The sequence below is a fragment of the Aquarana catesbeiana genome, linkage group LG04 (genome assembly GCF_042186555.1).
Source record: "Aquarana catesbeiana isolate 2022-GZ linkage group LG04, ASM4218655v1, whole genome shotgun sequence".
NCBI lineage: Eukaryota > Metazoa > Chordata > Amphibia > Anura > Ranidae > Aquarana > Aquarana catesbeiana.
In genome coordinates this window covers 211,349,243-211,421,331 of record NC_133327.1, presented here as the reverse complement: position 1 = coordinate 211,421,331, position 72,089 = coordinate 211,349,243, and positions in this window count along the sequence as shown.

Here is a 72,089-nt window from a genome sequence, read left to right as displayed (position 1 = left end):
TATCCCGGCAGGTCAGTAAAGGGGAGGAGCGAGCCCCCCCCGAACCATACTGGGCCACATGCCCTTAACATGAGGGGTGGGTCCCCAAAGCACCTTCCCATGTTGATGTTCCCAACAACCCTGGGCTGTGGTTGTCAGGGGCTGTGGGCGGGGGGCTTATCAGAATCTGGAAGCCCCCTTTAACAAGGGAGCCCCCAGATCCTGGACCCCCTATGTGAATGGGTATTGGGCACATCAGATCCCTACCCATTACTCAAAAAAAGTGTTAAAAAGTAACAACCACAAGAAATGTCAAATCGCAGAGCAGGCAGTTGGCGGGAGACCTTCCAGGAAGCCGGAGCATTTTTATTTTTCTGGGTTCGGTGGGTATCATGATTGAGGATGGATTTACATCGAGGGACACTTTTTTTTTTTTTGGTAATAAAGGACTTGTCAAAAACAGTTTTTTGTGGGTATTACTTTTTGACACTTTTTTGAATGTGTTTTGAATGTGTGTAACTGTACAGTTTGCCCTAACGTTGTAAAGCACTGCGCAAACTGTTGATGCTATATAAATCCTGTATAATAATAAATAATAATGTCTCTATTCCGGGTGTGGATACATGTTAAGGCAAAGAAGTAACCTAGCACTAGTAAACACATCAAACATTTATTGGAGTGGCAATAATTCCTTTAATGTAAGCACATTCCATTATGGTGACCATCTGCTAATACACTTTAAAAATGGAGTCCTCCTAAGCACACATTCTACTGTATTTAGGTTCTATAAGTACATATATATCTACCTTTTTAACTCAAAATGCAATATCTGGAGAACATGGCAGTGCAGTCTCCTTTCATTTGTACTTCTTTCTCAGAAAGGCTCCCTTGCTCAGACAAGCGTCTAAACTCCAGGGCTGTTAGCATATGTTTTACACAGGTGCTGCTGACCTTCTACAATTGGCACCTGTAGACACACGCTTCTTCCACGGAGCAATACATTCTTAAGTGTGCCATTTTTTTTTTTCGTGTTGCAATACTATTCCAGTAATGTATGTTGATATTTCAAAGTATGTTGTAGCTTTGGAAGTGGTAAGCAAACCTTCAAATACATAATGGAAGAAGTGTTCTTGTGCTAATGTTTATTTCACTAGAACGATTTAGTAATCCATTTCCAACTATTGCAGATGTACCGTAGTCTGATTGTTCTCCTTCTGAACAATAATCACCCACTCTGTAATGTTTCTTAATTATCTTGGATGTTATTATCTTCCAAAGCTGTTTCATAAATCTGCTCTGTGGTCAGCGTGTTAGGCAATAAAAAACATTTAGTCTATTGAGGATTTGAGAACTCTGTAGTCTGTTGAGGATTTGAGACCTCTGTTAAAAGCATGTGGTGGGATGTGTGTAATTAAAGCTGGAAACTGTACCAGCAATACATTTCACAATATATCTAACTCATGTATTGTCAAACTAAATAACATTAGAAATATATAAATATCTGATAATTGAAGGTGAACGCGGCAATACCTGCCTGGAGTTTGCATGTTCTCCCTGTGCTTGCGTGCGTTTCCTCCAGGTACTCTGGTTTCCTCCAACACTCCAACGACATGCTGGTAGGTTAATTGGCTCTGTCTCAGTTGGCCTTAGTATGTGTATTTATGAATGTGAATTAGGGACCTTGGATTGTAAGCTTTACGAGGACAGGGACTGATGTGAATGTACAATATAAATATGTAAAGAGCTGAGTACTGTAAATTGTTGACGTTATACAAGTACCCGTAATAAATAATAACAAAAATAAATCAACTAAATTACAATAGTATTTATCTTGGGGATCTTGGGAGGAATAACAATGAACCGTGCTTGATAATTTTGGCTGACCACTATTGTTTCTAAATGTTCTCCAGTGCCCACCTCCTCCTTAGATGTAAATGCATGCAATCGGATGAATTTTTGCATAAGTCTAGAAAAAAAAGAAAAATCTCTGAGAAGTGTTTTTGTGTCTGCACATCTAATTGACCATTATTGTCTACACTTGGCTTTAGGTTACGGAACTAAATAAGTCTTTAAAAAGGCTTTAAAATGTCATTACACACACTTTTTTTTACTGTAATGTAGAAAATACAGTCATCAAGATCAACCAATTAGCTGCTGTATTACATTTTTTCTGACAACAAGAATACAAAGAAATCTGAAAATTGCAGTGTTTCTATGGCTAGAGCACAGAGCTCTGTTTAAAGCATACTGAAAAAAAGTTCTTAGCAAAGAGAGCCATACAAAATGTAATTATAAATACCATAAAAAGCCATCTTTTATTGTACTAGCTACTTGATGTTTGTACAAATTTGAATGTATAGAATAAACTGTTCATCTATTATTATGCATACCTGCTATGAACATAACTGCAACAAAGACATTTTCTTATAGGAGATCAGACACATAAGCACATTTCTTTGTGAACCCTTGTATATGTCCCTTTAATAATCACTTAAAAATCACAGCATGGAAATGTTAAAATAATGCTTTATATTATTATTTTTCAATTTTCATAAACTTTTTTAAATAAGCATTTATTATGACAACAGAGCTTCTCTCTTTCCCATTTTCTCTATCTCTCTCTTTTTCTCTCTCTTTCTTTCCTCTCTTCCAGGCTAGCACAAGTTTAGCTCCTCTGCTCTGCCATAGACCTTTTACATCCCCCAGAAAGTGAGGAGAAATGTGCAATGCAGTAGGACACTGCACGTCAATGCATGTGCGATACCTGCACTGCATTTAACACACACACTGTGGCATAAATGGACCCTTTAAGTGGTTTCAAACCTGAAACCAAAAGAGTAATGTATTGAAGCTTACCAGTTTTTAGATGTGGTGGCTGCATTAGTTTACATTTTTTGTATTTTTTTCCCTCTGTTTTCCCCACTTAGTGATCTGTTCAGTAACACACCTCTTGTATTAGAGTGCCTACACTCTGGATGCACAGGGGCACCTTTGGATAGAAGCAGTGTTAATCTAAGGGGGGGGGGTGAGATGTACTAGCAGATTTAAATACTCTAACAAATTAAAGCCAAATTCCACCTAAATGTTTACAGAAACAGTTTTGTTCCTTTTGGGATAAAGGTTTTACATAAATAAAAGCTGACCATTGTAAGCACAACTGTTAGTGCTAAATGGATTGTTGCATCCCTTTAATTGCTATATCTACAGGTCAGCTTGTTCTGATGAGAAACAACAGACTTAATGGGAGACTCACCAGGTGAAAATAAAGGAGAGAACCCAAAAAAGAAAACACATGCAGCCATCAAATCTAAGAATTGGTAAGCTACAGCATAATAAATGTTTGCTTTTGATATTCATACTGCTTTAACCACTTAAAGCAGAGGTCCGCCCAAAAAAAAATTAAAAGCCCATACTGCAGCTGCTGGCTTTTAATATTAGGACACTTACCTGTCCTGGAGTCCAGCTATGTCGGCACCGCAGCTGATGTTTCCATCAGCTGTCGGGTGCTGCCGCCTCCATTGCGAGTAAGGGAATCCAGCAGTGTAAACCTACTGCGCATGTGCGAGGCTCCTCTCCTCTCTCCTACTGGCCCGGTGGCCAGGGAAGGAGGAGGGAGGAGGAAGGAGCCCCATGGTGATGTCAATACCCAAGGTTGAGGCTCCCGGAAGTGGGGACAGCATATCTGATCATCATGAACGCGGTGACGTAAAACACATACATCGGGACTTGGCAGTAGCCAATAGCTTTCGTCTCTCAATTTATTCTGAGCATGCATGGCACTTTGTGCGTCGGATTTGTGTACACAGGATCGGAATTTCCGACAATGGATTTTGTTGTTGGAAAATTTTATAGCAAGCTCTCAAACTTTGTGTGTCGGAAATTCCTATGGAAAATGTGTGATGGAGCCTACACACGGTCAGAATTTCCGACAACGAGGTCCTATCACACATTTTCCAATTAGAAAATCCTATCTTGAGTACAGGGTATTATTGTACTAATGACACTAGCAGGGAAGGGGTTAACACTATGGGGCAATAAAGGGGTTAAATGTGTTCCCTTAGTGTGTTTATTAACTGTATGGGGGACTGTGTGCCTGGGAAAATACACAGATCTGTCTTCCTGCTTAGCAGAAAGACAGGATCTGTGTGATCTCCCCTGTCAGAACGAAGATTTGTCTTGTTTACACAGGCAAATCCCTGTTCTGTCACTGCAGGGAACGATCGCGGGAACAGGAATAATCGAGTCCGCTCCACCCTCATATTGGCACCTCCGCTGGCCAGTGAGCATTCGCGCCCACAAATCACTGTGCATGAGCCAACGTACAATGACGGCGATTTGAGGGAACCAGCCACATTGCTGCAGTACAACTGGTCCTTAAGCAGTTAAGCATAGTGCTTGTGCTGTGTCATTTGTCTCACTAAGCTATATAAAACCTGGTTGATCCTGCCTGTTCCTGTGTCCCCCTGTCTGTGCTGACCATGATAATCATGGCTTCTGAGCCCTGATTACCGTGGTCATTTACGTGCCTCTATCATCGGCTGCTCTCCTCTCTCCCCCCTTTCCCCTCCCTCCCTGCCTGTCAGCTCAGAGTCTGTTTGTGAGCCATCTCCTCTCTGCCCCCCCGACCACTACATCTGTTGAAATTATTTCTCTTACATTATGATCAAATGTGCAGCATGTGTGTTTTTTAAAATTGATTCTTCGAAATACCTTAATTACAGCGCCGCAGGGTGCTCACGTAACTTCCCGCTGCTCTCCTCCTCTTCTCCCACCTGACATCAGTGGGGAAACAGAACCCCTCCCACTGTAGTTCTCGGATCAAGGAGGGAGAGCACCGGCAGGTCACGTAAGAGCCCTGCAGCACTGTAAATAGGGTATTTTGATTAATCATTTTTAAAAAACACACATGCTGCACAATTGATCATAATGTAAGAGAAGGGATTACACAATTTCATTTAGATGCTTAACAACCCCTTTAACTGTTGAGCAATTGAAGTTTGTTACCCACATTAGTTCAACAAAGTCAAAGTCAAAAGGAACCCAGAGCTCCACCTGTTGGCTGCATATGGCATAAAAATATCCATTCACAATATGTTATATTTACTTACCTTTTTATCTCAAGAATAAATAAAAGTAAATTCTTATTAATGTATTAATCAATAAAATAAAATATCTACAGTCCCTTTAAAACACTCTCCATATTAAAAATAGGTGTATGATGAGTCTCCAGAAGAAGGAAGGTGAGAATGGTACTTATTATTTTAGGCTATTAGTTTCCTTAACAATAATGAGCAAACAATGAAGGAAAGAAGAGCATAAGCTTTATACTGAGGAAACATGATGATGTGTCATCTACAATGTGGAAGTTGGTGTTGTTAGCATCAGGCATAAAGAAATGGATCAAATAGATTGAAACTACAGGAGGAAAACTGGAACAAGTCATACAAAGAGCAATAGCAGTCTATGAGAACTGCATAAATGGTCTAATGCAGACATCATCAGACATCCTGTCTGTGCATTAGATGATAAGTGCTGATAAATGTCTCTAAGGTAAAAAAAAAAAAAAAAAAAAGCCTTACAGTAAAAGTCTTCACAGCAGTTATAGGTTTCATATTAAGTAATATTTCGTTATAGATGCAACTTACACATAGGCACAGTCAGCCTTGGTTTAGATAATAAAGGGGTTAATTGTCTCCAAAGACTGGGGGTCTAGTGGCATCCAGCCAGCATGCAAGCAGTCAGGGGCAGATTGTTCTTCTTTCTAACAGTTCCAGTATATTTCCCAATGCAGATGTCACTCAACAGAGCAAGAGACTCTCCTATCTCAGATAACCATTCATACTAGTGATTTATTTATCTAGGACGCTACTGACCTCCATGTAAGGAATCACTACATTATTGACCAATAATGTTTTCCACTGACCATCAATGTAAGAGGGCTGCTGGGCATCTCTCCATTATTCACCAATGTAAGGAAATACATCATCACTGATTACCAATGTAGGCGAGTTCTTCTCCAATAATCACTGGTAGAGATGAGCCGAACACCCCCCGGATCGGTTCGCACCAGAACCTGCGAACGGACCGAAAATTTGCACGAACGTTAGAACCCCATTGACGTTCTATGGGACTCGAACGTTCAAAATCAAAAGTGCTCATTTAAAAGGCTAATTTGCATTGTATTAACCTAAAAAGGGTTTGGGGACCCGGGTCCTACCCCAGGAGACTTGTATCGATGCAAAAAAAACGTTTAAAAACGGCCGTTTTTTTGGGAGCAGTGATTTTAATGATGCTTAAAGTAAAAAAAAAAAAAAAAGTGAAATATTCCTTTAAATATCGTACCTGGGGTGTGTCTATAGTATACCTGTAAAGTGGCGCGTGTTTCCCGTGTTTAGAACAGTCCCTGCACAAAATGTCATTTTTAAAGGAAAAAATCTAATTTAAAACTGCTTGCGGGTTTAATGTAATGTCGGGTCCTGGCAATATGGATTAAAATCAGTGAGACAAACGGCATGGGTACCCCCCAGACCATTACCAGGCCCTTTGGGTCTTGTATGGATATTAAGGGGAACCCCGCACCCAAATTAAAATAAGGAAAGGTGTGGGGCCACCAGGCCCTATATACTCTGAACAGCAGTATACAGGCGGTGCAAACAAGACAGGGACTGTAGGTTTGTTGTTAAGTAGAATCTGTTTGTAATTTTTAACGGGTACATTTTTAACGTGTTTAGCTCCAGCCAAAAAATCTTTTTTAAGCTTTTTGGAAAACATAGGGAAGGGTTATCACCCCTGTGACATTTGTTTTGCTGTCTTTTCTCCTCTTCAGAAGATTTCACCTCACTTTTTGTCCCAATGACAAATGTTTTTTGAAAATTTGGGTTTTTTTGTGGAACAAGGATTGGAAAGCATCAGTGGAAAGGAGAAATGTTTTTCCCATATTAACTCTTACAGGAGAGAATTTCCCTTCCTAGGGGTAGATTTCATCTCACTTCCTGTTGTCTCCTTCCGTTTGCAAGTAGGAGTCGTTTTTAAGTTAGATGTTTGAAAGTAGGGGCCTGCCCTATATACTTAGCAGAAATTTGGGCCTTAGGTGTTGTTGTTGCCACAACACTGTAAGCCCTCACAGGCCCTGCTGTGAAATATTAGATCAAGAATTGTAATTACATGCCCCTGTTGAACAACGGCAGAAAAATTGGGCCTTTGGTGGTGGTGGTGGTGGTGGTGCTGGTGCCACAACACTGTAAGTCCTCACTCGCTCTTGGTGGGTGCAGAAATGGGCCCTGCTGTGAAATATTAGATCAAGAATTGTAATTACATGCCCCTGTTGAACAAGGGCAGAAAAATTGGGCCTTTGGTGGTGGTGGTGACACAACACTGTAAGTCCTCACTCGCTCTTGGTGGGTGCAGAAATGGGCCCTGATGTGAAATATTAGATCAAGAATTGTAATTACATGCCCCTGTTGAACAGGGGCTGAAAAATTAGGCCTTAGGCACTGGTGCTGGTGCCACAACACTGCAACCCCTCACAGTTACTCTAGTTGGAACGCAGAAATGAGCCCTGCTGCAAAGTATTGCATCAAAAATTGTAATTACATGCCCCTGTTAAACAGGGGCTGAAAAATTGGGCCTTAGGCACTGGTGCTGGTGCCATAACACTGCAACCTCTCACAGATACTCTAGTTGGAACGCAGAAATGAGCCCTGCTGCAAAGTATTGCATCAAAAATTGTAATTACATGCCCCTGTTAAACAGGGGCTGAAAAATTGGGCCTTAGGCACTGGTGGTGGCGCCCAGAACCAAAAATGTTCTTACAAGCTATCAGCGTGATGATTGAGGAGGAAGAGGATAATTACTCAGGGATAGTCACTCAGCATCAGCATAGGCAATCTTTGAAGGGATCTGAGATTTCAGAAAAAATTATTCGGTTACATCAGCATCAGGTGCTTGGTAGCTGGTGGTGATCCAAGACTGATTCATTTTTATGAAGGTCAGTCGATCGACCGAGTCGGTGGACAGACGCACCCTGTGATCGGTTACAAAGCCTCCAGCAGCACTGAATGTGCATTCCGAAAGAACGCTGGATGCAGGACAGGCCAGTAGCTTAATTGCATACTGTGCAAGCTCTGGCCAGTGATCCATCCTCAAGACCCAGTAACCCAGAGGATTTTCGGTGGGAAAGGTGTCCAAGTCAGATCTTGCCCCTAGGTATTCCTGCACCATGTAAAACAGACGCTGGCGATGGTTGCTGGAACCGATCATACCTTGGGGCTGCGGACCAAAAAATTGTCTGAACGCATTGGTCAGGCGGCCACCTTCTCCACCGCTCCTTCTTTGACTGACCGAAACCTCAGCAACACGTTGTCCAGAAACAGGAGTTTGTAACCTCCCAGTCTCTGGGAACGCGTTGCACAGACCTTTCTGCAAGGCCTCCCGAAAGATGTTTCATCCTCTGCTCCCTCTGCGATGGCAAGATAAGGTCCGCAACCTTACCCTTGTAACGTGGATCAAGGAGGGTTGCCAGCCAGTATTGGTCCTTCTCCTTGATACCACGAATACGAGGATCCTTACGCAGGCTTTGCAGGATCAGGGAGGCCATGCAGCGTAGGTTTGCTGAGGCATTCGGTCCGGAGTCCTCTGGGTCACTAAGGACGACATGGTCCGCAGCCACCTCCTCCCAGCCACGTACAAGTCCATGTGTTTCTTGGGACTGATCCCTTAAAGACTGCTGCTGATGCTGAGTGCCAGGCTCCACCTCCATACTGACACAATCTTCCTCCTCCTCCTCCTCCTCCTCCTTTTCCTGTGTGATCGGTGGGCACGCAGGAACACTGTCTGGATAAAGGGGGCCTTGAGAGCTAAGGAAGTCCTCCTCTTCCTGCCTCTGTTCTGCCTCAAGTGCCCTGTCCATTATTCCACGCAGCGTGTGCTCCAACAGGTGGACAAGGGGGACAGTGTCACTGATGCATGCACTGTCACTGCTCACCATCCTCGTGGCCTCCTCAAATGGTGACAGGACAGTGCATGCATCCCTGATCATGGCCCACTGGCATGGGGAAAAAAAACCAAGCTCCCCTGACCCTGTCCTGGTGCCATAGTCGCACAGGTACTCATTGATGGCCCTCTGCTGCGTGTGCAGCTGCTGCAGCATGGCCAATGTTGAGTTCCACCTGGTGGGCATGTCACAGATTAGGTGGTTCTTGGGCAGGTTAAACTCCTTTTGGAGGTCCGTCAGCCGAGCACTGGCATTATATGACTGGCGGAAATGCACACAGATTTTCCTGGCCTGCCTCAGGACATCCTGTAAGCCCGGGTACCTGCCCAAGAACCGCTGCACCACCAAGTTAAGGACGTGAGCCAAACAGGGCACATGAGTCATTTGTCCTTGTCGGAGGGCAGAGAGGAGGTTGGTGCCATTGTCACAAACCACCATTCCTGCCTTAAGTTGGTGTGGCGTCAACCACTTCTGAACCTGCCCCTGCAGAGCTGACAGAACCTCTGCCCCAGTGTGGCTCCTGTCCCCCAAGCACACCAGCTCAAGCACCGCATGGCATCTTTTGGCCTGCGTACTTGCGTAGCCCCTTGAACGGCTACGGAGCACCGCTGGTTCCGAGGACAAAGCACAGGAAGAGACCATGGAGGAAGAAGAAGAGGAGGGGGTGGAGGAGAGAGGTGTGTCACAATCATTAGCATTTTGGAGGCGTGGTGGTGGAACAACCTCCAACACTACTGCACCTTGTCCTGCATCCTTCCCAGCTGCCAGCAGAGTCACCCAATGCGCCGTGAAACTTAGGTAACGTCCCTGTCCATGCCTGCTGGACCATGAGTCAGCGGTAATATGCACCTTACCACTGACTGCCCTGTCCAGCGAGGCATGGACATTGCCTTCCACATGCCGGTAGAGAGCCGGAATCGCCTTCCGTGAGAAAAAGTGGCGTTTGGGTACCTGCCACTGAGGAACCGCACATTCCACAAACTCACGGAAGGGGGCAGAGTCTACCAACTGAAAAGGCAGCAGTTTAGGTGCTAGCAATTTTGCCAAGCTAGCATTCAACCGCTGGGCATGTGGATGGCTGGGAGCAAACTTCTTTCGGCAGTGCAGCAGCTGGGGCAGGGAAATTTGCCTGGTACAATCTGACATCGGTGTACCAAAAGCAGATTGCCCACAAGTACTTGGCTGTGACACACCTAATTCTACACCTTCATTCCTCTCAGTGCGGGTCTCAGAGAGGACTGAAGGTATAGTGGGGTTGGAGATCTCAGCTGATGAGGAGCAAGGAGAGGTCCTCTTTGTTCTTTGGTGTGGGTCTTTTAGATACTCTTGCCAACGAACTGCATGGCAGGTCAACATATGTCTGGTCAAGCATGTGGTACCCAAGCGGGAGATGTTTTGGCCACGCGAGATACGCTTGAGACATATTTTGCAAATAGCAGCTGTGCGATCTGATGCACTCGTCTCAAAAAAGGCCCACACCAAAGAACTTTTTGAATAACGCGCAGAGACTGCAGCGCCCTGCACATGTGGAGCTTTGGGGTGTGATGCAGTCAAGGTGCTGCCCTTAGGCTGGCCCCTGGAGGGCATCCTGCCTCGTTGGTGATGTGCCGCCTCCTCCTCCTCCTCTCTCCTATCAGGCACCCACGTTGAGTCAGTGACCTCATAATCCCCTCCCTCCTCATCACTGGAGCAAACCTGGCAGTATGCTACAGCAGGGGGAGCATGACTGCCAGATTGCTGTCCTTCTTGGGCACCCCTCTGTCCGTGCTCACGTTACTGCCTTCATTGAGCTCAGTATCATCATCAGAGCCTTCCAAACGCTGGGCATCCTCCTGGAGCATGTACCCAACACTGTGGTCAAACAGTTTGAGGGACTCCTCAGGAGGACATGGTGGGGCTAGGGAAGGAGTCACTGATGACATTGAGCCAAGGGAAGAGGCCGCTGCTTTGCCAGACAAAGTACCCTGGGCATGGGTGAGAGAGGATGAGGAGGATGAGGACGGCTTGGTCATCCACTCGACCAAGTCTTCCGCATGTTGCGGCTCAACACGGCCAGCTGCCGAAAAAAAGGCCAAGCGTGTCCCACGGCCACGTGCTGATGAGGATGCACCGTCTCCACGACCAGCACTAGACACAGAGCCTGCTTGCCCTCTCTTATTGGCTTGTGACTGTCTGCCTCTCCTTCTTGGCCTTCCAGACATACTAATGGCCTGTAGCTGCACTAAGCTGGGATATATATATATATATATATATATATATATATATATATATATATATATGTACTGATACTGCAGCTAGCAAAATCAACTGCCTGCCTGTAGTATGAGAACACCACCAACCTTCTACAGGTAGCTTTAGCTGAACACTGTGCAGAGCTCGCAAAAAACTAACTTGTAGCTTTTTTAGCTGCCTGCGGTAGTGATAGGATCAGGAAAACACCACCAACCTTCTACAGGTAGCTTTAGCTGAACACTGTGCAGAGCTCGCAAAAAAATAACTTGTAGGTTTAGTTGTACACTGTGAGCAGGAAGCACTGCACTAACTTGTAGGTTTAGCTGAACACTGTGAGGTAGACGCACCACACTAACTTGTAGGTTTAGCTGAACACTGTGAGGTGAACGCACCACACTAACTTGTAGTTTTAGCTGAACACTGTGAGCAGGACACACAGCACTAACTTGTAGTTTTAGCTGTACACTGTGAGCAGGACGCACCGCACTAACTTGTAGGTTTAGCTGAACACTGTGAGGTGGACGCACCCCACTAACTTGTAGGTTTAGCTGAACACTGTGAGCAGGACGCACCCCACTAACTTGTAGTTTTAGCTGAACACTGTGAGCAGGACGCACTGCACTAACTGTAAATAGTCTAGCTGCCTGACTGTGGTACTAATAGGATCAAAAGAACACCAGCAATTTTCTTCAGGTAGCTGTAAATACTGTAACAAGACAAACCTGCCTGTCAGTAAGAAGATAACAGGAATGGATCTAGCTGAACACTGTGAGCAGGACGCACTGCACTAACTTGTAGCTTTAGATGAACACTGTGCAGAGGTCTCACTACACTAACTTGCAGGTTTAGCTGAACACTGTGAGCAGGACGCGCAGCACTAACTTGTAGTTTTAGCTGAACACTGTGAGCAGGACGCACCGCACTAACTTCTAGGTTTAGCTGAACACTGTGAGGTGGACGCACCGCACTAACTTGTAGTTTTAGCTGAACACTGTGAGCAGGATGCACCGCACTACCTTCTAGGTTTAGCTGAACACTGTGAGGTGGATGTACCCCACTAACTTGTAGTTTTAGCTGAACACTGTGAGCAGGATGCACTGCACTAACTGTAAATAGTCTAGCTGCCTGACTGGGGTACTAATAGGGTCAAAAGAACACCAGCAATTTTCTTCAGGTAGCTGTAAATACTGTAACAAGACAAGCCTTCCTGTCAGTAAGAAGATAACAGGAACGGATCTAGCTGAACACTGTGAGCAGGACACACTGCACTAACTTGTAGCTTTAGATGAACACTGTGCAGAGGTCTCACTACGCTAACTTGTAGGTTTAGCTGAACACTGTGAGGAGGACGCACAGCACTAACTTGTAGTTTTAGCTGAACACTGTGAGCAGGACGCACCGCACTAACTTCTAGGTTTAGCTGAACACTGTGAGGTGGACGCACCACACTAACTTGTAGGTTTAGCTGAACACTGTGAGCAGGACGCACCCCACTAACTTGTAGGTTTAGCTGAACACTGTGAGCAGGACGCACCCCACTAACTTGTAGTTTTAGCTGAACACTGTGAGCAGGACGCACTGCACTAACTGTAAATAGTCTAGCTGCCTGACTGTGGTACTAATAGGATCAAAAGAACACCAGCAATTTTCTTCAGGTAGCTGTAAATACTGTAACAAGACAAGCCTGCCTGTCAGTAAGAAAATAACAGGAACGGATCTAGCTAAACTGAATACAGTGTATATATATATATATATATGCAACACCTGGGATGCATATATATACACAATACACTGTAAGTGCAGCTAACTGACTGACTGTTCTGCCTAATCTATCTAACTCAAATCAAATGACACTGTCTGTCTCTCTCTCTCTATCTATGAACACCGGAACACACACTACACAGGGCCGCCGTGCAGGCGGTCTTATATAGTGTGGGGTGTGTGCTAAATCCTCTGAGCCATAATTGGCCAAAGCCTCCTTGGCTTTGGACAATTACGGCTCTCTGTTCAGACGGCGCTGTGATTGGCCAAGTATGCAGGTCATAGTGCATGCTTGGCCAATCATCAGCCAGCAATGCACTGCGATGCCGCAGTGAATTATGGGCCGTGACGTGCCACACGAATTTGGCGCGAATGGCCCATATCATTCGCAATTCGGCGAACGGGCGAACAGACGATGTTCGAGTCGAACATGGGTTCGACTCGAACAGGAAGCTTATCCCTAATCACTGGTTTAAAGAAGTATGTCATCACTGATTACCAAAGTAAAAAGGCACTTCTCCACTGACCATGGATATAAGAGGGCTCTCCTCCACTGACCACTAATGTAAGTAAACACTTCTCCACTGACCACAGATGTAGGAAGGTTCTACTTCACTGATTACTTTCAGTCGTAGGAGTTCCGATACAGGATACAGCAAGTTTCAGTATTTTACTCTATATAAGGCATAGGGATGGTGTAGCGTGCTAGCTTCTGATCCCAGATGACACCTGTTTAGGGAAACGCGTTTTGGCGGAGCTAGTGGTGATGTTAGTGCTCATGAGCCGATTGAGTTAAATCATGGCCGTGCATGGTGAATGTTTTTATGTCAGAGTTTTTACTTCATTTTGTAAGTGCAATACTTTTTTATTCCTAATAAACGGTCACACAGTTTGCACTATGATGTCTCCTCCTTGCTTTACATATTACTTTAAACAGAGCTGATTGGTTACCTGCTGGAGTGGTGTGGAGTCGGTTGGGAGCAAGCTGCAGCTGCCTGTGGGAATATACCTTAGAGCGTGTTCTGATCCCTTCTGGATCAGGGGATCTGGTAAGCAGCTCGCTTATACACATGAGCACCTAGGTGGAGGAGTGTTGAGTCTCTCTTAGTGGATATAACCATATTCAGCAAGGAGCATCTTTTTTTTTTTCCTTATTGCATGAAATAGGTCTGAGTCTGGACTTTGCTCATGCTTTCAATGTATTTTTTCACAGCTTGAATTTTATCTAACTCTCTATTAGAGAGTGTCACGTGTTGGACTTGCACTGGGCACTTTATATTATTGAAGGTAGAGAGGAAAGATCCCTGGTGCCGCACATCCACAGGGTCCTATGGTGGTATGAGGCCCGCCAGGCCATGTCTCCGATGTGCTTCACTCTGCCCCCCGAGCTTAGTAATGGGGAATAGAAAAAAGATCCCCATGACTAAGCTCTGGGGGGGTGGAGTGAAATGCGTTGAGGGTGTGGCCTGGCGGGAGCCCAGGCTGAGGTCGTCTCTCTCAAACCACCATAGGACTGGATGTGCATCACCAGGGATCTTTCCTCTCTTCTTCTAGTGGCTACAGGAGATGGGACAAGCTCCATCCCCTGCTGGCACTCCTGTAGTGGTTGCAGCATCACCCACACTACTCCTCATAGTGGTTGAGCCTGAATGGCACACTAAACAAACCGTGGGTCACACTTTTTTGTATTGCTTTGCTTGATTATATGGCATTTTGCACTTTATTCATGTTTCACTGATTTTAATTATCTCAGATTTTATAATTTATTGACACTGTAATTGATCCATGAATATTGTTTTATACATTTTGCACATTTTTCATACATGGTTTTGATGTCATAAGGTGAATTGTTGTGTTACAGCGCACTTGTTTTTATTTGGTATCGGTATAGTAGTGTATTCACTACTTGAGGTGCAGCAGTCCACGCATATCAGCAGAGCGCGAACCCCTGCTTTAATGTGCAAGCTGATGCTGTGAAATCTTAAACAAAAAATCCAAATGTGCAGATTAACCACTTGTTGACCATGCTATAGTCGAATAACAGCTACAGCATGGTGTCTAGTTCTGGGGCAGTCTATCATATGACGGTGTTCCGTGATCGCACCTGCTGCGCACCCACTGCTGGGCCTCCGGACATTAATTATCACAGATTGAGGTGAAGAGCCAATCAGCGGTCCTGATCAATCAGTGTCCTGATTATCAGTGCAGTCCCACCAGTGACCACCAGTGCTGCCAATCTGTACCCACCAGTGTTGCCAATCAGTGCCTACCAGTGCTGCCAATCAGTGCCCACCAATGCCTCCTCATCAGTGTCACCTATCAGATCTGCCTACCAGTGCCCATCAGTGCCTCCTATCAGTTCCGCCTATCAGTGCTGCCTATTAGAGCCCATCAGTGCAGCCTCATCAGTGCCTCCTCATCAGTGCCCACCAGTGCTGCCTCATCAGTGCCCATTAGTGCTGTCTATCAGTGACAATCAATGCCCATCAGTGCTGCCTCATCAGTGCCCATCAGTGCAGCCTTGTTAGTGCACATCAGCGAAAGAGAAAATTTACATGTTTGCTAAGTTTTATAACAAATGATAAAAAAATAATTTATTTTTGGCCTTTTTTTGTTTTTTTAGCAAAAAATAAAAAACACAGTGGTGAATACCACTAAAAGAAAGCTCTATTTGTGTGGAAAAAAAATGATACAAATGTTGTTTGTGTACAGTGTTGCATTACCACGCAATTGTCATTCAAAGTGCGACAGTGCTGAATGCTGAAAATTTGCCTGGGCAGGAAGGGGGTGAAATTGCCCAGTAGGCAAGTGGTTAAAGCTTTCACAACAAACCCTTCGTGCTTCACCACAAGCGCCCTTAGTGAAAATCATTTACCAGATGTTTTTGCCTTGCATTAAAGCTCAGAAAGCTCAGCTTCATTAATAATATACCTCGTGGTTTACAGCTTGGCTTGCAGGTGATCCGCTTGTTCAGGTCATGAAATCTCGCAAATGTAAAAAAGAATTACCATAAAAAATATTTAAAATGTATTTATAATAAAACAGTGCTACTCACAAACATCTTAAAAACATGGGCTTCACTTATCCACACAGGTTGCAACAATTCTGCCGCTAGCATGCGTCCCAATGCTTCCCAGTGTGACACAGTCCTGGTCGTCTCACCCTCCTATGCAGCATTCCAGACTCTGAGTCTCCACTGAGACAGTGTTTGACCTCATCAAATGTCCCCATGTGGCTTTGCCATGATGCAGCGTTTCATCAAACCGACTTTCTCAAAGAGCCAAGCCAAAGGGGCTGTGTCACACTGTGAAGCATGGGGACATGTGCTAACAGCAGGATTGTTGTAAGTGAAGCCCATGTTTTTAAGATGTTTGTGAGTAGCACTCTTTTATTATAAATAAATGTTAAATAGTTTTATGGTAATGTACAATGAGAGCTTTTTGACATTTGAGTGACTTTATAAACTGAACAAGCGGATCACCTTCGAGCCAAGTTGTATACCAGGAGGTATATTATTATTGTAAGCTGAGTTTGCCAAGCTTTAATATAAGGCAAAAACATCTGGTGAGTCCCACTAAGGGGGCTTGGGGTGAAGCATGAAGAGTATGTTGCGGAGAGTTTAATCTGCACATATTTTTTTTTTGAGATTTCACAGCACCAGCACATACCTTCTCTGTTGGGACTATATATATGTATGTATATATATATATATATATATATATATATATATATATCTCCCAAAAGTGAGTGCACCCCTCACATTTTTGTAATTACATGTACTGTGCCATACTGAAGCAGAGCATGATCTTTGGAGATTGGGCCACAGTGGAGCATTCCAACATGATGACAACCCCAAACATACCTCCAAGACGACCACTGCCTTGCTAAAGAAGCTGAGGATAAAGGTGATGGATGTGCCAAGCATGTCTCCAGACCTAAAGCGTATTGAGCATCTGTGGGGCAACGGAAGGTGGAGGAGCGCAAAGTCTCTAACATCCAGCAGCTCTGTGATGTGGTCATAGAGGAGTGGAAGAGGACTTCAGTGGCAACCTGTGAAGCTCTGGTGAATCCATGCCCAAGAGGGTTAAGGCAGTGCTGGAAAATAATGGTGGCCATACAAAATATTAACACTTTGAGCCCAATTTGGACATTTTCACTTAGGGGTGTGCTCACTTTTGTTGCCAGCGGTTTAGACATTAACGGCTGTGTGTTGAGTTATTTTGAGGGGACAACAAATGTACACTGTTATACAAGCTGCACACTCGCCACTTTACATTGTAGTAAAGTGTAATTTCTTCAGTGTTGTCACATGAAAAGATAAATAAAATATTAATAAAAATGTGAGGGGTGTACCCACTTTTGTGAGCTACTGTGTGTATATGTGTAGCGCTGGTAGATTTACAATCTACCGCAGATTAGGTAAATTTAGTAAATTGTGTGTTAGGAAGGTTAAAAGTTCGCCTCTGTTCCAGCTTGGCTGACATTGTGTGTGCTTCCATGCTGACCGGTGGGTGTCGCTGTTACCTTTAGTCAGTGTTGGAAGGGCAACGTGTTGAAGTGTATAGATGCTCCTCTGTCTCGGAGACAAGCTCGGTGGAGATGGTCCTCCGAGTTGCATTCTGGGAAGGGGGTATTTATGGGACAGACGCCATGTTCTAAGGTCGTTTTGCAGCCACCTGCTGGCCCTCCTGGCCGACAGGTATGCGTTAAGGAGCTACCTGGTGCTCCTCCGATCGGGAGGCCCGCGATGCTACGGCACAGGGGTGGGTCCAGAGGCTTGTCTGAGGCCTACCACCGCGGCCGAGGAATGGTCCTGAGCTGTCGGTCCTGTGTGACGAAGCTGGACAGCCGAGGAGATCCCAGGGGAGGACCCGTCTTGGAGAGATCACGCAGCGTGCTGGTCTATAGAGGGGCCTGGTGACTCGGCTGGAGGACATATCCAAAAGAAGTAACCATACAGCATAGTGTCTCCGGTTTGGCTTAAAGGTTCAGGCACTGTGACTGACTTTTCACTGCAGAAGATCTGATACATCCTGTGGCAGAGGATCGTGCAGATTTACCCCCCCAAATGAGTCTGTGGCAGAGACTTTAGATTCGTGCTGCGTACTGGCTGCTAGATCGGTGACAGAGGCCTATCCAGACGAGCAAAGAGTGCATCCCATGAGGGGAACGCATTCCACATAATTATCTGAATTCTACCGGGACATTTGTCACTAAGATCTTGTAAGAAGATATTTGAGTTTCTCCTGAAAGTTTCCTTTTCCGTCTCTTTCCTGCTACTTCCTAAAGTTTGACTGTTCAATAAAGCATTGAAAACGTACTCCAGTGTTGGTGCGTGTGTCGTCCAGCAGTAAACTCAACGGAACCCCTAGACCCGGTGCCGGTGAAACAGAGGGAAGCAAAGTGAAGGTAACAGACCTGCTTAAACCAGCAGCTCCACTGTGAATTAATGCTACATATGTATGTATACACTGCTCAACAAAATGAAAGGAACACTTAGAGGCTGGGTTCACACTGTTGCAAATTAGTTTCCCCAGGGCCGTCTTTAATGTGGGACAAAAGGGGCAGCTGCCCAGGGCCCCGTCATTGTTGGGGGGCCCTGCGCTGCCCAGCCCTTCAGCACTGCACTGCCTGCACGGACATAGGACAACATGCTGTGAGTAGCATTTGGGACAGAGGAAAACTGTGTACTGGAATCCGGGGGGGGCTTTGTGGGAGGAGAGTCTTCCCTTGTACTTGGGGGGAGTGAAGAACTATACTGGAATCTGAGGGGGAGGAGAGCCGTGCACCTCTGCACTCTTCACCAACCTCACCCCTGCTTTCTGCATCTACCTCACCCCTGCACTCTGCACCTAGAGCACCCCTGCACCTAGCGTGCCCCTGCGCTCTGCACCTAGCGCACCCCTTCACCTAACACACCCCTGCCACCTAGCGTACCCCTGCACCTAGCGCACCCCTGCACTCTACACCTACAGCACCCCTGCACCTAGTGCACCCCTGCACTCTGCACCTAGTGCACCCCTGCACCTAACACACCCCTGCACCTAGTGCACCCCTGTACTCTGCACCTACCTCACCCCTTCTAACCTTCTAACTCTTACCTCAACACCTGAGAATTCAGATGGGCACAGTCATGTTCTGAAACATTAGTTAATTTGGGTAACTGGAGTATTACATAGAGAGGCAACATTTTACATAGAGAGGCAGCATTTTATCCCTCTACTAGAAGCTGAATTTTCTAGTTTAATCAAGACAGCAGAATGGCATAGGTGTTGTATACAGTATCTCACAAAAGTGAGTACACCCCTCACATTTTTGTAAATATTCTGTAATATCTTATCATGTGACAACACTTAAGAACTGACACTTTGCTACAATGTAAAGTAGTGAGTGTACAGCTTGTACAACAGTGTAAATTTGCTGTCCCCTCAAAATAACTCAACACACAACCATTAATGTCTAAACCGCTGGCAACAAAAGTGAGTACACCCCTAAGTGAAAATGTCCAAATTGGTCCCAAAGTGTAAATATTTTGTGTGGCTACCATTATTTTCCAGCACTGCCTTAACCCTCTTGGGCATGGAGTTCACCAGAGCTTCACAGGTTGCCACTGGAGTCCTTTTCCACTCCTCCATGACAACATCACGGAGCTGGTGAATGTTAGAGACCTTGCGCTCCTCAACCTTCCATTTGAGGATGCCCCACAGATGCTCAATAGGGTTTAGGTCTGGAGACATGCTTGGCCAGTCCATCACCTTTGCTTTTTTAGCAAGGCAGTGGTTATCTTGGAGGTGTGTTTGGGGTCGTTATCATGTTGGAATACTGCCCAGTCTCCAAAGGGAGGGGTACATGCTCTGCTTCAGTGTGTCATGGTACATGTTGGCATTCATGGTTTCCTCAATGAACTGTAGTTCCCTAGTGTCGGCAGCATTAATTCAGCCCCAGACCATGACACTCCCACCACCATGCTTGACTGTAGGCAAGACACACTTGTCTTTGTACTCCTCAACTGGTTGCCTCACACACGCTTGACACCATCTGAACCAAATAAGTTTATCTTGGTCTCATCAGACCACAGGACATGGTTCCAGTAATCCAAGTCCTTAGTCTGCTTGTTATCAGCAAACTGTTTTTCAGGCTTTCTTGTGCATCATCTTTAGAAGAGGTTTCCTTCTGGGATGACAGCCATGCAGACCAATATTGATGCAGTGTACGGTGTATGGTCTGAGCACTGACAGGCTGACCCCCCACCCCTTCAACCTCTGCAGCAATGCTGGCAGCACTCATACATCTATTTCCCAAAGATAACCTCTGGATATAACGCTGAGCATGTGCACTCAACTTCTTTGGTTGACCATGGTGAGGCCTGTTCTGAGTGGAGTCTGTCCTGTTAAACCACTGTGTGGTCATGGCCACTGTGCTGCAGCTCAGTTTTAGGGTCTTGGCAATCCTCTTATAGCCTAGGTCATGTTTATGTAGAGCAACAATTCTTTTTTTCAGATCCTCAGAGAGTTCTTTGCCATGAGGTGCCATGTTGAACTTCCAGTGACCAGTATGAGAGAGTGAAAGTGAGAGTGAAAGTGATAACACCAAATTTACCACACCTGCTCCCCATTCACACCTGAGACCTTGTAACACTAATGAGTCACATGACACCAGGGAGGGAAAATGGCTAATTGGGCCCAATTTGCACATTTTCACTTAGGGGTGTACTCACTTTTGTTGCCAGCGGTTTAGACATTATTGGCTGTGTGTTGAGTTATTTTGAGGGGACAGCAAATTTACACTGTTATACAAGCTGTACACTCACTATTTACATTGTAGCAAAGTGTTATTTCTTCAATGTTGTCACATGAAAAGATATAATAAAATATTTACAAAAATGTGGGTGTTCTCACTTTTGTGAGATACTGTATATATGTAGAGTTATATTGTTGTAAAACATTGCATTCTCATAACTGTATGTTGTTAATAGTGGTAATCAGTATATTAATTTCTTTCTTTAATTTTCTGTAATTAAAAGTGGGGACAAACTGTAAGGCCCCAATCACACCTATGCATCTGCATTTTACTTGTGTTTTTTCAATGCATGTTGTAAGCCTTCATGCAATTTCACACATTCATTTTAATGCATTTTTATATGAAGAATTTACTAGTCATTAGTTACTTGTAGTGTGTTGTGATGCTTTCATTGCAACCAGGGGGAATGAGCCCTAACACTCCCATGGTGCTTGAGCATTTCCAGTAACAATCTTTTTCTTTTTTTAACTGTTTAAACTGTGCCAATAGCAATGGACTGTTATAAATGCTCTAAGTGTAAATATGAAGGAAAATTACAACTAATTGTGTCATGTATAACAGAATAAGTTATGTAGGGTGCTTTTTTTATCCAGTTCTTACAGATCCTACAACCACCCTGAAGGCTGATCTGGGTAAAAATCTAGGTATCTAAGTATTTCCAGAAATAATGATATATAACACTCATTTCTGCATTCATGTTTTCAAAGTACTGTGAGCATAGGCAGTGTGATAACATTTAGGGGAAGCTCATATGGTAGTTGTACTGGCTGTGACACACTGAGATCCTTGAAACATGAAGTAAACTACTTTATCTTCCTCTGCCTCAGGCTTTCAGGGCAAGGAACCATATCACAATTCCAAATAAGAATAATTGCACAAATATCAAGAGTGTCCCATCCTTCTTCTTTCACCATAGTAATCTAAAAAAAATAGGCTTTTTGATGTATTATACTGAGCAATGGTCTCATATCAAAACCTTACTGCAAGAAACCTTGCCAAACAAACTTTTTATGCATGTATTTTGCTTGTAACATATTAAATACAAGTAAAAACAACAATATTATTTATATTTTATTATTTTATTTTTTATAATTAAACAATATAAAAAAAATGTAACAGCCAAGCTCTTTAAAAGATAAATAAACAGAAAACATAAATGTAAATCCAACTTAGCAGTTCTTGGATGTGGTGGCTGCATTAGCTTTCATTTTAAGGATAAGAACATTTTCAGCAAGTACAGAAAAAAAAACTGTTTCTCTTGCCAGAAATGCAGTAAAGTAGCTTCTGTTAATTACTACCCCCACCCACCCCCTTCCCCCAAAGAATGAAGATGTCCAGCCTGGGTGGTAACCTCCATAGATACAGTGAAACGGTGAGCTACCTAGGGACAGAAAGTATATTATTCACATGATAACCAAGTATAAATGAATATAAAGTAAAAAAGAAATGAATGCAACACCTAATCTAAGGCCTGGTAATTTGCAATATGTTACATTTTTAATCCGGAGTTAAGATACATTTAACTGTTGCTAGATACAGAATAGCTGATCATTTTTAAAACCAGGCGATTCTGCAAATGTACAAAATATAAGTGCCAAACTGCAGATTCATATAGGCTGTTGTCAGGAGCATAAGTCAAGCTCATGCTCCTATTCCATTTCCCGCCACCCAGGTCCATTCTGCATCTATGGTGCCAAGTAACAGAGATTATGCCCCTTTTCTTCCTATTGGCTGAAGTATGCCACTGAATTCTCTCCATTGGTAGACAATGGGTCTGGGTCTGTGAACGCTGTCTCCCCCCTCTTCATTGGCCAGTGTCGCTGCACCTTCTCCACCTCATCCTAGTTGCTAGGCAGTGTTGTTGCGTTGCCCTGACCTGCCTCACTACCCTTGGCTGTGGCATTACAGAGCTCTAGTTGAGATTCACAAGCCCCTTTGCTTCCTGGTTCCCTACCAATGCTCAGTGCATCACTGCCTGTCAAACTGTCTTGGAATCCCTTGTTAACGCCCCCAGCCTTGAGCTTGGATTACACTTTCAGACTGATACCAGCCTTGACCTCTGATTGTTTACTGGGTTAGGCTTTTCCACTACCTGCTTTGACCTCAAACTGTTTAATGGATTATACATAGCAGCCGCTTGCCCTGATCTCAGAAACCTGAGGCACTGAGTGGGACCCCACTGCTGAATTCTGTGGATCACAATGGACAAGAATACAGAGGGCAGATCCTGATACAAATAGTTTCTCTGGTAATGATAAAACATAATTGTAGTTTTACCTGATAAGACCTATGAGTGTCTCATTCAGTGGCGAACTCAGATGTTTTCTTACTGATGCCTGTTTTTTGCCAAATATCCTATAAGTTGTGCATTGAATGTGCCTGATAATTGATGACAAATGTTATTTCACTATGAGTTCTTTCTCTGTTTCCCCATCTATGGAGTGTGGTATATCCTTCCTGTCATAAGACATCTTCCTGCAAGATTTGGCTGAGGAACCATCCAGCATCCTCAAATCATTTGATCAATGCTTTTTTGATCCCAGACTGGGAAGCTGAGGGTCCAATAACTCTGGTGAATGGGGACCCCAAAGGGGGAGCCACTTCACTGATTCAAAGTTTTGGAGCTCCATTGCACTTTTTACTGGAGCACGTGAGCACTTTTGGATTTTGTATATATTTGTTTTTGTTTTTTTTCTTAATATTGATGCAATAGGCACTGTTTATCAATATGTACATTGGTTGGTATAGGCTGCTAGCACTGTTTATATATTTTTTATTGCTTTAAGGTTTAAGCACCTTTGTGCAGCAGCTGCGGTCTTCTTATTGTTTATTCATATTTCACCACTTGAGTCAACCCTTTTGACCTCTGATTTTTTACTGGATTAGGCTTTTCCACTACCTGCTTTGACCTCAAACTGTTTAATGGATTATGCATAGCAGCCGCTTGCCCTGATCTCAGAACCCTGAGACACTGAGTGGGACCCACCTGCTGAATTCTGTGGATCACAATGGACAAGAATACCGAGGGCAGCTCCTGATACACATAGTTTCTCTGGTAATGATAAAACATCATTGTAGTTTTACCTGATAAGACCTATGAGTGTCTCATTCCCTTTATTTATTTTATACTACTTGAAAAGCACCAGGATTTCATTGTCAGTGACTTCTGTGTGGCAATACCTCATTGAAAACAGATATATATATATATATATATATATATATATATATATATATATATATACATATTTATACACACACAGTATATTGACTTTCTATGCTGCTTTGTTGAGTGACGCTTTGTTACTGCCCTCAGCTGTATTTCTATTATGTCTTAACAGAATGCCATATCACAATTATTTTACATTATCTTGGATAAATATGTATGAGAGCATTCAGTAATGCAGTCAAACAGAATGATTTCTGTCACTTTAGCTATAATTGTTCTGCCAGCTAACTGCATAACAGCTCAATACATTTATACATTTGAAGATGTTGTCTATATATATATATATATATATATATATATATATATATATATATATATATATATATATATACATATAAATTCTTTCTATCAGCATTGGACCTTTAGCTTCCGTCTGTCTCAAGCCCCAGGATATCTGATCTATTCCTGATGAGAATGAGTTACAAGAGAAGATGAGAGAGCAGCGTGCGGCACTTAGCATTCCCATACTGAATACCATATATGCGTAGTCTTCAATATTGGATTCAAACAGAAGGAAATGCACCTGGAAATAGAACTCGAAATGGAATTTGCATCACCTACAAATCATTTCTCTTTTATGCCCTGTCAGTAAAATCCCAGTGAGTGCTATCAAATTTGCTAAGTCTTTATGCAATTCTCCTGTGATGTTGTTGGTAAGTCATAATGTAATCTTCATCGATCTAACTTCTTTGCAAATTACACTACTTTTTTCCTGTTGTGGATGTTCATAAGGATGAAGGGTATAATGATTCCACTTCTGACTTTGCAAATCCAGCTCTAGATTGTAATTCTAAGCAAGTCAACCCTTTGCCTGTCTTTCTTTCTTTCAATTTTTTTTTTTATTAGTTTCATGACTCTGTTTATTAGGGGCATCTCTTCCTTTAAATTATAATGCTCCGTACACACGGTCGGATTTTCCGATGGACAATGTCCGATCGGAGCGTGTTGTCGGAAATTCCGACCGTGTGTGGGCGCCATCGGACATTTTCCATCGGATTTTCCGACACACAAAGTTGGACAGCAGGAGATAAAATTTTCCGACAACAGAATCCGATCGCTTCAATTCCGACCGTGTGTGGCCTGTTCTGACGCACAAAGTGCCACGCATGCTCAGAAGAAATTCCGACACGGGACAGCTCGTTCTGGTAAACTTAGCGTTCGTAATGGATAAAGCACTTTCGTCACGCTGCAATGTTCAAAATGGTTTAATACAGCGCACTCTCTTCTTCTTTATAATGTGACAAGAATTAAGTCGTTTTGATGCTCATATTCACACACACTTCTCACAAAGTTTTTTTGTTACTATTTATCGGGATTCCCTCAATATATTTTGATTTCTCACATCTGACAACATATTTTTTTTTTTTTGTTTTTTTAGTTTAATGTAGAATCTTTTTTTGTTTCTCTTTTTATTTTTTTTTTTTGGTGATTTTGATTTGTACTCCCGAAAATGTTTGTGTGTTTTTTGTGACAAGTTCCCACAACACCATTGATATGTTGTTCTATTTAATCTGTAGGAGATTGTTTGGTGTTGTTGTCCCTTGTTAATTTCACATTGTACTTTAGAAATGTACCTGAATCGTCACCAACAAACTGTCCTTTTTGGATGAAAACACACACAGGAGAGTAGAATTTACCGAAAAATATTTTATTAAGGGGTCACAACTATAAACAAAGAGGGAGGCAACGCTGGAGAAACTGCAGAAGTGGGCGAAGCCTTGGACTCCAAGGGCAGACATCAATTATTTAAAAGCAAAATTGGTGGCCTGAGGAGTCCATATCTAAGGGAGGGCAGTCTGGTCCAGAAGTCCCAGAGATCTGGAAAGCAGCAGATGACATCTGTGTCCCCAGGCTGTGGTCATACAAGAGACTGCATCTTCTGTCAGACCAGACTGAACCCAGGGTCATCACTCTTTGGTCTTCCTTCCACGCTTCCTTCCAGCCTTTGGCTGTGGTGGTGGAGTTGTGGCAGCAGGAGGAGGAGGAGGAGGATCGTCCCTCTCCATGACATCCGTCTTGTGTGTCATTTCCCCACTCTCCCCCTTACGTAGGACTTTATAAATCAGGTCCTCAGAAATCTTGCGTTGGCCCTCCTGCATGTCCTGCAATTTGGTGGCAGCCATGCAGGCAAAGGCCTCTTCAGGACTGGGGAAGGCTCTGAGGGACGCCGAAGCCTCCTGGATCAGCCTGCATGCTGAATCCTGCACAGGACTGGGAGTGGCCTTCCTGGCCCTTTTATATGGCAGGCAGAGGGGAGGGACCTGAGACTCAGTCAGGCTGCGACTGGTCCCTGGCTTCTCTTGGCTGACACTTAGCCCCGCCTCCTACTGGCTGCCACTAATCCCCGCCTCCTCCTGGCTGACACTAATAATCCCCGCCTCCTCCTGACTGCCACATTCCACAGCCTCCTCCTGGCTGAGGTCTTCCTGTGTATGAAAAAGGGACATAGTTTTAGTATTGTTTTCATCAATCACACACAATTTTCACCTCCTGACTGCTGCAAATTCAATGTTAACAAATATAACAGACTATCCTTCTGAGCCCAGCATTTTGCATTCTTGTCCCAATTTTGGGTGCCCACTACTGTCTATTGATATGTAAAACACTTTTTTCAATCAGCAATTAGTGATCAATAATAACATCTAGTAAACATCATTTATTTATTGACCAGAAATCTGTAGAAGAATGCTATACCTGACTCAAGCTGGGCTCCTCCACTTCTTCCTGGCTGGAAGGCCCAGGTTGGACATCGGAAGCCTCAGCTGGTATGGAAGGAAGCGTGGAAGGAAGAGTAGAGAGGGATTCCCTGACTTCAGTGTGGTCTGACAGAAATCGCAGTCTCTCGTAGTACCACAGCCTGGGGACATAAACGTCATCTGCTGCAGCTCCGGACCTCTGGGAATCCGTGACCTTCTTGCGCTCCCTCAGATATGTGCTCCTCAGGCCACCAATTTTAGCTTTTAAATAGGGGATGGTTGCTGTGGGGACCACCGGCTTCACCAACTCCAGCAGTTTCTCCAGCGCTGTCTGCCTCTTCTGTTTGTGGTTATAGTGGGGGTGTCTGACCTGCCACAGACAGGGCAGCTCTCTGTACTTGTCAATAAACAGGGGCAGGAAATTGTGGTCGTTGAACCCATCCATTTTCTCTGCAAGACACAACGCAAGACAAACCCTAATGTCAGGCCAAACTCCCCTAATCTTGTTACAATATAGGCTTCAATTTCGAAGCAGTATAGGCCCAAGTTTAGATCCTACCTTCGTTAGCACGATCGGCGTCTCCGATGCTCCTTCCTCCGCTCACAGATCGTACGTAAGACACGCGCGTTACGATTTATACACACTGCGCATGCGTATAACTCCGCCCGCCCCTGACGTTCTTTCTATTCTATTCCCCGCCCCTTTTCGTTCGGCGCAGTGGAGGAAGAGCACATGGCGGATAGACAGCAGGATCGTGCTAAGTACAGCAACGAGGAGGAGGGGGAGGAAAGGCCGGAGCCTGAAATGTCCCGATCTAGAAAGAGATTAAAGGACTCAAATATGTCCTTTGGGGAGATGTTGGAGATGGTGGACATCCTGAAGAAGGCCGACTATGATGGAAAGTATGGGCCTTACCCCAACCCCAATGTCCGAAAGGCCAAGATCATGGAGAAAGTGGTCAGGAGTCTGCACCGGAAATTCGGGGTACGACGATCGAAAGATCAGCTCAGGAAGCGGTGGTCGGACCTGAAATTACGAGAACATGAGCAGTACAGAAAGATCCGGAGAGTGCTGCAAAAAAGTAAGTAGTTGTGCTGTGTTCCTATTGTTCTTGTGTTTATTACGTTCGTGCTGCTCCATGTGCTTTTAGGAACTGTTGTACAGTTTAAAATGGCAACTTTCATGTTCATGGGCACATTATTCGTTCGGATCACACATTTTGTTTTCGGACTATAAAATACCATTGTTTAGCCCATATGCATTTGGCCACCATTTTGAGGCCCTATACTTGTCTTCAAAGAATTGGGTTGTGTAGATGGCTTTGTTACTAGAATGAAATGCAAACTAGATTCTGTGTAAGGAGAGGACACTGAGCAGCTGTTTTCACATCTGAACACTGGAGCACTAGTGTGGGACACAAGAACACCATTTTTATTAGGGGGCCACACAGGTGCTCCAGTGTATACTATAGGGGGGTCTCCATCTGTGAAGCTTGTACTAAACAGGTAAAGTATTGCAGCTTGACAAAGGGCACTAAAAAAGCTACATGTTGGAACTCTGCTAAAATAGACAATTGTACCCCACTTCCAAGCAATGTTTCATCTTTAGAGTTCTGCCATCAAATATCTGTGTGCTAATTATACCATTTTTGTTTTACATAGGGGAGAAAAGACTCGGAGGACACCCCTCATCTGAGGAGACCAGAGACCCCCCCCTCTGGAAGAAGGGGAAATCCCCCCAACACAAGATGAGCAGGAGGAAGAAGACGTGGTGAAACTAGTCACCACAACAGGTGAGTGTCTGCAACCACAGGCTCAGATAAGAGATGGATGGCGGCATTTTTTTTAGACCTAATTTATTTTGGGTTTCCTCTCTTTTTAGGTGATCGTGAGGTTGTGGATGAAGATCCTTTCACATCAGAAAGTGCCCAGATCCTGATCGGGGAGATCATGGGGTGTAATTTACAATTGGAAATCATCAAGAAAAACATCAATGATGTTATTCCAAAATATAAAAACATCATTGATGTTTTGGGGCGAGTTTAAAGCCCCTCCAAATCACTTTCTTCTTTTGTCTGCTACAATGTGCGAAATGTTTTTGTGATTTTTCACAAAGCCAAATTTGGGGGATGCACACAGTGTGCCAACATGTGCTATCTGCCATCACGGGACATCAATGGACGCGTTTTGGGGGTGCAACCCCTTCCTCAATTATAAAGTAGCGGTGAGGAAGGGCTTTCTCCCCCAAAACACGTCCCTTGATCCCCCCTGATGGCAGATAGCACATGTTGACATTGTGAAATTTGTGTGCATCTTCCAAATTTGGCTTTTCCAGGGGTGATTTCCCCCCATCTGAACGCAATATCAAACACAGTTCCTAAATACTCATGTCTGATATTGCCTTCCAGTTCTACCAAATGTGAACTTTGTAAGATCAAGATTTGTGTCTTTCTTGTGGGTTTTACACAGGCCTGTTATCTATAAAATGCACATTTTGATTTTGGATAATGACACCACAAAAATTGTTATACAACAAACATGTTGGTTTGTCAGAAAAACCTTTGGTAAATGCACATGTGATTGTGCAGGTATTAAAAAGATTGTTCATCAAGAATGTGTGGATTATTGTCTCAACGCTACAACACTTTTGGGGTGATGTAATTGTTGTTTTATGAGAAAATGGGGGTAATTTCCTAAGGGGAAATCCACTTTGCACTACAAGTGCAGTTTCAGTGCAGTTGCAAGTGCACTTGTAGTGAAAAGTGTCTTTGCATTTAGTAAATAACAGCCAACAGTGCTTTGTATAAGGTTACACAATCACGACATTTTCTGCACTCCACACATTTCTGTCAGGGTCAGCTCAAACAAACACAAGCAGTAAATGTCCACAAAGAAGAGCCTGGGGGGAGATGCCTGTCGAGAACTTGAGGTCCTGCAAGCTTCTCCCTGTGGCCAAATACCGCAGGGTAGCGACCAACCTCTGCTCCGGAGTGATGGCTTGCCTCATGCAGGTATCCTGCCTGCTGATATAGGGGGTCAGCGAAGCCAACAAACGGTGAAATAGGGGGTCCGTCATCCTGAGAAAGTTCCTGAAATCATCAGGATTATTCTCACGGATCTCACGGAGCAAAGGCATATGACAGAACTGGTCACGCTGAAGCAACCAATTCTTGGTCCATGAACTCCTCCCCACCCTGTTCATGGACTGGACTTGTGTCAAGGTCAGGACCCCAACACCAAGCCCCCGCACAGCACGAACTGTACGAGGAGTACATATACGCAACATGGCTAGAAAGCGGTCGGCTGCTCAGAACGAAGTAACAGTACGCACTGAAGAACAGCAAGGCCTGTGAAGAGCGACCTGAAAAACAGCAACGAGCGGACAAGATCGCACAGAAAACTCCGATACGAACTGACTGCACGCACTGAAGAGCAAATACAAACCCACAAGCACAAACTGAACGGCAGAAAACGATCTGAAAGCCACGAGTCTGAAAAAGCGCGAATCGTCTCTCACCAAACTTTTACTAACACGAGATTAGCAAAAGGAGCCCAAAGGGTGCCGCGCTTGGTTCTGAACCGGCCTTTTCTAGTCTCGTCGTACGTGGTGTACGTGACCGCGTGGTTGTCGATCGGAAATTCCGACCACTTTGTGCGACCGTGTGTAGGCAAAACAAGTTTGAGCCAACATCCGTCGGAAAAAATCAGAGGATTTTGTTGTCGGAATGTCCGAACAAAGTCCGACCGTGTGTACGGGGCATATGTGTGCAATCAGCACAGTTAGCTATTTTATTGTTTTATCACTGTTATACAGTTTTTCCAGGTTAAATAAAATCTGGCCCACCACCGTGAAGAGCAATTTTTCATTGCAAAAATTGATTGGCTGTAACCTAATTGGGTGAGGCTTTTTATACCATAAATAGATTCAAGTTCAATTGTATTTTCAAAAAATGTGTAAAGAATAAAGTCAGTGTGCTTTATTTTATTTTGTTTTTAACACCTTATTTGTGTTGTCAGAGTTCCCACTATCCCCAGTAGAAAACTTTGTGGCCACTTAGGGTTGCAACAGGGCTGCCCTGTATGAGAGCAGGTGTCTTTGTACAGTGGTTTGACACAGTTTTATTTATTTTTTTTGTACTGAGGTTGGGATAACTTTGACAACAAAAATGCCACTAAGAAATGGAAAATTCTATGTTTGCAAACACCCTGACTTTATTCTTATTTTTACAGCACGATAATTGTACTGAAGGGATAGAAACCCTAGAGAATAAAATGGTGGGTGTTGCATATTTTTATGCCACGCAGTATTTGCACGGTAGCTTTTTAAATGCAATTTAAAAAAAATCACACTTTAATAAATTTTATTGCACAAAAACACAATAAAATACCCAATTTTTAGTAAAATATAAAAGATGATGTTACACTGAGTGAATAGATATACAACATGTCACGCTTCAAAATTACACCCACCTGTGGAATGGCGCCAAACTATTGTACCTAAAAAATCCCCATAGGCGACACTTTAAAAGCCTTTACAAGCTACCAGTTTAGGATTGCATAGGAGGTCTGAAACTGCAGTTATCACTCTCACTCTCTTACAAATGCGAACACTGTTTACATATGCATAAAGGACCTCACGCGCCTTTGCATTTGTGCATGAGAAGACTTGAGCTCTTTAAATTTGTCTTTATTTTATTATTTATTTTATTTACTTATTTATTTATTTTATTTAAAAAACATTTTTACACTGTCTCTTTATATCTATTTTAGCAACCTTTTTGCTATCATAAGATCATCGGCATGTGTAGAGATTTTCAATCACTTTCTGCCCTGACAGGTATTGAAGGAAGATTGCCTCAATAGATATACAGATTGCACATAAAAACCTGACAGTTGTTCTGTCCCTTTCCTTCTTTGTCTGACACAAAAAGAAAATTTGGGCTGGAGTTTTTAACTACTCCTTTCAATATATAATTAAAGATAATTAAACATCATCATCTCTTGCCATAGAATGAACAACATCCCTTGTGACAGCATGGGCCATGGCACATCTTCTTTATGAAGAGATCTGGGGTCTATTAGACTCCAGACCTATCCCCCGGGCTCCAATGTAGCTGATCAGACACAGATTGGGCTCATCTGCTGCTTCCCTGGCCAGTAAGGGCCACATAAACAAAAAACCAAAACTGGAAGTGCAAAATCCTTGTCACTTTCAGTTTCTGACATCACACAGTGGGAGGAATAACATCAGTTGCTCTCACTGTGTGCCCAGATCATCCAGGCACAGCGGTAATGTGATCTGGGACACACACATATCACCGGGCTCCCGGGTTCTCACTCTGTGAGCCGCGTACGAGCCTTGAATGCAGTGTGATGTACAGGTACATAAACCCACATTGGCATGTGTAGAGATTTTCCATCACTTTCTGCCCTGACAGGTGCTGAAGGAAGATTGCCTCAATAGATATACAGAATGTACATAAAAACCTGACAGTGGTTCTGTCCCTTTCCTTCTTTGTTCGACACAAAAAGAAAATTTGGGCTGGAGTTTTTAACTATATTATATAATAATAATAATATATAATTAAAGATAATTAAACATCATCATCTCTGCCAAACAGGTCTGGGCAGAGGTGATTGAGAAATGTCCATGATGGAGATTAAAGCTAATCTTGCCATAAAATGATATACACCTGGCTTCTGCACTCAATAAAGTGATGTCACAAACCTTATGGTGAGATCCTAGGATTGCTGAGGAATCAACTTCTAATGAGAAGATGCTCCTACACAGTGCAGAATTGTCTTCTCACAAAATTTGTAAGACACGGAATTCACAAGTTTTAGTTGGAAGGATCGTGATGTCACCTCTCCAGTGCAGAAGCCTAGTGTAAGGGACTTTTTTTTTCAAAATTTTCTCCACAGGTGTTTTTTTTTCCCCTCGGCTACAAAGCAGCACTTTACATGGGATTGTCCAAAAAGTAACAGGTGGACCAAGGTTTTTAGTTCAAGGTCTGTTTTTAGCAACATTCGTAAAATTCTGGTCAGCAAAAAAAGTAGAGCTAAAAGACAAATTTGATTTTTGTCTTTCTCCTTTTTTTTAGACCAGTAAAAAGAAAGCAGAGTTGAAAGAGAAAAATTGATTTTTGTCTTTCTAATCTTTAACAGTTTGCCTATGCTATGCCAAAATTTGCCTGCCCTCCAGCACCATAGTAGCATAGCAGGTCTATAAATGCAAATGTTTGGTGCGGCTGAGTATTCATGCTTCTATAATTGGAATGTGGAGTGGGAGGCACATGTAGATACCAATAGCAATGGGGCAAGGCCTTTTAACCACCTGACCTCTGGAAGATTTACCCCTCTTCACGACCAGGCCACTTTTTGTGAGACAGCACTGCATTACTTTAACTGAAACAGTCATGCAATGTTGTACCCAAATAAAATGTACGAAAATGTTTTCCCACTAAAAGAGCTTTCTTTTGGTGGTATTTGATCACCAATGCGTTTTTATTTTTTGCGCTATAAACAAAAAACATCCGACAATTTTGAAAAAAAAAACAATATTTTTGACTTTCTGCTATAAAACATATCCAATAAAAAAAAAATCTAATTTCTTCATAAATTTAGGCCACTATCTATTCTGGTACATATTTTTGCAAAAAGAAAAAAAAATCCCAATGGACGTATAATAATTGGCTTAACCGAATGTTATAGATTCTACAAACTATGGGAAATATACTGGTATGTTTTTTTATTTATTTATTTTTATACTAGTAACGGTGGCAATTAGCGGGACTATGATATTGTGGCAGACATTCAGACACTTACTGACACTTTTGACACTTTGCGGAAACTAGTGACACTAATACAGTGATCAGTGCTAAAAATATACACTCTCACTGTACTAATGACACTGGCTGGGAGTGCAGTAAGACAGAATCCATCCATTCCCCCATCAGAACAGAACTCTGCCTTGTTTGCATAGGCAGAGCTTCATGCTGAGTCTCTGGCCGACAATCGGCGGGTGCTGGCGGACCCACAGTTTGGCTTCTGCTGTGAACAATCACTGCAGAAGAGGTGCGCCAGCGGCGTAAAGGTGGAAGCGCAGAATCATGTATATATAAGTGATCCAGCACACAGCTGCTGCCTTGTAGCAGTAAAACGGCTATAGGGCAGTCAGAAAGTGGTATATTGTTCTGAAAGTTATTTCTAAAATAACTGGGCAGTTTTTTATTTATTTTTTTTTACCTTTAGTGTGAATGATATTCACATACTGAATATAACTGTTATTAATTAATTCAATATAACATATGAAGCTGGGTACATTTAATAGTGGCGTGAAGGACAACAAAAAGGTATTTTCTTAATCCGAGTTAGAGTAATGGAATACAGCCGTTTTATTTTCTCTATCTCTGCTGCATACTTGAACTGATTACCATGGAGGCAAGCTGTTAACATCAAACTATTGCCCTCTCAGCAGTATTTTTGTTAAGCATTCATTCCATACAATGCAGGACTTCACCCCTGTGTGTCTGTGTTACAACCCTTAGGCTTTTATTATCACATACAAAATTAAAATATTTAGGGAAAAAAAGAATAGCATGTGTCATATAATCAACTGTGTTTACAATGGGATGGGTAATTCATAGAAAAAAAGCAGCTGCAAATTCAAAAATGTTCTAAAGAGAACAGTTATTAGATTTCAAGAAAAAGATACATTTCATTTTAACTGTGGAATATTACAGTGGTTGTAAAGTTCTAATTGTTTTTTTACCTTAATGCATTCACTGCATTCAGATAAAAAATTGCCCACAAACTGTCACCCCCTCCATTCCTAAACACTTACCTGGATCCACTCACCGATTCAGTGCTGATCCATCTGCAGCATGGGTCCTCCACTTTCAGGTCTCGTAGAAGACACAGGAAGTAGAGGGGAGCTATAGGCTCCTGCTGCTGTCAATCAAATCCTGTGAGGGGGGACCGGGGTCATGACTGAGCCACCCTGTGTGTTACAAACAGAGCCCGGCTCAGGAGCACACCCGCATGGGTGTCACCATAGGAGACAGCTCGCTAAGTGGGCACCCACAGGAGGAAGGAGCGGACAGAGCCTGCACAAAAGAACCTCTCTGTGCAATATCCTCGCACAAAGCAGGCAAGTATATCTTATATTCTATTTAAATAACAAAAATATATATCTTTAGAATCACTTTAATACATTCAGATAATCTGTTCATATTTTTACAAAGGGGTGACATGTTCCTTGTACAAGAACCTTAATTTGTGGTTCCAGAGGCTGCTTTCAGGCACATGAAAAACTGTTCTTAGTGGCTGATTTGATTGAAATGATGACTCTTGGTGCGGAATATGGGTGAACAAGAGCAGTATTGCAGGGCAGTTATCTGTAACAGTATGCAGGAGAAAATTTCAGGATCAGGAATGTATCGGTACCCCCGTGAGGGCTGCTAATAGACTCTGTACCCCACTGATTACCTCGACTCTGCAAATCCTCCATGGGTTCAGTCATATTACCAACTGTATTAGTAAATAGAGACTCATACAGTATTAAAAAAATGGTTAAAGTATGTTTACTGAATTAGTGAGAACACAAAAATAGGTACATCTCAACACTGTCAGATAGTAAGAAAACACCCTTATGCCGTGTACACACGATCGGACATTCGGCGGACTGAACTCCGAAGGACTTTTTGACGGACTTTCGACGGAGTTCCAATGCAACGGAGTTGCCTGCACACGATCACACCAAAGTCCGACTGATTTGAACGTGATGACGTATGACCAGAATGGGGAAGTTCATAGCCAGTAGCCAATAGCCGCCCTTGCGTCATTTTTGGTCCGTCAGACTAGCATACAGTCGAACAGATTTTTCGACCGGACTCGAGTCCATCAAAAAGATTTGAAACATGTTCTATTTCTAAAGTCCATCTGATTTTTCGACAGCAAAGGTCCAATGAAGCCCACACATGATCGAATTGTCTGGTGGATTCGTTCTGTCAGACCTTTGCTGTCGAAAAGTCCGGCCGTGTGTACACGGCATTACAAACAGATATCTTATCTATACTTATCAAAAAGGCAATATAATGATGCAAAGTTCCTTTAACTGTAACTAAACACAGATATTATCCCAATCATAGAAACCTATGTGAACAGGTTAACAGGAGGGTAGAAAACTGGCAGTATATCTTCTGTGTCAGACTTCTCCCTTCTGCCTCCTCAACTCACAGGCCATTAAATCTTGCACAATATAAAGAAAAAATATACAGTCTATTATATTCAAATTGGCTGGCTCCCTTTAGATGAAGTCCAATGCAATTAAAGCAGATGAGGGAAAAGGATAACAAAAGGGAAAAGGGTATTCCTTAAAGTCCAGATGTCTTCAGCTAGGTTCGTTGTGTTGTAACTTAAGTAATCCTTAATAACAGGGTATAGCAAATTTGGCAGAACTTTAAGTTATCCTTGTTGTATTGTAACTTCCTTTGATATGATCCTAATGGTGTTATCCAGTATAGCTACTAGAATCAATAATGTGAACTGGGCATAGATGTCTACTTTCAATGTACGTTATAAAATAAGAACTGATGTTGGTGGAACTACAAGTACCACCAGCTGAACTGTTGGCAACGATGTAGATGATGAGAAGAGTCTAACAGGAACTTTCTCTGTATCCTGGCTCTGGAAAATGGCGTCCGCCGCTACACGCTGCAGCCCATTGGGATCAGAAGTGCAGGCGTCTCTGGATGACCTGGAACACCCTCCGGTCCGCTGCAGGGAAGAAGCGATGCTCTCCGCAAAGGTCCCTCTAGGTATAGCTTTCCTGCTCCCCACTGTGTAGGCCACAAATCAACAGCAGCTCACTGTCACACAGACCTCCTGATGGCAGAGTCAAACGGCATCCCAAGAGGCTGATCTAGCCCTTCCCAGCAATCTGTTCTGTCCACTCAGCATTCTGTTAATTGTAGTTCAGATCAGTCCTGCTGGTATAGTCACTTCAGCTTTCTGAACTACACATCCCATGATGCTTTGCTCTACATACTATCACAGGTAAAAGGAAATTGACACATAGAGTTTATCAAATACTAGAGGGAGCCAACCCTACAATAATAACACAGAAAATGTCTCTGGATTGCAGGCATAATAGCTAGCTCCTGGTTACAAGATGATAAACAGATGTCCCAAGGAAAGCTGCTTGGGAACTGGCTTTAAGATAAACTCTGCCTAATGGTGATTGTGGATAGATCCTTGCATGCGAGAAATACATCATAGATCTTCTAGGGCAGGGGTGTCAAACTCAATTTCGTCGTGGGCTGCATCAGCATTATGATTATCCTCAAAAGAGCCGGTTGTATCTGTAAGATTAGATATGCAGCGCATCCCCTCCCCTTACATTAGATGTCAAGAGCCACCCCACCATCAAAAGTTGAGTCCCCCACTCTCCCTAACATCACAGTACACCCCCTTTCCTTATGCTGCTGCTGGGAAGAAGCTGCATGCATTGCTTAAAAGCAGAAAATAGGTGTCTGGAGGAGGACCAGTGGAGGACTGGAGCTCACATGAGGCTGCAGGAGAGGTGAGAGGGCCACATGAAATGGCCTGGAGGGCCGGATTTTGCCCACGGGCCTTGTGTTTGACACCTGTGTTCTAGGGGTTTGGAACTATTTGGAAAGGGACAAGGAGAGTTTACTATCCGTGCAAATGTTGACTATGGAATGTTTTCCCTGAAGTTTTGAGAGTAAGGAATGTGTTGCATTCACCTCCTTCCTCCTCCTCCATTGGGACACGTTGTTTTTTTTTCAAATTGTACCCTACATGTAACACAATCTCTCAGTGGTGAATGAGGGAGAATCAGATGAGTCCATTCCCCATTCACAGATCTACATCCTACACAGATCTTACATACAGAGTACACTGTGAAACTATTTTATCTGGTGGAGGAAGGAGGGGGTGAGTCCTCATTGATTTTTGCAACTTCACAGAAGACTCTGAGCCATTAACCATCTCATCGCCTGAAGTTCAACAGCAGGAAGAGGACCAAGCATCCCTGTACAAAAGATTTCTACAGGATCCAGTTGCCTGCACTACATGAATATACTTTATTGAGTAAGTTTAGGTAAGTTACTGTAGGTCACTATAGTTATAGAGAAGATTTTCTTTTTTTTAAGCAACACTGCTTAAGAAGAATAAGCATTTGTATTGTTTCCAACACTATCTCTCCTAAAGGTCGCATGTTAGTATAACTATCATGGGATTGCAGGCAGCCAAAACCCCCAACCGGAAAAACCAATAAGGTGCCTCGGCCAATACAGCCATAAAGAAAAATATAACACAAAATGATTTGGCAAATAATGGCCACAGCACTTTATTGGTTTGCAATTAACATTCAAAAACCATAAATATTTAGTATTTATTATTCAACCACGTGTAAAGTAAATATTTATTATCTATATAATCTCAATTATTAGAACTTGAGTCATATTGAACTAAAAAAACAATAAAGTGTTGTAATACTTAGTAATCCAGGGCGACCCCCTAGTAATCCAGGGTGACCAATCACATAAAGCACCAACGACAAGGGTGGAAGGGAGGGTAGCTCTTTTGCCCGGCTTGACTAACTGTGAAATAACTGGGAGCTCTTCCCTATTTATAGGGCTCCCAGGAATTCTAGAAAATTCCATGAATCCTGATTGGATAATTAATTCTCCTCAGGATTTAAATAGACAGTATCCTTTTTTAATAAAAGCTATTAAAATTCATATCACACGCGGAGAGGGGCGGGGCTGCCACAAGCCCACGTAGGTGGGCCCAAACACCTATGCCCTTCATTTACATTCTCAGTGTAGTGCTCAGAGATGGTGCCCTGTCATTTTTTGCGTTAAAAATTGACATCTGGGTTTGCTTGAATTCTGTGTGTCAGCGCTGTGCAACTTCTGAATTAAAAAAAAACAAATAGAATCCCATAATTTGTAATTGGAGTCCTCAGATTGCCATGTTTTTAAATTAAAAAAGGATCACATAGCTTAGAATGTCAAAAAAGAAGAACAACTTAAACTTGAGTCAAAAGGCAAACTTCACAAATGCTATTGTTTCAAATTTTGAAAAACACTGTTAATGGATTACATTCTGAGCATTGGTAGGATTTTAAAAGAATTCTTCAAAAACCTGACAGATATTTCTGTTCCCTGTCCCTGCCACTTCAGCAGCAATGGATGCATTGCCCAACAGGATTCAATGACAATCACAAACTCAACCTGGAGAGTTTTTTTTAGTTTCTCATTACTGAAAATATTAACGAACTATGCAAAAATGCAGATCAGGATTTCCAATCTACTTTGATTTGAATATTTTTGAAAATTGGCATGACAGCCAGGCACCTAGTATTTTCAGAAGGTCAGCAATGGCAGCCTGTGTTTTGCCAGGATCACTTAAAGAAGTCCTTGAAAATGACTACTTTGTTATAGTAAGTAACTCTGGAAGTTATATGAATGTGGATGCACAATAGCAGGAAAGTTGCAGGTCCTTGAAGAATCACATCTCGTTCTAATGATGAAGTAAGGAAAATTACATGGTGTACCTCTGTACCCATCCAGTTTTCACTATATAACGTTTACTTTGTCATTCAGTGAATGACTTTTTGATCCTATTTTTCTGCTATATCTTGATAGTGCCTGCATAGAAGAACTACCTCATGTTTTAATTATTTATGAAAAAAAGAACAGCAAGCATGTTGTTGACTAACTGAAATTACATTTGTAAGAAGTCTGTGCGTCATTGAGTTTTACTGTCAATATACCTATAGAAATAATACATATAGAAATGTATAAAAGGCACACACACCACATCAGTCTTTATGTCAGTGGAGATGACAATCTATAAACCCTTCTACAGAGATACAAGCACATGCTGTTTGTTAGATAATAATGACTAGAGGAAGAAAATACAAGTATTTGGATAACTTACAAACCTTATGCAAGAGTGTCCTGGTTACAGTCTATACCAGACCTTTTCAACATTTTTAATAAAGAGGAACTTTTGAAATAGTTATATATATATATAGTTACATCTGCAACTCATGGTACATAAGGCCCAGTGGTGTATTTAGGTTTTGTGCTTCCCTAGGCCTGACTAAACTTGTGCACCCCCTAATTTAAATATGTCAAGGCCACACCCCTTCCTGATTAAGACCCACCCTGTCATCTGTAAACCACACCCATACCTCTTTTGGATCCACATTTTCCTCTTAGAGCTCCACTTATTCCTCTCTGTACATTAAAAGTGGATACCATGTTCCTACTTGTAAATTTTGTTCTATGTACAGAGTGCAGTGTTTAGGAGTGCGCTATGTACAGAGTGCAGCATTCAGGAGTGCGGTACGTACAGAGTACAGCATTCAGGAGTGCGCTATGTACAGAGTGCAGCGTTTAGGAGTGCGCTATGTACAGAGTTCAGCATTCAGGAGTTCACTATGTACAGAGTGCAGCGTTCAGGAGTTCACTATGTACAGAGTGCAGCATTCAGGAGTGTGCTATGTACAGAGTGCAGAGTTCAGCCGTGCGCTATGTACAGAGTGCAGCATTCAGGAGTGCCCTATGTACAGAGTGCAGCGTTCAGGAGTGTGTTACATACAGAGTGAAGCTTTCAGGAGTTCTCTATGTACAGAGTCAATGCATGAACCTCTGTGTCTCAGATAAAAAAATATACTAGGACTGTGTGCAAAAAACCCTACTGGGACTGGGTTTGCACATTCACATGGACTGGTTGATGGTTTGTTTTTCAAGTATATGAAGCCATTGCATATAGACATATTGAGATATTTGAAGAAATTTGTTTCAAGAGGTAATGGCTGGCAACTGACTTTGGTTTTCAAGTTATTTGTATGAGATATCAGGTAGTGCAATAATATAGAACACCCCATGTCCACAGTTACAATCATTACTTCCCTCATTCAACCCTGCTACTATTACTGAGGTTGCTAAACTTTTATCTAGCACCCATCTAACCACTTGCCCCCTGGATCCTGTTCCCTCGCAAATGCTACGCTCACCCTCTGACTCGATTCTACACTCTCTAACTCACATTTTCAACCTTTCCCTCTCTTGTGGCATCTTCCCAAACTCTCTAAAACATGCGCTAGTCATCCCCATACTAAAAAAGCCCTCACTGGATCCCACCAATCTCAACAACTTACGTCCCATCTCCTTACTCTCCTTCTCCTCCAAACTTCTTGAAAGACTGGTCTACAATCGACTAAGCGACCATCTGACCATGAATAAACTTCTTGATCCCCTCCAGTCCGGTTTTCGCCCTCAACACTCCACAGAAACTGCTCTCCTTAAACTCTCAAATGACCTACTAATGGCTAAAGCCAATGGACACTATTCTGTACTACTTCTCCTGGATCTCTCTGCTGCCTTTGACACAGTGGACCACCCCCTCCTCCTCAAAAAACTCCACTCCTTTGGTCTCCGTGACTGTACTCTTCGCTGGTTCTCATCCTACCTATCACACCGCTCCTTCAGTGTCACTTACAACTCTACTTCCTCCTCTCCTCTTCCTTTTTCCGTTGGGGTCCCCCAAGGTTCTGTTCTTGGACCTCTCCTTTTCTCAATCTACACCACCTCCTTGGGTCAGTTGATTGCCTCCCACGGCTTTAAATATCATCTCTACGCTGATGACACCCAAATCTATTTCTCCACCCCCCAGCTCTCTCCATCTGTCTCCTCACGCATTACCAACTTACTAGCAGACATATCAGCCTGGATGTCACATCACTTCCTCAAACTCAACCTATCCAAAACCGAGCTCATGATATTTCCTCCCTCAGGTGCCACTTCCCCTGCTTTCCCTGTCAATATCAACGGCTCAACTATCAACCCATCTCCCCACGCCAGGGTCCTAGGTGTAATCCTGGACTCTGAACTAACCTTTCGACCCCACATTCTATCACTATCCAAAGCTTGCCGCCTCAATCTCTGCAACATCTCCAAGATACGCCCCTTCCTGACCAATGTCGCCACAAAGCTTCTAATCCACTCCCTGGTCATCTCCCGCCTCGACTACTGCAACTCCCTCCTCATTGGTTTACCTCTAAATAGGCTATCCCCACTTCAGTCCGTCAGGAACGCTGCTGCCAGGCTCATCCACCACACAAACCGCTCAGCGTCTGCTACACCCCTCTGCCAATCCCTCCATTGGCTGCCACTCAGTCACCGAATTAAATTCAAGATACTAACTATAACTTACAAAGCCATCCATAACCTGGCCCCCAGCTACATCTCTAACCTAGTCACAAAATACCAACCTAATCGTTCTCTTCGCTCCTCCCAAGACCTCCTGCTCTCAAACTCCCTTGTCACCTCATCCCAATCTCGCCTTCAGGACTTCTCCAGAGCCCCCCCATCCTCTGGAATGCTCTACCCCAATCCGTCCGATTTTCTCCTACTTTATCCACTTTCAGACGATCCCTGAAAACTCATCTCTTCAGAGAAGCCTATCTGGCCCCCATCTAACAACTGTACACTTATCTTCTCAATCAGCACATCACCCACAGTTATTACCTCTTGCATCTCTTGACCTTCCCTCTTAGGTTGTAAGCTCTAAGGAGCAGGGCCCTCTAATTCCTACTGTATCAAAGTGTATTGTATTTGTACTGTCTACCCTCAAGTTGTAAAGCGCTACGTAAACTGTTGGCGCTATATAAATCCTGTATAATAATAATAATAATATAGAAAGAACACATTCATAGTATTACCCAAAGTGGTTATTGTATGTTTTATCACATTTTTAGCTACAAAAAGTAATGCATGAAGTCTGTGTCCTGTATGTCCCACTGAGGATCTTAACCAAAAGCCTTCCTAGTGTCACAATGCAGCATGAATAGATTGAGAAAATGAACTTGTCCTCTGATGCTGTTCTTCCAACCTTCTGTATCCCAACACTGTATAGCCTGCTCTTTGCATGCTGGCAGAAGCTGCTTGTGCCCTTCCCATTGGCTCAGCCAATGGGTACAGTGCCCTTCCCATTGGCTAAAGAGGCAGCAGAGGGGTGGAGCAGCTGCAGGCTCTGCATGTTTACTGACACAGGAGTGCATATCAATCCACCCCTGCTGGGACTATCTAAGAAACAGCAGCCTTTGCGACCAGAGCTGTTGTATCCCTCCACAGGGAAAAAAAGAGTTCCCAACCTTCTGGCATGAATAAAGGAATTTGCAGGTACAATGCAAATAAAGGATGCTAAAAAACAGGGTGGCATATGCAAGAGGCGGGATATGAATTTAGGTGGTGCTATGGAGGTGCTTGCACCGCCCCTGGCTGCCAGTCTATCCAAATATCAGCTCATTCATCAGCCTGTATTGTCATACCGGCAGCAGTGCGGCCACTTCATGGGGGGTGCCAGACCGATTTCCCTCCTGGACCCTGCCCCCCAGCCCAGTCTGTCCCATCAGACTCGCGCTACACTATAAGTGTAGCGCAAGTCAGCACGGACTCTTTTTTGTGCGGGAGCCAGGTGGAGGCAGTTTTTTTCATGTGGGGGGGCAGATTTTTTGCTGCCCCCCTGCAAAGTGCTGCCCTAGGCCTAGGACTTGTTGGCCTAGGCAAGATACAGCATTGATAAGGCCCCTTTTACACCAGCAGACAGATTGTGTCCGCCTGTCAGTTTTTCAGGTGGACCCAATCGGACCACCCATTGCTCTCATTTGGGCAGCGGATGTTAGCGGACACCCATTGGGCATCCAATACAATTAAATCTGCTAAAAACAGATGTATGGCGACATGTTCGCCATCCGTCCAGCAGATCGGATGACAATCAGATGGAAACAGACATTCAGTCCTTTTCCATCTGACTGCCCAATAGAGCAAAGCAGGCTGTGTCCGTGTCTGCTCTGAATAGCACGGCGGACACAGACCTGTCATCCACCTGCTTAGTGGGAATCAGTGGAGAGATCCCCCACTGAGCAGGTGGATTCTGCTTGGATGGACCTGCTCCATCTGAAAGGGGCCTAAGACTAATAATTTATGTTGTAGATATAATGATAAGTAAAATACCCCCTTTATATAGATGATCACTGGACAGACTGCCCCTTTACAGAAAGCTGGGAGAGAGAAATTGTTAATTTCTCAATGAGCTCCAGAGGAACCCTGGCTGAGAAAGGTGAATTGTGCTATTGTGTGGTCCTGAATTTTTAACCATTGAGTTTTCAATAATCGCTAGATGTATTAATTTGCGTTTCATGTTTACAAATGCTCTTAATATCTAAGACTGTTGTTAGCACCGGTCATGGAAAAGCCATTAACAGTTAGTGGTGCCCTCTTTTGATTTTATGTTCCACCCCTACAGATTGACTTCTAAAGAGAAACAGCAGCAATTCAGAAACTTTGCATTGCATTCCCCATAATTACTAAAGCAATTACTACCTTATGTATTATGACTGGTAGTTTTTTTGGTTGTCATCAAATATTTTGGGCCACTTACTGTTAATGTGAAAAATTACACTAGTTGCACTACCCAAAGCCATGTGTACAAGGGCATTTGTTTGCCCTTCCCATACAAATCTACATGTATACAATAACCCAGAAGGAAATCAAATAGTCTGGAGAGAGGAAATAGCTAAAACTCCTCGCTTTGTTAGCTTTCTGTGTCCCATTGGGTGAATTTACTATCACTTCTTGTCCTGGAGACACAATAAAGTGAAAATCTGGCAAAAGTTACTAGAGCAAGTACTTCAATCACAAGTTTTTCCACTTATGACTTACCCCAAGGTTTATCGTTTTGGCTATGTTGTTATTTTCTGTACTGGTGAAAATGGTCTCTAGGGTTCAGATTGGCCATGAGATTTACCCGAGTCAAAGTCTTTTGTGGTTTGAGAAAATGGCAAACAAATGTGGCCATTCACGCCTATAGCAACCAACAACCAACAATGCACTTCCTGGCCTCTGAATGGGGGTCAGGTAGCTCAAAAGGGCTAATCATGGGGGTTTTATTATATGCTTACCCTCTTATGATAAAAGTTAGGGTTTTCAGGAGCCTTTGATTAGTATTTGCAGGAGGAGACATAGAGTAGTCAGTGAAAGATCAGATAGTATTTGCAGGGAGAGCTAGGTACTCCTGCTGACTGCTGAAAATGTCTATATTTACGAGTCATAAACATACTCACTGTGTGCTGGATGGTCCTGGAGCAGATAGGGCTAGTTCACATAGTCTGTGCAGGGAGAGATAGTATTTACAATCCTAAACAGGGCCACTGAAACTTCTTATATTTTCCTATATTCATAGTGTGTGTTTGGGACACGTTGAGTATAAAGCTTACACTGTGTTTACAGGAAGAGCTGGTTTCTGCCATTCTATAATGTGCTGTTAAAAAGTCCTAGAGGTTACAGTCTGTGTTTTGAAGATACATGGGGTCTATAAGTATGACATGTTTATTATTATTTTTTTTTTTTTTAAAGAGAGAATTTACAATCACTTTAATCTTGTACAGGTTAATGGTCAGAGGGGATATGGTTGCCCTCCTGCAGACTGGGTTGGATTAACTTCTTCACTTGGGACAGAAATATTTATCAACAATCTCCTTCAAGAAATCTTTGAATATAAATTAATTCCACTCTATCAGACTGCTAGAACTTTGTCTGTCATCTGATAACTTGTCTAATGGACAGAATACAGAAGTTCATGTCTTTCCCATTGTGTGCCTCCTAGGTGTGAATTCCCAAATGTTTTGGAGGGCAGGAGGCACTGTTTGGGGGAAGAACCTAAGCTGGGTGCTGGACGTTCTGTCACAGAGGGCTTAAGCTTTATTTTTACAATTTCTCATAGCTTTTAGATCTGTTGTGGCTTCCACTTCCACAGGTCCATTTATGGCTGTTTTCTCTAAATAAAAAAAAAAAAAAAATAGGCGTCACATCCCAATTTTTTTTCAGTTACATAATTACATAGTAGGTGAGGTTGAAAAAAGACACAAGTCCATCAAGTCAAACCTATGTGTGATTATATGTCAGTATTACATTGTATATCCCTGTATGTTGCGGTCATTCAGATGCTTATCTAATAGTTTCTTGAAGCTATCGATGCTCCCTGCTGAGACCACCGCCTGTGGAAGGGAATTCCACATCCTTGCCGCTCTTACAGTAAAGAACCCTCTACGTAGTTTAAGGTTAAACATTCTTCTAATTTTAATGAGTGGCCACGAGTCTTGGTAAACTCTCTTCTACGAAAAAGTTTTATTTCTATTGTAGGGTCACTAGTACAGTATTTGTATATTGAAATCATATCCCCTCTCAAGTGTCTCTTCTCCAGAGAGAATAAGTTCAGTGCTTGCAACCTTTTCTCATAAATAAGATCCTCCAGACCCTTTATTAGCTTTGTTGCCCTTCTTTGTACTTGCTCCATTTCCAGTACATCCTTCCTGAGGACTGGTGCCCAGAACTGGACAGCATACTCTAGGTGCAGCCAGACCAGAGTCTTGTAGAGTGGGAGAATTATCGTTTTATCTCTGGAGTTGATCCCCTTTTTAATGCATGCCAATATTCTCTTTGTTAGCAGCAGCTTGGCATTGCATGCCATTGCTGAGCCTATCATCTACTAGGACCCCCAGGTCCTTTTCCATCCTAGATTCCCCCAGAGGTTCTCCCCCCAGTGTATAGATTGCATTCATATTTTTGCCACCCAAATGCATTATTTTACATTTTTCTACATTGAACCTCATTTGTCATGTAGTTGCCCACCCCATTAATTTGTTCAGATATTTTTGCAAGGTTTCCACATCCTGCGGAGAAGTTATTGCCCTGCTTAGCTTAGTATCGTCTGCAAATACAAAGATTGAACTGTTTATCCCATCCTCCAGGTCGTTGCTGAACAAATTAAATAGGATTGGTCTCAGCACAGAACCCTGGGAAACCCCACTACCCACCCCTGACCATTCCGAGTACTCCCCATTTATCACCACCCTCTGAACCCGCCCTTGTAGCCAGTTTTCAATCCATGTACTCACCCTATGGTCCATGCCAATGGACCTTATTTTGTACAGTAAACGTTTATGGGGAACTGTGTTAAATGCTTTTGCAAAATCCAGATATACCACATCTACGGGCCTTCCTTTATCTAGATGGCAACTCACTTCCTCATAGAAGGTTAATAGATTGGTTTGGCAAGAATGATTCTTCATGAATCCATGCTGATTACTGCTAATGATATCATTCTTATTACTAAAATCTTGTATATAGTCCCTTATCATCCCCTCCAAGAGTTTACATACTATGATGTAAGGCTAACTGGTCTGTAATTCCCAGGGATGTATTTTGGGCCCTTTTTAAATATTGGTGCTACATTGGCTTTTTTCCAATCAGCTGGTACCATTCCAGTCAGTAGACTGTCCTTAAAAATTAGGAACAACAGTCTGGCAATCACTTGACTGAGTTCCCTAAGTACCCTCGGATGCAAGCCATCTGGTCCCGATGATTTATTAATCTTAAGTTTCTCAAGTCTAATTTTAATTCTGTCCTCTGTTACCCATGGAGGTGCTTCCTTTGTTGTGTTATGAGGATAAATTTACAAGTTATGCGCTGCGCTTGGGTGACCCCAAAAACAAAATGAATAATAACCAACTCTGTGCTTACTAGTGCGATGATATTAAATACAAATAATATGAATGTTGAATAAATGGTGTGAGAAAACACACTTGTTACACCATAAATTAGTGCTTATTAGTGCTTGTTACACCATACATAGTGTCTTAATCAACATAAAAAGTGCTTAGTGCTCAATATAAAGTATCCTGCTTGTCTAAATGAAAAAATTAATAAATAATAAATCTTTAGAACTCTGAATAGTGCATGCAAATAATGTCCAGCAGTGATAATAAAACAATGCGTGCAGGTGGCGTTCAGCTGTGACAACAATCCAACATCATGCCGAAGATATCCTGAGTGCTGCAAAACATGCTCCGGTGCTCCTTCATGACCCCATTAAGCTAATGTGCTCACCTCAGAGCGTGTGACTCAGCTGTTACCCTGAGTCCAAATACGCTTTGGAGCCACCCCTGGGCTCAGTCTCAGTGTCTACTGCACTCCTCCAGCTGGAAACAATGTGGCTTCATACATATAAATGAAAAGGAAACTATATAGTGTAATATAGTCAAAATACTTTTATTAAAAGAAAATGCTCCCCACACCGGGGTACTCACATGGCACTGGTGCGTCAGTGCATCATACTATAAGGGCTTTCTATGCAAAATCACTGGATGTTTGGTGCAGTATGCTGTGCTGGCACAGCGCTGGTGTAAAGTCTGTGTCAGTCTCTACGTCCTGGCCCCTCCCCTACGCGTCTTCAACACAGGGATCACGTGTTATCATCAGGGGGATATGAATGAACGGATGCTCTACAGGATTATATAAGGCGATCGTGGCCATTTTGCCATAGATCGCATACACTCTAATGCTAGGCTACAACTTCTGTTACGACTAATGAGCCTATCTCATCACATTAACCCTAACTGCTGCTGAAAATAGTGAGTGGGGAAAATTTGACTAGTGTTATTTTGTCAATAAATACCAGCCGATACCCATTTGTGAGTATAGTTCCAGGACAGAGCTCTGGTACCCCGCACAGTGCATACCACAGCATACCTCCAAAACTACAGATAAATGCATATCTACATATAAAATATAATGATGAAATTAACAAATTACATTAATCTAGGATTAAAATCAAAACTAAAATTATTATACCGCGAATCCCCTGTCCATGCGATTTTAAAATGCATCTCATCAGAGTGATCTGAATATGCGTGTGGGGTAAACAGACATCCCCATTATGAATCAATATTTTAATACACTAAAATTATTATTATACCAATATTTTAATACACTAAAATTATTATACCACGACTCCCCTGTCCATGCGATTTTAAAATGCATCTCATCAGAGTGATCAGAGTATGCGTGTGGGGTAAACAGATATCCCCATTATGAGTCAATATTTTTGTTTACCAAAGCTTTTTATTTTATTGAAAAAAAGGAATAAAAAGAGTCAAACAAACAAATTGCCAGTTATGGACATGTACACAATGCTTGTACTCAATTATAAAATAATCCGGTGATAAACATATATCATACAAAATGGAATACAAGTTGCATTAATAACATTAACAAATGAAAATGACTGCCCTATCTGGTACTTGAAACTACCATTTTTGATTTAGAGGCATATCCCAAGGGCGTCACGTAGGTAAAACCATAAGAGATAACAAAGAAAAAAGGAAAAGGAAAAACAAAAAGGGAGAAAAAGTAAAATGAATCAATTTGGGGAGGGGAGGCAGGCTCTGATATACTGACTTTGAGGTACCATACATATGTAAGTCAATATTCCCTGGACCTCAAAGATCCAAGGATGACCAGCGGGCCCACTTTCTTTCAAAAACTGGCATAGCATCCATCAGTGTATGATGGATCCTTTCCATTATCCGGATCGCCTCCATACGCCTTAGAACCTGGTCCCATGGAACCGTCTGCAACCTCCAGTGCAAGGCTATTTCCCAATGTGCTGCACTGAAGAGTGTATGGGCTAGTTTCTGAGCTGGGGGAGCGGCTCCAGGAAGGTCTGCAAAGAGAAGGCCCATCTTATATGTTATAGTATATTGAATTCCTGTAATTTGAGCTACTTTATTGGTTATTTTCAGCCATAAAGGTTGGAGGGCCTTACAGCTCCAAAAGATATGGAGGTGTGTGCCCCTATCCAGACAACCCCGGAAGCAGCTCCCTGGGACCAGGGGATTGAATTTGTTCAATCTAGCGGGGGTATAATACCATCTTGTATGGAGTTTTACTACAGTTTCCCTTATCGCCAAGGATTTTGTGCATCTTCTTAAATTCCCCACCATATCAGTCCAATCCTCGGGGGATATCTCTAAGCCGGTTTCTACCTCCCAGCTAAGCATTGCTTGCGACTTCAAGGGGAGGTCATGTTTAATGAGGTATTGGTATATAATAGAAATAGTTCCTTTATCCCTGGAGGAGGACCGACATAGTTGTTCAAACGTGTTATATGCACTAGGCACCTCCTTATGATAGTGAGTAGCTTAGAAATGCCTTATCTGCAAGTATTTATAAAATTCTGTCCTAGGTAGATCATGCTGCTCCTGCAAGAGGGCAAAGGAGCTAAAGGGGGGTACCTGGGTCAGGGCCTCCAAGGTGGTTAAGTCTTTCTGTGTCCAGAGGGAAACATTTTTAGGTGTGTTATAGGCTGCCGGGAACCTGGGGTCTCCCAAGAATGAGGCCAAACCTGGGCAGTGTGGAACTAGGGCATATGATTTTTTATATAATGACCATAGCTGTAAAGATTGGCCCACTAGTCTATTCAATGGTATTAGGTCTTTGAGCCTAACTTTATCCAGCCAGAGGAGACCTGGGAGGTAATAAGGGTTCACTGAAGTTCCCTCAAACTGAAGCCATGGGACATTACTTGAAGGAGAGTGCCACTGTGCCATTTGAACCAGTCTGGCTGAAACATAATATAGCCATAAATGCGGTAGTCCCAGGCCCCCCTTTTGTGCTGGCCGATAGAGTAGTTTTTTTATTTAGCCGGGGTTTCTTATCTTGCCAGACAAAGGCATTAACCTCCTTTTGAATATTTTCTATTTTTTGGCGGGAAACATATAGAGGTAGGGATCTAAAATAGAAAAGGAGCTTAGGAAGTACGGACATCTTAACGGCCTGTATCCTACCTAAAAATGAAATGTGGTATTTAGCCCACATGCGTAGTAGTTGTTTGATACGGGTAAATACCTGGGGGTAATTTGCAAAGTATAATTTTTGGAGAGAGGTGGCAAGCTTGATCCCAAATTATGGCAAAGTATCCCCGCATAACGTAAAGTCAAACTCGATTGGATTCCTAGCAGTGTATGTTGCGGAATGTTGATTGGAAGTGCAGCACACTTTGACAGGTTGACTCCCAAGCCCGACAGGGCATGGAAGGTGTTTAAAGTGGGGATCAAGTTTGGCAAAGAGACCACTGGGTCAGATAGAAAAAGGAGTACGTCGTCCACGTACATACTAGGCTTAAACTCTTGATTCCCCTTCACATACCCACTAATGTTAGGGTTCACGCAGATCGCTCTGGACAAAAGCTCAATCACTAAAGCGAAGAGCAAAGGGGATAGGGGACATCCCTGCCTGGTCCCCCGGCCAAGTGTGAAGTACTCTGAGGTACAGCCCGGGAGTTTTATGCGTGTGCAAGGGTGATGGTATAGGGCTCTGAACCCATGTACAAACTCTCCCCAAAACCCAAATTTGGACAGGACGGATTCTATGTATGGCCAGGTCACGCTATCAAATGCCTTATGTACATCTAGGCTCAGCAGTAGGACTTTTCTGGAGCATAATTCTGCATCTTGAATTATATTTGAGGCCAATCTAATATTATCCGTGATTTGCCTCGTGGGGATAAAACCTGTCTGATCTGGGGATATCAGCTTGGGGATTATAGCCGAGAGCCTATCAGCTAAAAGGCGGCCAAAAAGCTTCAAGTCATTATTTATGACCGAGATAGGACAGTAATTTTGGGGGAGAGAATGATCTTTGTTTGGCTTGGGTATTAGGGACATGTTCGCCAGCAGCATATCCTCTGGGAAGGTGTGACCTTTCAGTACGTGGTTAAAAAGTTTTTCTAGATGAGGGATCAGCAGCCCTGAAAATTTCTTATAATAAGTGGCCATAAATCCGTCTGGACCTGGGGCTTTAGAGGGTTTCAGGGAGGTAATTAACATTCGGATTTCCTCGGCGCTGCAGGGGGCATTCAGAGCTTTTATTTGTTCCTCAGTCAATGAGGGAAGGGTCAGACAATCTAACCATGATTTAGCCGAGGAGTCAGGCAGGGAGGATGGGGCTGCTAAAAGATCCTGGTAAAACTTAGAAAATAATTTGAGCACCTCTGTAGGGTGAGATACCATCTCTCCTCTGTTATTTCTAAGTTTATATGAGTGTGAAGGTTAAATGGTGGAGTTTAGTTTTCTGGCAAACATTGCTGAAGCCGAGTTGCTGTGTAATAAGAATTTAGCCTTTGACCATCTTAGTGTCTTTTCCGTTTGCTCAGAGAGAATCGTGTCTAATTCAATTCTCTTGCTATTAATCTGCCTGAGGGTGTCTGGGGAGTGGGACTGGCTGTGTATATGATACAGTTTGGTCAGTTTGTGGGAGAGTCTGGTGATATCTGCTAATTTTTGTTTTTTCCTGGATGCCGCTAGGGCTATCAGATGTCCTCGAATAACCACTTTATGGGCCGCCCACAATATGGTGGGTGGGGTGTCCCATGTGTTGTTTGTGCGAAAATATTCTGCTAGGCTGTCAGTGATCTCCGTGACCATATCAGGGTCCGAAAGAAGCGAGTCATTGAGTCACCAGGAGGCATTTACTGGCGAGATACCTATCTGTGAGATGGATAATAGTACCATGTGGTGGTCTGACCACGGGCATGGATGTATATTTGCTGCGGTCAAGTTAGCCAGTAGGATCGGGGTGCTGAAAATATAGTCCAGCCTAGAATAACTGTCATGGGGGTGTGAATAAAAGGTGTAATCACGAGCTCCCACATTATGGGCTCGCCAAGTGTCTATCAATTGGTGGGAGCTGAGCAAATGGGTGAGGGTCTTTGGGAAGGCATTTGCATTACTTACAACTCGGCTTCTGTCTAGTCTCGAGTGAGCCATCAAATTGAAGTCTCCTCCAAGTACTAGATGTGGAGAGATGTATCTATCCAGGATCTGAAAAAAGGAGGCGAAAAAAGAAGCTTGTGAAACATTAGGTGCATAGACATTTGCTATAGTTATCGCCTTGCCACAAACTGAGCCCTGGATAATCAGAAATCTACTTGAGGGGTCTTTATAAACGTGCTGCACCTCCAATGCTGTTGAGTTTTTAATAAATATAGCCACCCCCCTGGATCTTGAGTTAAAAGTAGTATAATAATGCTGTTTATATTGCGATCAAAATAACTGGGGTGGTTGGAGTCAGAGAAGTGGGTCTCCTGTAGAAGCAATATATCGGCTCCCAGGTGCCTGTAAGCTCTAAATGCCTTTTTTCTCTTTTGTGGGGTGTTAAAACCTTCAACGTTATGTGATAATATCCTAATCCCTATTGTTACATTTAAATAAGTGAAAGCTTAGCTTGGAAGCCAGTGTAGAGGCCCCTTCTAATAACAGCCCCTCCCCCTTAGGCAACAAGAAACCCAAGCAGGCATGAACTAGATGGTAGACTGTGGGCCCCCTCCTCCGCATGAACAGCAAAAGATCCTCCCCACACACAATACATTTTGTATCCGAGCAAAAAAAAAAACATTGTGAAGAAAAAAGAAATAAAAAGATGTATAAAGAAAAAGGGTATAAGAGATGGGAACAAACATGGAAACTATGTTTGAATGGCGTCGGGGGGGATACGAACTAGAAAAAACAACTCTACTTCCCCGACTAACAGAAAAAAACTTTTCCTGGAGGACTATAAAGTCCAATGCTCTATTATTTTAAATAAGCCTTAAAAGTTCTGTGTAGATGAACACCACAGGGTCTGAGGTCTAGAAGGACTGTCGAGTGTAGGTTACCATAGACCGTCAGGCCAAGACTCAGAAAATGTAGAGCAGAGGGTCACTTAAGTGGGCGCAATGAGACTAAGAAGTCAGCTTTCGACACAGTTTTCTTGAAAAATAAAATATAGTGCAATATGAGAAAATCAGTAGCATTATACCAAACATCATTTACGTTGCTCCTTCTTGGTCGGGGATTAACTCAGTGCTGTAGTTCTCGAAGATCCTGGCGTTGTCGTCTACGATCTCTTTGTGGTGAAGGGGTGGCCCAGATCGGTGAGGGGCGAGGGGTAGAGGGCTGTCTGGGTAGTAGCTCCGGTGCTAAAAGTCCCAATTTGACCAGTAATTCCTTACCATTTTGTAGCGTGGTAACTGTATAGGTGGTACCATTGTGGGGGACCTGTAGCTTAAAGGGGAAGCCCCAACGGTAACAAATTCTTGCTGACTGCAGGATCGTTGTGACTTCCTTTAGATTCCTGCGTTTCTCCAGTGTGGCTGGGGAGAGGTCAGGATACATTTGGAACCTGGTCCCATCCAGTAGTATGTTGGGGGTATTGCGGGATGCTCTTAGAATGTCCTCCTTAATGAGAAAGTCCTTGAGACACAGCACAATGTCCCTTGGAGGTTTATCGTCCGGGGGCTTGGGACGCAATGCTCTGTGGATCCTATCACAGGCAAAAGAGACATCCAGGGTATCCGGCAGTAATGACTGAAATAGCCTCTTGATAGCAGGGAGAAGGTCTGTCATCTGCTCTGGGACCCCCCTCACTCTCAAATTGTTACGTCTATTGCGATTGTCCAAATCCTTGAGATTGGATTGCAGCTGGGTTACTGTGTCTGTGAGGGATTCATGGTCCCTGCGGAGGTCAGAGTATGCTAGCTGGAGTTTGTCATGTTTAGTCTCCAACAAGTCTGTCCTCCCTCCCAGTACTACTAGTTCCTGCGTCAGTGTATTTGTGGACTTATGGACTTCCACTTGGAACTTGTTTGCAAGCTTTTCGTACATGGCAGAGAGGCTGGCATCCAGCTCTGCCTTTGTAAGGTGGACCGAGTACTCACCGTCTCCCGACGGGCTAGCTGTAGAAGATCTCGGGTCCTGTGCTGCTGCCTGAGCGCGTGAGGGCTGAGCGCCATTTTGCGACATCCCACCCTGCTCCCGGACCTGAAGGAGGTAGTGTGTCAGGGAGTTCTGTGTAGTTTTCCCACGGCGGGATTTGTGTGTCGGCATGCGCCTCTGTGTCCCCTAGGGGTGCGGGCAATTGTGGGCAAAATTCCGCAGTTAATGGCCCCAGGGTAGTGATCGTAGTCTCAGAAGCTTACGGAGCTCTCACTCCATGCTTCCTCTTCCCATCGTGCCGTGCATGCACCCCCCCATGAGTCAATATTTTAATACAGTATGATGCACAATGAATAAAATATGAAAATATTATTAAATAAAAATATATAAAATTAGGAAATAAAAAAGATAACCATAGAAGACCATTAAAAGGCTACCGCTCAATCCTCATATACGTACCAACAATCGCTCAAATCCTATATATTAATATAATCCTTAACATTAGAAATACGTGATTGATACGCATCAATCAAACATTCAAGCTGGATAATGAATAGGCCTGAAAAACCACCAGGAATGCTCAATCTCACCAGGAATATTCAACCCCCCCGGGAAGAGGGAGCCTAACTGGTATATCTACCACGACTCACGCTTGCTAATCTCCCTAGTATAATTTGAACCTCTCCAATGTTTCTTAGGTGCCTCTATTCCCCAAAATCGCATCCCGACTGTACTTTTGTTATGCACCTCTTTAAAATGTATCGAGAGGTAGTGCTTATCGAAACCTTTCCGTATGTTCCTCACATGTTCCTCCATACGATCTTTTAAAGCTCTTGTGTGCTCTTTAAAAAGAGCGTGAGTCATGGTGGATACACCAGTTAGGCTCCCTCTTCCCGAGGGGGTTGAATAAAGAACTTGACCTTAGGTGCTTCCTTAGCAATTTTTAACCCTAAGATTGAGCATTCCTGGTGGATTTTCTGTTTACAAACGATTTTTATTATGCAAAAGGTCAAGGTATAAAACAATTACAATGATGGTACAGGTATACATACAAATATCTTTAACAGTGAATGTTGTACAGGAAATAAAAAAGGGTTATGGTTATTCAGATTAAATATTGCACAGTGTCATAAATATGCCAGTTATCATGGAGGGAAGAAGGAAGGGCAATTACGTATGTGTTAAGGAGAGGAGGTGAGGAAAATTAAATAGAAATTTTTCTAAATCAGAGAGGTGGTGTCCCAGAGGGTCCACTTTTTTTGATAAAGAGGCATAGAGTCATATAACGTGTGGTGAATTTTTTCAGAAAGTCTGATGTTCGACATGCGGTTGAGAATTTGTGACCAAGGTACCGTAGTGGAGCGCCAATTGAAGGCTATAGCCCAATGAATGGAGCTGAGAAATGTGTGGATTAGCCTTGTGCTAGTCATTGGAATATCCTGTATAGGGGAGAAAAGAAGACATATTTGGGGTGTAAGAGAAAACTTCCTACCGGATATTTTTTCAATGATTATGCTAGCCTTATGCCAGGTGTTTTTTATATGGGGACAATCCCAAAAGATATGTAAAAGTGTACCCTGAGAGGGGCAACCCCTAAAGCAGAGTGGGGATAGTGAGGGATAGAATGAGTTAAGTTTAGCGGGGGGTAAGATACCATCTATAGAGCAATTTGATGGATGATTCTCTGATCGAGGTTGTTTTGGAACATTTATGGAGATTTGTAAAAATAGTATCCCATTGATCAGGAGTAAATGAGGTATTTAGATCTGATTCCCATTGTAGCATGGGGTGTGACTTCTCAGGCATGTTGGTCTCATTTAAACTTTTATATATTCTGGAGATTAAACCACTATCACGGGGGAAAGAGATACAAATTTGCTCAAATTGTGTATAGGGGGGATGAAGTGTAAGTGAATGATATTTCTGATAGAATTGTCTTATATTTGTATAGTTCTCTAGTTCAGAAGGTGGAAAATCATATTTTATTTGTAGACTGGAGAAAGTGAGGAATGAATTGTTGTGGAAGAGCGATTTTAAATGTGTTAGGTTATGTGACTTCCAATTCGTTAGAGAGTTTTGATCTTGAGCTCTGTCTGGGAGGGGGAAACGAGGGTCACCTAGAAAGGAGGCCAAGGGGGGAATGTCAGAAGATAATTTGAATTTAGAGGCTTGTCTGTTCCATAGTTGAAGGGTGTGAGTGACAATGAAATTTAGGGGTTTAATTTTTTGTGGTGGGATAGTCTTGGACCAGAGAAGTCCTTGTAGATTGTAGGGTAGGACAGATTCTTCCTCGAACCGGAGCCAAGGGATTTGAAGTGAGGGGGCATACCATTGGGCTAATTGGGTAAATCTGGCCGATAGATAATAAAGCCAAAGATTAGGAATGCTGAGGCCTCCTTTTCCTTGGGGTCTAAACATAAGGGAATAGCTGAATCTGGATTTCTTGTTTAGCCATATGAATTTGTTGATCTCTCTCTGTAAGGAATCTAATGTTTTTTTATGTAGAATAATAGGAAGGGCTCTGAAAAAAAATAAAAGCTTGGGTAGTATCATCATTTTTACAGCCACTATTCTACCCGAGAATGAAATTTGGTATGATGACCAAAGTTTAAGTAAATTTTTAATACTATTAAATAAAGGAGGATAGTTTGCTTGGTAAAACGTTTTATAGGAAGAAGTAATTTGGATGCCTAGATATCTAAATGAATCCATATTCCAATTAAATGAGAATTTGTCCTTAAGTGAAGCTATTAAGGCTGGAGGAATATTGATTGGTAAAGCTGAGCATTTAGATAGATTTACACTCAGGCCTGTCACGTCGTGGAAGATGGCAAGGGTTTTAGTTAGGTTGGGTAGGGAGATAAGAGGGTCGGTTATAAACAGAAGCACGTCATCTGCGTAGAGACTTAGTTTGTATTCCTTGGATCCCTTGGAGTATCCTTTAATGTCTATGTTATTTCTAATCGCGCAGGCAAGGGGTTCTATCGCGAGGGCGAAAAGTAGAGGGGAGAGGGGGCAACCCTGTCTGGTACCTTTGGTTAGAGGGAAAAAGTCTGAGTTGTTGCCTGGGAGTTTGATACGTGTTTGTGGGTTGTGATAGAGAGCCTTAAAACCATGTAAGAATTCATTGTTGATGCCATATTTGGGGAGTAGAGTGTCAAGATATGACCAGGAAACGCTGTCAAACGCTTTATGTATGTCGAGACTGAGTAGTAGTGTGGATTTGAATTTGTGTTGGAGTCTTGAATGATATTTGTGGTCAGTCGTATATTGTCTGTTATTTGTCTGTTAGGAATGAAACCCGTTTGATCAGGATCAACTAGTGGGGAGATAACAGCCGATAATCTGTCTGCCAAAATTCGGCCAAATATTTTTAGGTCATTATCAATAACTGATATTGGGCGGTAGTTTTGAGGGGTGGAGTGGTCTTTATTTGGTTTGGGAAGAAGAGACATGTTGGCTAATAGCATTTCAGATGGGAATTGGCCGCCTTGTAAAATACTATTATATAGTTTAGTAAGGTGTGGGGTAATGGTAGGGGCAAATTTTTTATAGTAGGACGAGGAATAGCCATCTGGGCCTGGGGCAGTGGATATCTTTAAGGTTCTAATAATTCTGCAAACTTCTATGTCTGTACAAGGGGCATTGAGAGATTCTATTTGGTCCTTAGAAAGAGTGGGCAATGTAATGTTGTTAAGCCAATCAAGGGAAGACTGTTTGGGGGCTGATTGTGATGTGGAAAGAAGATTTTTATAGAAGTCTAAGAACAGTTTCATGACTTCTTTGGGATGGGACACCATATGTCCAGATGGGTTCCTTAATTTGTATGTGTGGGGTGGTTTTGTAGATTGGTTAAGTTTTCTAGCGAACATGGTGGAATATGAATTACTGTTGAGTAAGAATCTGGCTTTAGACCACCTGAGGGCCTTTTCGGTGTCCGATGCTAATAATGTGTCTAAGGTAGTGCGTTTCTCTTGAATCTGTTTAAATAGGTCACTAGATGGGTTTTGGTTGTGTCTGTGATATAAATTATCTAGATCGTTTGTAAGGGATCTAATATCTGCAAGTTTGGATTTGTTTTTAATTGAGGCAATATTTATCAGATGGCCTCTCATTACCGCTTTATGTGCCATCCAGATATTTGTAGGAGACATATCAGGCGTTACGTTGTGTGCGAAGTATTGCTCTAGGTGAGATAGAATTTGTTGGTTGCTTGATGGATCTGTGAGCAAGGAATCGTTAATTCGCCATGAGTGTGTTGTGTTGGCTAGACCTATGCGTGAAGTGTTAAAGGAGATTATATGGTGATCCGACCAAGGACATGCATGTATATCTGCTTTAGAGGAATTGGCCAATAGGATTGGGGTGCAGAAGATATAATCAAGTCGTGCAAAGCTGTTATGTGGGTGCGAATAGAATGTGTAGGATTTGATACCTATGTTGTGGGCTCTCCAAGTATCTACTAATTGATGATTATATAGTGATCTGTTCAGCGATTTAGGGAAAGCTTTAGAGGAAGGGACAACTCTGCTTCTGTCCAGAACCGAGTGAGCTGCTAAATTGAAGTCCCCACCCACTATTAGATGTGCGGAATGATAATTATCCAAAGTCTCAAAAAATGTGTTAAAAAAGTTTGAGTGGGCCTCGTTAGGAGCATATACTGAGGCAATGGTAACCGAACGTCCTTTAATTAAGCCTTTCAAAATCAAATAACGACTTTCTGGGTCCTTAAAGACATTCTGAACCTCAAAAACCACCGAGTTCCTAATAAATATGGCAGCACCCCTAGATTTTGTGTTGTAAGTTGTACAATAAAATTGGCTGAAACTTTTGTCAATGAATTTAGGGTGTTTGTCTGTAGCGAAGTGGGTTTCTTGCATTAATATTATATCAGCTCCTAATCTTTTATAGTGACGAAAAGCTTTCTTTCTCTTGTGAGGTGAATTAATGCCCTGGGCATTGTGAGAAATCACCCTAAGCCCCATTGTATTGGTGTTAGAAAGCTATGATAATTATAAGGTAGTGTCAATGGATCACATGGCCCAGGGCAAAGCATTTGGCAAAGTTGGTATGGTGATAGTAAATTGGATAATAATGATAACGTCGATAAAGAAGAATTACCTGAGATAGAGAAAAATCTGGTGATCACTGTGTTACCATCTATATCTTCATATATACGATATATCGGAATATACCTCAAAATTTTGCATAAGTGTTTTTTTGTTGACCTTTCTATATCAAATAATATATTATACTTATATATGTGTAGACTGAAGATTTGGGTACCTGAACCGTAGAACCCTAGAAAAAATAAACTCCTAGATAATAACAGTGCTACATTGCGCAACAATGCACCATCATAACATCTTAAGTAAAATACAGAGAATTTGTTCAACCTTTTCAAAATTTTGTAAAAATAGAATATTTTAGTATAATTATGAGAAAAATTATTTATAGCTTGGGGGTCAGGGTGAGAAGCACTGCCTGACCGAAAATAAAATTGTAATGGACAATATTGTCCATTACTCACAAGTGGAGCATCCATCATTAAAACAATGGATAGCAGGGTCAGTCGTAGAAATGTATCCACTATTTGAACCATGCTTTTGGAGTCCATTGTGAGTAGGGGAACAAACTAGCTGAGGCGGAGCAGATCAGCCTCAGCGAGGATTCTATAGACAAAAATATAAGAGCATGCCGTGACGTATGTTGAAAAAATTAGTGGAGAAAAACCTCATAGATGGAGAGAAAAAAAAAGAAAAAAAGGGGTTAAATGTATATGATTGCATAAGATTGCATGGTAGGAACTGTGAAATACCTACCCAATACCTTTTAAAGGGGTAGAACTACTTTATTAAACACAGTAAATCAAACCTCAAAATTTGTAAATTTTTAGAACTGTAAAAATTGTTCTATGAACCCTGCGAAGGAAAAGGAGACAGAGAAAAAAAAAATTAAAAAAAAATCCCTTTCTCCTTCTCCTCCCTCTCTCTCTCCTCCCCCCACAGAAGTGTGAATTTTCAGCCGTAGGTATGCGAAAAATTTTAACTTCAAGCATCCAGATTTCTGAGTGATGGACGCCATCTTCCTTGTCCACGACGCGTGGCTGGGGTGGCCCAGATCGGTGAGGTATGAGGGGTGGCAGGAGGTCTTGCCACCGCCCCTGGGTCTAAAAGACCCAACTTTACCAGGAGATCTTTACCTTCCGCGATGTTGAAAACTGTATAAGTTGTGCCATTGTGTGGCACTGTTAATTTAAATGGAAAGCCCCAGCGGTATCTGATGTGAGCTGATTGTAATACTGAAGTTATCTCTTTCATTTTGCGTCTCCTTTCCAGGGTAGCTTGTGAAATATCAGGAAATATTTGAATTTTTGTTCCATCCAATTCAATGTTATGCATATTCCTGGATGCTCTTAGTATGCTTTCTTTTGTGATAAAGTCTTTCATGCATAGTATAATGTCACGTGAAGGTTTGTCTGGGGGTGGCTTAGGACGCAAGGCCCTATGGATTCTGTCACACACAAATGAGGATGGAGGTAGATCCGGAAGGAGATTGTGGAAGAGTTTGGACACCGCTGGCATCAGTTCGGTGACCGATTCTGGAATACCACGAATCCTCAGGTTGTTCCTACGGTTTCGATTGTCCAAATCTTCCACTTGAGATTGTAAGTATGAGTGGTTTTCAGCTAACAGTTCAAAGTCCCTTCTAAGATCGTTGTGTGCAAGTGATAGCTCATCATGCTTGGTTTCAAGAACATCTGTTCGTCCTCCCAAGGTTGCTATTTCTTGTGTGAGTGTGTTTGTTGTCCAAATCTGCTTTTGTGATCTGAGAGGGGAGATCACTGTTCTGTGTTGGAGAGGACTTGTGCGAAGGGCCACTGGCAGTTGTAGGGGACTGTACCAGCGACGAACTAGCACCTTTATGCGCCATTTTATTCTGCTCCTTATTGCGCAGAGGGTATGTGATTAAAGAGTGCTGTTGCGCACGGCGATTGTACGCCTTCTTGCCCGACGGCATGCACTAGTATGAACTGCAGGGATGTTTATAAAAAATATAATTATTTAAGGTAATTGATCCTTGCAGTGTGTGTTAAATCCTCGCTGAATAGATGAAATTCTCAATTACAAATGGTGAACTGCATCGCGTCTCGCAAGCGCCCCCACTTAGTTATGATTATGACTTTAGTTCATCTTATCACCCCTATCCAAGGGCAATAGCTTGTTCCAAATTTGTTGTGGGGCTACATGTTGCCCGAAGAGGTGTACTCTGAGCTTTGTGGGGGTAAAGATCAAACACCCAGGACTTTTGAAGAATCAGGCTATGAGATGGTGGGACCACACCCCTGTGAGCGGGACGATTTTGTAATAACCTGGGGTCCGGACCCGGTCCAGGAGGGACGAGGGAGCTACTGGTGGGCCCACGGTGCAGCAGGAAGGCCGTTCCTCACCTCTGTTCCCAGAGTGTAGTCCCATGCAGGGTATTTCTGGCGGTATCCAGTTCTCACAAAATCCCGCCTCTCGGTCCACGGAGCCGCCACGGGTATGTACGGAAGGTGCTGACATCTGTTCTGCTGTGAGCGGTAGCCGAGTGTGGAGGATCTGCAGGTCCCAAGGCCCCGAGATGCCAGATGGAGCCAGCAGTGAGACTGGTAGGGCTAATGGACGGCTGGGACTCTCCAGGTAGGCAGGGGTCTGTTCAGGGGATGCCCAGGAACCTGGATGGAGGACCCAGTGAGGGATCCAGCAAGCACCGGGGCAGGATGGCAATGGATTCTGTCCAGGACAGCACAGCTCCCTCACAGTGCTTCTCAAGATGGCAGCCAGTCCCCAAGTAATGGAGCCGGCCGTAGGCCGGATAGAGGGGCGAGTGGATGGCCGGGATACTCCAGACAGACAGGGGATTGTTCAAGGGGTGCCCAGGGACCTGGATGGAGGACCCAGTGGGGGATCCAGCAAGCACCGGGGCAGGATGGCAATGGATTCTGTCCAGGACAGCACAGCTCCCTCACAGGGCTTCTCAAGATGGCGGCCAGTCCCCAAGTAATGGAGCCGGCCGTAGGCCGGATAGAGGGGCGAGTGGATGGCCGGGATTCTCCAGACAGACAGGGGATTGTTCAGGGGGTGCCCAGGGACCTGGATGGAGGGTTTGGTGGCGGAATCCGATAACCCTGGAGCAGGATGGCTGTGGATTCTGATCAGGGTAACAAAGCTCCCTCACGGCGCGTCTAAGGATGGCGGACCGACCCCCAGCAACACAGCGGTGCACAGTCTCTTTAAGGGGGTACCCAGTATGGGAAGGATAGGCGACTGCCCAGCTACTCACTGTGCCCAGAGGATGAGATAGGCCGAGTCCGCAGGCCGCAAGATGGCGTCCGGCCGGAGGGTACCGGAGCTGGTTTCAGGGATCTCCAGTCCACCATCCACCGCTGTACAGGTAGCCCCCGACCCCCGGAGTCACTGATGTGCTGGGGCAAGATGTTCCTTTGATCCACGGGATCCGGGATGGAAGAGCCGAGGCCTCCGGGGGATCCGTAGGCCTCAAGATGGCGACGGGCGTCAGCGGTGCGGGCCAAGCCGCAGGCCCAAATCTGATTTAGGTCGCCCAACTTCACTAAGAGCCACCTAGGGCAGTAGCAGAGGGGGCCCAGGCACCGGTTCAATTGAAATGCAGGCTCTCCGAGGTAGATTATGGCAGGGATGGCACTGGATTATCTCTGCCTGTGAGGAGCTCAGCTCTAGCACGTCTTCCCTGGCTCTCATCCGGACACGCCCCCCTCCTGGTGGATTTTCAGGCCTATTCATTTTCCAGCTTGAATGTTTGATTGATGCGTATCAATCACGTATTTCTAATGTTAAGGATTATATTAATATAGGATTTGAGCGATTGTTGGTATGTATATGAGGATTGAGTGGTAGCCTTTTAATGGTCTTCTATGGTTATCTTTTTTATTTCCTAATTTTATCTATTTTATCTATTTTTATTTAATAATATTTTTATATTTTATTCATTGTGCATCATACTGTATTAAAATATTGACTCATAATGGGGATATCTGTTTACCCCACACGCATACTCAGATCACTCTGATGAGATGCATTTTAAAATCGCATGGACAGGGGATGCGTAGTATAATAATTTTAGTTTTGATTTTAATCCTAGATTACTGTTATTTGTTAATTTCATCATTATATTTTATATGTAGATATGCATTTATCTGTAGTTTTGGAGGTATGCTGTGGTATGCGCTGTGCGGGGTACCGGAGCTCTGTCCTGGAACTATACTCACAAATGAGTTAATGTGATGAGATAGGCTCATTAGTCGTAACAGAAGTTGTAGCCTAGCATTAGAGTGTCTGCAATCTATGGCAAAATGGCCGCAATTGCCTTATATAATCCTGTAGAGCATCCGTCCATTCATATCCCCCTGATGATGACACGTGATCCCTGTGTCGAAGACGCGTAGGGGAGGGGCCAGGATGGAGAGACTGACACAGACTTTACACCAGCACTGTCCCAGCACAGCATACCACACCAAACATCCAGTGATTTTGCATAGAAAGCCGTTATAGTACGGTGCACTGACGCACCAGTGCCATGTGAGTACCCCGGTGTGGGGAGAGTTTTCTTTTAATAAAAGTATTTTGACTATATTACACTATATAGTTTCCTTTTCATTTATATGTATGGAGCCACATTGTTTCTAGCTGGAGGAGTGCAGTAGACACTGAGACTGAGTCCAGGGGTGGCTTCAAAGCGTATTTGGACTCAGGGTAACAGCTGAGTCACACGCTCCGAGGTGAGCACATTAGCTTAAGGGTGTCACGAAGGAGCACCGGAGCATGTTTTGCAGCACTCAGGATATCTTCGGCATGATGTTGGATTGTTGTCACAGCTGAACACCACCTGCATGCATTGTTTTATTATCACTGCTGGGCATTATTTTCACACACTATTTAGAGTGCTAAAGATTTATTATTTATTAATTTATTCATTTAGACAAGCAGGATACTTTATATTGAGCACTAAGCACTTTTTATGTTGATTAAGACACTATGTATGGTGTAACAAGCACTAATAAGCACTAATTTATGGTGTAACAAGCACTTGTTTTCTCACACCTTGTTCATTTATTCAACATTCATATTATTTGTATTTAATATTATCGCACTAGTAAGCACAGAGTTGGTTATTATTCATTTTGTTTTTGGGGTCACCCAAGCACAGCGCATAACTTGTAAATTTATCCTATGCATGTTATATGAAGCGTGATTAGCGCATGCAGCTGGAGGTAGCACAAGCATAAGGCATAAGATTATTGTGGCTCACAGAATTTTTCCAATTTGATTTGTGTCATGAGGATTGTCACGGAACGTCCCACACTCCGCTTGAGTGCTTCCGTCATATACCGCTTCCTAAGTTCTGGAACACGAGTCCAATGGATCTGGCTATAGGAACCCCAAGAACTAGACAACACCAGTCTTGGAGTACATCAGAACTAACTTTTATTTTGAGATCTCACACACATTTATACAGCAGGGATGACTCAAAGCTAACCTAATTAACATGAGCTAATTTACTACAAAATGTACCCAGACCAGATGACAGACTTGTGGGCACCGAGCTTCACACATTAATATAAACACAATAGCTGGAGCTAATTACAATTAACAATACAAACAACAATCTACCCCCTCCTCAGCCTAGACCATTCGTCTACTAGCCAGTGCTGGTGGCTAATGTGATCAGCTCTCTCAATTAACATAAACACAGGTTGATGACACCAGCATCTCCTCACAGGATGTGTCCCAACAGAATGAATCAGTCTTATTAGCAGGGGGCTGCTGGAGGAACCCCCCCTCCCTCTTCAGGGACACAGATCCATAGCAAGGAGTCCCCAACAGAATCAAACAACAAACAATATATACATATATACACAACTGAGTCCGATTAGTACAGTTCAGCCTGGATTTCTCATTCACCTCACAAAGAGTATTGTTCCATTGAAAATCCAGGGCCCATAATCAAAAGGCAACAGGCTTGCATACAGTCCTCTCCAACAGCCTCTGTCCCGGCTAGGTCTGTCACATTTCTCCCATTTCGGCAGGAGACTAACACAGGAGGAGACCCCAGACGGGTTGACTCCGAAGTTAGTCCATAGTTCCAGTCCTCTACTGCCTGTACCCACACAGTAGCCCAAACAAATTATTCCAAACAGAGTATTACTCACCCAGCCATCCTCTGCCTCTCTCAGAGAACATATCCGCCGCTGGGGAGAGGCCCAGACTGGCCCTTCTCCCTGGAATCCTTTCTGCCACTGGAGAGAAGACAGGGGGACTGGGCTCACTCCATCCTGCTGTTGGGGATCTGGGCCGACTGCCCAGCATCCCTGGGGTATACAGGTGGGGACTGAAGCCCCATCAACCGACACCAGATCAAGCTGCAGTTGTGAGGTGATGACTGCATTCTCTCCTTGGATCCTGATCTGCAGCTCACGATAGACTGCCACCTCCTCACCTTGGGCCTCCACAATTGCTGCAGGTGTGGGGCAGAGATCTTGGACCCTCTGTCCGGTTGCCAGCACTTCTGCTGGGGGTTTGCCAGGTGGTTCCTCCTCTACAGAAACGTCTATTAAATCCCCAGTCTCTGGAAGTGGTAAAAGTGAGGGACAGAGGTCTTTTACTCTCTGTCTGGCTGTCAGGGCTTCAGCTGGATTGTTTTTAACATTCCTGGGCTCGGTCTGCTGCTGGGCAGAGGGGCCAATCACCCCTGCTTCTTGAAGCTGTAGAGGGACACTAGGTACTAGGCAGAGGCCAGCGGTGCTCTGCCCTGTTGCCAGCGATTCAGCTGGGAGTAGCAGCTCCACTACATCAGCTTGTCGTCGGAGAGAGGGGCCAACTGCCCTGGCTCCCTGGAACTCCACAGTTGTTGCCGGTGCTGGGAAGAGGTTGGTAGCACTCTGCTCTGTTGCCAGCACTTCTGCTGGGGACTCTGCATCCTCCGCTCCGGCTAACCGTTGGGGCAGGAGGCTGGCTTCCTCCACTCCCAAACTGTGTAGTTGCCATTGGAAAAGGGAGCCAGCTGCTTCCTTTTCTATTCCCTCATCTGGCTGCTGGGACGACATGTCGATGGTACTGTCTCCCAGGTGCACGGATCTTTGCTGGGGAGGAAAGTCTGCTTCCTCCACCCTGGTCAACTGTTGGGGAGGGACAACACACACCTCCTCTCCCTTCTCCCCCTGTATCTGCTGCTGGGAAGAGATTGCCACCTTCTCACCCTGAGCCTCCGAAACTGCCACAGGTGTGGGGCAGAGGTCTTGGACCCTCTGTTCAGTTACCAGATCTTCAGCTGGAGAAGTTTGTTTTAACTCCATAGATGCTGCTGGCAGAAAATCACATGTCCCTGTCAGTGTTGTGGGAGAAAGGCCGACTACCTCTTCTCTCAAGAAGGCCGAAGCCACTGTTGGTGCTGGGCAGAACACAGTGAACTTTGGCCCTGATAGCAGCTCTTCTGCTGGAGGCTCATCAGGTTGTTTTTCCTCAGCAGAAAAGTCTATCAAATCCCATGTCTCTGCAACTGATGTCTGGGGATAGAGGTTCACCATCTCCTGTCCATGGAACCCAGAAGATGCTATCATTTCTGGGCAGAGATTAGCAGAGCTCTGCCCTGTTGTCAGCACTTCAGGTTTGGGGATGGCAATCTCCAGATTTTCCACTGCCGATTTTCTGGCATGCTGCTGAACTTGTTCTAGCAGTTTCCTGTATGCCCTTTCCAGATACTGTTCCTTCCTTAGCAAATGGTCCAGATCAGGTTTGAGCTCTGAGACCCCTGCAAGACCGAGCATAGACTCTCTATATTCTCTCAGGTCCTCAAGGTCAGGTTCCCCTTCATCGCCAAACATAAAAAGATCTGTAAGGTTCTCCCACAGCAATCCAGGGCCGCCAAAGTCATATCCCTCCGGAGAGCATTCTGTCGTCTCCCCTAAATATCCCTCCTCTGCGTGCCATTGCAGAGCCCGATAACGATTGTCCAGCTCTATCTCCTGCTGGACCAACCTGTCTAACTCAGTCACCCATCGCTCCTGGGGCTGCTCTCCCAGGAATGCCATCCGCAATGCCCGTTGGTCACTGGCCCGTTGCTCTTGGGTTGGAAAGCACTTGCCCTGTTTTATACCAGCGAGACGGAGGGCTGCAATCCAGAGCTCCACCCGAATATGCTGCCTAAGCTCCAGGTATTCATCCTCAGACACAGTCCTGGTGTATGTTGAAAGGATGATCCGCAGCAGCCCCGGGAATTCTGATGCCAGGTCCATATCTCCGCTGGGGTGACTGAAGTCTGCTATCCTGATCTTGGATCCAGGTGGAGGTTTAGATTTCCCAGACTACAGGAAGCTTTCCCGCTGCTTGCCACCAATGTCACGGAACGTCCCACACTCCGCTTGAGTGCTTCCGTCATATACCACTTCCTAAGTTCTGGAACACGAATCCAATGGATCTGGCTATAGGAACCCCAAGAACTAGACAACACCAGTCTTGGAGTACATCAGAACTAACTTTTATTTTGAGATCTCACACACATTTATACAGCAGGGATGACTCAAAGCTAACCTAATTAACATGAGCTAATTTACTACAAAATGTACCCAGGCCAGATGACAGACTTGTGGGCACCGAGCTTCACACATTAATATAAACACAATAGCTGGAGCTAATTACAATTAACAATACAAACAACAATCTACCCCCTCCTCAGCCTAGACCATTCGTCTACTAGCCAGTGCTGGTGGCTAATGTGATCAGCTCTCTCAATTAACATAAACACAGGTTGATGACACCAGCATCTCTTCACAGGATGTGTCCCAACAGAATGAATCAGTCTTATCAGCAGGGGGCTGCTGGAGGAACCCCCCCTCCCTCTTCAGGGACACAGATCCATAGCAAGGAGTCCCCAACAGAATCAAACAACAAACAATATATACATATATACAAGACTGAGTCTGATTAGTACAGTTCAGCCTGGATTTCTCATTCACCTCACAAAGAGTATTGTTCCATTGAAAATCCAGGGCCCATAATCAAAAGGCAACAGGCTTGCATACAGTCCTCTCCAACAGCCTCTGTCCCGGCTAGGTCTGTCACAAGGATAAACACTGCAGTTTTGGTTACTGAAGCCCCCAGATTCACACTCGTGAAGACTGAGGAGAAGAATAAATTCAATACCTTCGTCATCTCTCCATCCTTTGTAACCAGATGTCCTTCCTCATTCTTTATGGGGCCAATATGGTCTGTCCTCCCTTTTTTACTGTTTACATACTTAAAGAATGGGATTTTTTTGCTCTCCTCCGCTATGTGTCTTTCATGTTCTATCTTAGCTGTTCTAATTGCACCCTTACATTTCTTGTTGCATTCTTTATAAAGTCTGAATGCTGAGGATGATCCCTCAACCTTGTATTTTTTGAAGGCCTTCTCCTTTGCTTTTATATGCATTTTTACATTGGAGTTAAGCCATCCAGGACTTTTGTTCGCTCTTTTAAATTTATTACCAAATGGGGTACATTGGCTAATGCCCTTATTTAATATGCTCTTAAAGCAAACCCATCTCTCCTCTGTATTCTTTGTTCCCAATATTTTATCCCAATTTATGCCTTTTAGCAAGGTTTGTAGTTTAGGGAAGTTGGCTCTTTTGAAATTCAGTGTCTTTGTATTCCCATTATGTTTCCTATTTGTGTGATTTATACTGAAACTAACTGACCTGTGATCGCCGTTACCTAAATTGCCCCGTATTTCCACATCCGTGATCAGGTCTGTATTGTTGGTAATCAGTAGATCCAGTAATGTTTTATTTCTAGTTGGTGCGTCTACCATCTGACCCATAAAATTGTCCTGCAAGACATTAAGGAACTGGCGAGCCTTAAATGAATGTGCGGTTCCCTCCACCCAGTCTATGTCTGGATAATTAAAATCCCCCATTATGATAACACTTCCCATCCTTGCTGCTAATCCAGATTGTGATAGGAGATCTGTCTCCACTTCCTCCCTCAGGTTAGGGGGCCTATAGCATACTCCCTGTATTATTTTCCCCTTAGCTTCATCCCTTTGGAGCTCTACCCATAAGGATTCCACCTCCTCCCTAGCTCCCTCAGCGATGTCATCTCTCACATTCACTTGTACATTATTTCTGATATATAGGCATACCCCTCCCCCTTTTTTACCCTCTCTATCCTTGCGGTAAAGGGTATACCCTTGAATGTTTGCCAGCCAATCATGAGAGCTGTTGAATCAGGTCTCTGAAATTCCCACAAAATCCAAATCCTCCTCGTACAACAGTTTCTCTAGTTCACCCATCTTGTCCGCCATGCTCCTGGCATTGGTGAACATGCCACATAGTTTAGACCGGTCGCATACTGTCCTCGTATTGGGTATTTTGAGATTGCAGCTAGGACTTGCTACTATACTTACCTTGTGTTTTTGTGCTTTGGTCAACCTACCACTAATGCCCCCAATACTACCCTCTGGAATATCTTCCGCGCTGACTATCTCTACCTCTGGACCCTCCCCCCCATCGCCTAGTTTAAAAACCCCTCTAACTTTTTGGCCATCTTCATTCCCAGCAGATCTGTACCCTCCTCATTTAGGTGCAGTTCGTCCCTTCTATAGTACCGGTTATCGACTGAGAAGTCTGCCCAGTCCTCCAGGAACCCAAACCCCTTCTTACTACACCAGCTCTTCAGCCACTTGTTTACTTCCCTAATCTCCCTCTGCCTTTTTGGTGTGGCTCGATGTATCGGTAGTATTCCTGACAATACTACCTTGGAGGTCCTTTTCCTCAATTTAGCTCCTAAGTCCCTAAAATCGTTCTTTAGGACACTCTGTCTGCCTATGACTTTGTCATTGGTGCCAACGTGCACCATGACAGCTGGGTCTTCCCCAGCCCCCTACCAGTAATCTGTCCACAAGATCCGTGATGTGCCGAACCCGAGCGCCCGGTAGACAACATACTGTTCGGTATATATACAAAAATCCGTGCTTAGGACAATCAGTGGGCTGCTGCCTATCTCAAATTAGTACCACTAAGGGTCTAATTACAGGAATAAATAGATATTAAAAGAGATAGAAGTGGCGCTGCCCTCTATATTGCTTGTTGAATAATATAATCTTTAGCCTAAGTACAAGTGTCTGTGGCATATAGGACCTTCATCACTAAATGCCGTAAACAGGTCCCAAGATAGAAAATCTTTATAATGTAAACAGAACAGAAAAATTATATTCGAGTAAGATAAATACGATAATACTATGATGCAGGTGAGAAGTGTATATGATATTACATGTGTCGTTGTGCTAACAGAAGTGAAGCAATAATCTTTGCACCACAACAAAGAGGAAATTAAAAAATTAATGAAAATTACACCCCAAAGTTCAAAAGTATTGGGACAAGATGGCGCTAAAAAATGAAAAAAATATTTATGTTAAATCAAAAAACATGAGTGAAAAAAATGTCAGTGCAATACCTAATAGACCAATGACAAATTGTAGGTGGGTTACTGCAATTAAGTGGTAAATACCCCCCGGAATAAATAATAAATACGGTAATGTTAAACTCAAATGTTCAAAAATATTGAGACAGTGTGCCACTTGTGAAATGTGACGTGTTCTGATGTAAAACAGGATTAGTTTAGCATTAGGTAGAAACACTAACTGTGCATAAATAAAATTATAAATAAATAAATATACAATAGTTCCAGTTTATCAAACAATATGGTAGATTTCAGGCAAAGTTTATATATAGTCCATGCAAAGAGGAAAATTATAAACCAGGTAGGAAAAGCAGAGTTCAGGTAAAAATTGCTGTTTATTTCACCCTAGAGGGTGCACCGCGGTGACTTCAGTGCGATTTTTCACAAGGTGACTTGTAGTGCTCGCCCCCCAGTGTTACCCCACTCACCAGAAATAACCACCCCTGCAGGGGTACCAAGCGTCTGAGTGGGTGCCTTAGGGCGGGTGTTATTCACTCCAAAGACTGCTTCCAATCCTCTGCTTAGTGCGGTCCTCATGGTTGTTGCAGGGAAAAAGAGTGTTCTAATATCACCATACTCCTCCAGCTGTATACCATCTTTAAAATGTTAAACTCTCCAGATGACCGAAGAAAAGAGAAACACAAGGGGCTGCCTTCGTGAAGTATGTATAGGTAGTTTATTCCAATTAAGCAAAGAAAAGTTCAAAATGAAAATCCAAATCGAAACAAGCCAGAAATTGTATTTGAAATCAAATCAAGCTGCGCTGTATGCAAGGAACGAACCAGCATCGAAATTGCGAGCGTGCGTTCCAACTTGCGTTCCAGCGTCTACTTCCGGGTATGACGTGTGAGCGTGACTCCGCCTTACGCGTTTCGACATAGGACGTTTTCAAAGACGGTGTCGACGCCTACGCTTCACACACTAATATAGTCATACGGCCCACATCGGACCTCCCCTTATTATGGTAATATCGCTCGGGGGTGGAGATGTGTTAAAGCCGTTGACATCCCACAGTGTTATACATGCAATTTAGACAAAAGTTAGCAATATACGCGGGCATTTCGATCTGTTCTCTGCTGTGCATGTTACAGGTATACAATGTGCAATACCACATACAGATGAGTGCTGTCTGCAGACAACTAAACGGGGTGAATGCAGTGTGAATCCTCCCAGATTAGTGATATATAAAAGATGGAACAAACCACAGTGAGAGGAAACAGATCACAATGCATAAATATGGCAGATAATAGATAATTGTT